Here is a 69,332-nt window from a genome sequence, read left to right on the forward strand (position 1 = left end):
TCCAAACAAAGCCATAGATGCCGGTGATCGAACTTTGACAAAGTTCAAATTTTTACCTCAAGCATGTGTTCCATGTCTTAACCATGGAGTGGAGGTCCCAAAGGCCAAATCTTGTCAAAATGTAATAATGTCTCGTCTTGTCACTATAATGTCCCAAAGGTCCCACTATTGCTCCCAAGATCTTACCACATCTGACGTTGCAATTCCTCAAAATATGGATCTTCTTATCATCAAAAGAACAATTTATTTAATTGACAAAAAAAAAAAGGAACAATTTATTTACGTCAAAAATATAACATATCTCGAATCTTAAGTATGCGTAAAACCTTCAATCATGTGTCACAATTACTGTTCTTATGCCAATTTAAAATATACTCACACATGTATGATGTATACTTGCGCTTTTTACCATGCGTGTCTAGGATTCCAACAATTACAAACAATTTATGGTGAAGAATCCATAAAAATTAATTGTTTGGAGGGGATTGAAATTTTAAAAATCTGATTGAATTTGTGAGTGAACAACATAGTGAATTACGAGACAGTTGTACATATGCATATTATACGGATTTTTTTTTAAGTATATATGATTAATAGTTCATCGCAAAAATACGAGTTGGGCAAAATACGTATACAAATTCATACATAAATAGCAATGAATACATTTAAAAGTTATAGAACAAAAGTATGAGTTAATTTCTTGTTATTGTGAAAGATTATGTTGCATTACCACCAATTTTTATATTATACGTATTTACATATATTGCACAAGTATGATGATAGCTTTTACTAATTATGATGAACAATTTACAGAAACGAAGTTATTTAGCTAATGCAGATATCTACACAACATTAACATAGATATATTTGGATTGCGAGGTTTGTGGAAAATAATTTTTTAGAATATCCTTCTCGTACGTTCTTTAATTATATTTTTATGGCACATATATTATATATGCTTTATCCGAGAAAGATGGAAATCTGGTGGGAACTAAACACGAACGAAAGCAAACAATCTTTTAAGGATTAATTTTCTATACACTGACAGTTTATACACTTTCACCACACAGGTTTGTTTGGATTGTGTTTTATTTGGAATATTTTTACTGTAGCACTTTTTGTGATGTGATGTGTGTGAGATAAAAAGGTAATTGGGAAGATAAAAAGGTGTATTGGAAATTGTAATGATGATGTAAGCAGATAAAATTGGAGAAATAAAACACAATCCAAACAAATTAAAATTTTGTATATGTGTCATATATCCAAACGTGATAGTGTATACGCCGTCAGTGTATGTAAAATTTACTCATATTTTTATCTTTTTAATCATCTTTTTTTTTTTAATTTCAAATGTGTTACAATCTTCACAGGGTACAGTACTTATTTCAAATAACAATTCAAATAATCTCCTGTCCAAACACACTCATTGTGCTTAAGTGGATTTCTTCCTATACCTATGAATTTAATTGGATTTAGAAAAGTGATATCTAGTGTGTTTGGCTAGCAAATTATTTACACAAATTTATCTGTTTATATCATAAATACATTTTTAATTTCCTTTTTTATCTCATATACATCACATTAAAAAATCATTACCATATTCTTTTAATTATCCCAAATAATCTTCTATTAAAACACACATAGCACTCCACATAAATCTTTAAAAAATAAAGATGCAATTCTAACGAGATCTAGAACTAATGAGTATTTTGGGGCTGTGTTATAGAGACCTCTATATGGAAAAATGGAGAGGAGTGGACGGTGGGAGGAGAGAGTCCGGGGACTAATGAGTATTTTAAAGGGTTAATAACACTTTGCTCCCCAGAAAGTGGAGTAATAACGCTTTGTTCCGCTCAATGAAAATAATATGCACTTTATCCATTTGAAAATATTTTATTCGGTACTTGTGGCAAGTATTTCATTTAAAAAGCAGAAAAGTGGACTATTTAAATATGTTGACAATTCGACTCTTATGTTATTGATAAATAACGTGCTCCCAAGCTATTGAGAAATAACAGTAATTTACAAAGGACATTTATTGAGGAATAGAAGTCATATTTAGCATTAGAAAATTTTTTTTTAAGCAGCACACATTTAGGGATGTTTAGCTCCAAAGATATTGATAAAAAAGGCTCATCTAGTCTTCGTTTGATATTGGATATTGATCAAAGAAATCGATTGATATCCAAACTTTAAAATTTGGTAAAACAGTTTGAGAATAGATATTCAAATTCAATTACTAAATTCAAGATTAAATTTTGATAAAATAGTTTCAGAATGGAATTATCAAATTCCCAATTATAGATTGAATTATTGAATTTTACATATCGATATACATTATGTATATTACCTACTAATACATATATATATATATATATCATGGACTAAACTATTGTATGAATGGTGTTAGAAGTTATAACCTATGCTTTCATTGGATCAATTTGTCTAAAGATAAAATTAAAAGATCATGGTGATAGAATTATCAACATACTTAAGCAATCAAATTTTCTATATTTTCAAATGAAATAAGTACTTATAAAAAAATACTAAATAAAATATTAGTATTGTCTAATGGGTAAAGTGCTTGCTATTATTTTTATTGAGGGGGCAAAGTGTTATTACTCCCACTATTAGGGGGGCAAAGTGTCATTAACCGTGTTTTAAAAACGACAGTTGAGTTAGTGACCCAAAAAGTGGGGCTCGTAAAGCTGCTGAGACTTGGAGAGAGCTCCAACAAAAGGCAGTACTCAGAGAAAAAGCGACACCTCTCAGCTCCCTCTTACCATCATCTCTCAAAACAAAATCGCTTTGCTTTCCCAGTTTGTGAGTTGCCACTCTCACCTCCATTATTTTTTCTTTCCTTGCACTGTGTAGAAGTAGTAGTGGTGGTTGTCTGGCCTCTTCAGCCCTCTTTCTTTCAGTCTTCAGCAGGAAAGAAAAGAAATGTTTGGTGCGTTCAGAGTTTTTTGCACAACTCCCAAGCTGGCCTGATGGCCCTGTCCTGTCATCTGTCTCCTATTCTCTTTACTATACCAACCCTCACCTCCTCCTTCCAACCCTCCCTAGCTAGCTCACTCACTCTCCTTTGTTTCTACTTTCTCCAAACAAACTCCCCAGTTACCAAAATCAACTTTCTAAAACTACTCACTACTTACTGCTACTGAATCCTGAGTCCTTCCCTCATATTCCCACGCTCCCTCTTGAAACTGCCAACAAACACACACTATTCCAGGTACAACTACAGTCGTCGAGGCAAATATTCTTATAAAAAGGAAAACAAAAACGCCTTTTCCACTCTAGTTGCTGTTGGTCTTTACATTTATAGGTACAGGGGTGAAGGTCTAAGAGTACGAGTTTTCTTGATTTGGCCACTCAACAAAACAGACGAGGGGAAAAGGGAAATGACGAGGATGATGTTGAAGTCATGAACTGGGTTCTAGGCTGCAAAAATGGAACTGGCTTCAGGCTCTTCTTCATCATCCCCAAGCTCATCTGATTCCCTTAATGGGTTGAAGTTTGGGAAGAAAATTTACTTTGAGGCTGCTGTTGCTGGAACTGCTGATGGAGCTGGAGGAGGGCAGGCCCGGCAGGGCAGTAAGCCTGGTGGCGGTGTTGATTCTGAGTCCAAGGCATCTGAGTCTGGGAGGCCTCCCCCTGCTCCGGCTAAGAAAGGGAGAAGTGGGGTGGCCCCAGGTGGAGGCCAGCCCCCTAGGTGTCAGGTTGAAGGATGTAAATTAGATCTGAGTGATGCTAAACCTTACTATTCAAGGCATAAAGTTTGTGGTGCTCATTCCAAGTCTCCTACTGTCATTGTTGCTGGCCTCCAGCAGAGGTTTTGCCAGCAGTGTAGCAGGTCAGCTCAGCTTATTTTACCTTTCAAGAACTTTAATTTATGAACTTACTTGTGCGGTACAGTGAGGTAGCATATGAGTTTCAGATAGATTGCTGCTCAATTTGGATATCATGAATGAGTAGAATTTGGTTCCTCGGTTACCAGTTTGCTGAGCTTTTACCTTATGCCGGGTAGGTACAGATAGCTATGTTGAGGTTAATTAGATTGCTTCTCTGGACTGATAGTTGTTTATCTTGTTTAGGCGGGGCAATGGGCTTTAAATAAATCTTGGTGGGCGGTTGTGGTCTGTGTTATTTATTTATTTTTTCTTTCAGGGTGTTTTCTTCTATCCTCCCTCAGAGTACCCCACTCATCCGTTAGTCTGGTCCCCCCAGCCTAGGGAGAAAAATTATTAACGCCTTAAATCTCTGTTTTTCTGCTGAATCACACGAAAACTACCTTGTATTTTGTTTTAGTTGACCATTTTCCTTCTGTGGTCCTTGATGAAACAGAGTTTTGGAAACTGGTTCTGCATTCTTTTTGTCTTGTTCTTTTAGTTGGGTCCATAATCTACTAGCCATCAAAAGTCCTAAGCTGTGATGTTTAGAATGATTTAAATATTAATGCAAGATGTCTGGTCAGTTGGATTTTGCAGATTAGGACTAATTAGATTAATTAATACTTCTATGCTAACAATCATTCCTAATGCATTTCTGAAACCTATTCGATGATATTTTCGAGTTCTCTTATGTTCTAATGAATTTAAGTACTAGTTAATAAGGAGAGTGCAATGGTGCTTTGAGAGATAACCTTGTTTGGATTGCTTGTTTTCGTCCAAAAATATTATCGTTTTCCGTGATCACATTTTCCTATCACCTTTTTCCCTCACATATATCAAATCGCTATAGTAATTTTTCCATGAAAAATGACAGAAAATGCAATCCAAACACAAGTTGAGGGCCGGAAAATAGAGGTGGAGTACGAATATTGGCAGCCAAGGATATATTACTATGGACTTCAAAGTTCATAATTTTGTTTGTGCTGTACGGGTGGTGTGGACCAGAATAAAGTACCTGGACTGATAATTGATTTTCCGGATATCAAATTGCTTGATATAAGTGCTTAATAATTGTATGCTAGGCACTGGTGTTCTTGCTCAAGGACAGGATAAAAGACAAATAGTTCATTGATTATGTGCTTCTCTTCCTCCACTTTGGTCATGGTTGGTTCGCAGCAAGATATTAGAACCTTGGTTTGTTGTTGATTGGATTACTTTATCCTATTAGACTGCTGCTCTATGGTCAAATATAAAGATAAGAACTTTAACAGAATACAAATGATCAGTTCAAAGAGTCAAATTGGTGGCATGATGATCAGTAAACGGCTGTAAGAGACCCTGTCTGCATGTCCAAGCACGCGCTGCTCTTCTCTATGACCTCAGTCTCTGGTTAATGACTGGGGGAGGAGTATACTAGGTTGTAACTGCAAAGACATGGTGGTCTTACAGGACTACTTTATATAGTGATGGACATATAATGAACTATCTTAATTTCTTCAGGTGAATAAATATTGGATGATGTATATGTTGTTCTCAAGTACATTTCATGTTGGTTGATAAAATTGAAAGCCACGTGCTTGTGGAACATATGTTATTGATGGCTCAAAATGCTTTATGTTAAATTGTTGAAAGCTGCTTGGAATTGTATTTATGTGCCATACCTGTGATGCCATGAAGAAGGTTGCTTGCCTAATAATTAGTGCTAACTGTTCCATGAATTTCATCACCAAACATCTACCAAAAGTTAAAGCCATTGATATGGAGCTATGAAACCCCAGAAACATGTAGTACCATGATAAATGCTGTTTCTACTATGAGGCGATCTTAGGAAGAAATGTGGAAGCTGCCTAAAATGAAGAGACCCTCATCAGTTTTTGCTGAATCTCTAGAAACTTGCCTAACTCAATTTGAAACAAATCCAATCTCAATAGTTGTTTCTCTTCTCTCGTTCCCATTAATTGGCTACTCTCTCTTCTCACTTTAAAACCTTATGCCTGTATCCTTAAGTAACTAGAAATTTTAGTGTTAAACATCTTTTGGCTGAACATTTTCATGTCGAATGGACAAATGCAATCCTGACTTTTCTCATATCAACCTCCTTTGTGCTTTGTCATGCAAATAGCGGTACTTGGACAATGGGGACTTAATTGATTGCAGTTTCTTTTCTGGGCTCTTGGATCTTGAGTTGCCTAGATTCATGTAATGTGAAGGCTTTTGTAATCACACACTGCAGATTATGGTGCATGCTCAAACCACATTAAATTTGATGGGTGTTTGTGATGGTCCACCATGATACTTGTGGACATGAGATTTCTTTGATTAAAGATATCTTGTGGTTAGGTTTAGGCATGGAAATAGTCTAAGGTACCTTATTGAGGTTCTCAAGGCCCTGTGACAGCTTACAACGTAGTAAATCAAAAGTAATTGGTTGTTGTTGACTATCTCCACTCAAGAGGATCTGTACAGGTGACTGTATGCCTTTTTAGTAAGATTAATAGCTTTCACCAAGGCCCTACTAAAATTTTTTTTCTGCTTGTAAATGGATGTAAACCACTCAAGGCACACTTAATAGTGGGTTCTAGATAACAAAAGGTGTCCTCTTCCAAAGGGCTTAGTAGCTGTTTGCATATAGGTGACTGTACAATGCCTAATATCAAGATCAATAGCTTTCTTGGGGGGACCTAAATTAAGGTGCCCCTGTACTTTTTTTTTGGTGGAAAGCCCATGATCCAAGCTTTACTTACAAAATAAGATAAAATAAAATTAAAATTGAACTAGAAGATCATAATTGAGTAATTTTGTTATTGTTTTCATGTTTCACACCATGCTGATGCCACTCAAACTAACTTACCCGTTTGTGGAAGTTGATTGTCTCTTTGTTGTTTGTCAGAATTGAGGTGTTCCTATTAAATGTTAAGGTCTAGGCTTTAAAGCTTATCATCCTAAATTCACTTCTTGTCCCTGTGCTTCACAAATCTGAAAGTTAACAGTCACCACTTGTCAAAAGCTAAGTGCCCAGAATATATGAGTGAGTACAACAGGCCCACCACAAGTCTAATTGCTTTCCATATGACAGTAGGTGGAGTGCTTTAAAGCCATTTCACAATGCTTCTTGGAGAGTTTGCTTTCCGAGCTGAACTTTATCTCTACATGATGTGCATGTATGCTTTTTAACACACAGACAAACTTGTTTGATGGTGAGACAAACTCAAGTTCTCTAAGTTGCACTAAGGATCAACTGTTTAATCTTTTCAGTATTCCTATGACCATTATGAGTTTTATCAACCATTGAATGCAATAAACCTTGGCTCATGCTGGCATGTGAAGCAGTCCACTTGTATCTTTCAAACAATTGTGGGACTTAATGAGCTACCCACGAGCTAAATATTTTCTTTACCTGAGTTTCTTAACTTGCTATTATGGTAAAAAACTACTAGAGTATTATCCCTTGGATTCTGCTTGTGGTTTATAGTATTTATAGGGAGTTTTACCTTGTTTTGGTAACCTATGACATTAGTTTTATGAAATTGTGGCCATCCTAGTAACAGTAGAGGAGGGATTAGTGCTTACGGTTTTTGTTCCAGCAGACTTGAAAGGTTGATATTTTCTGTCTAGTTCTTTATCATCTATTTGAAAGCAGCTCATTTTTTCTTAACGTCGAGGAATAGTACAGAGGCCAAAATCAACCAAATTGTGTACAGAAAGCTACTCTAATATATCTTTGACCCAACTCGCCTTTTTGGCCTCCGAAACTATTTTTTAATCCGAAATAGAAGACCCAAATAGTCAGAAGTCTTCAGCCATTTTCCTTTCAATGCATGATGAGCACCATCTTGTCATCCATTTACCTTTAGCCTGTGAACTAAAAGTCCACCATCAGCATTGTACCTCATGTTTAAAGCAATCCTACATTGCAGTTATGCATACATGATACCCTAAAACCAAATCTGGTAATGGTAGCATTAATTCTACATGCTGTGTGTATGGAAAAACAACCAACACAAGAAGCAGCATAAATTCCTTCATCTGTTCTGTGGCTTGTATGTCGTCCATGGTTGCCTATGTATATATCCTTTGTGGAAGTTTATAGTTCATAAATGAGGACAATGTACTAACACTAACTACACATTCTTCGCTTTTAGCTTTTCTACAAAGGACATAGATAATTGATTTAAGTGGGTAACAGTAGAACATGCATGGTGATAGTGGTAGTATTAATATTCAGAGTAGTCTCCAATTGCTTTGAATTTTGTCTCATTCAAAAATGTTGATCACAAAACTTTCACCTTAGAGGGGAACGAGTGAATGAATCAGTGTGTTTCAATGTGTTCTTGCTAATCCATAATTAATTCAGCACTCCTTGGTACTTGTAACCTTGAAAAATTAAAAACAGTTCAGGATTATGAAATGGAGAAAACAATTTAGAGTGAATGTAGAAATCAAATCTGATTGCAATCCAGATTCTAATCTTGAAGCATTAGAAGGCTTCAGGGTTATGTCATGGAGAGAACAAATGAATGTGAATGGAAAAATCAACTCTAATTGCATTCCACAGCTTTTAATGATTCAATAAATTAATAGGAAAGTCTGATTCTAGGTTCCATCAATTGCCTGAATTTGACCAAGGAAAGCGAAGTTGCCGCAGGCGCCTGGCTGGCCATAATGAGCGCAGGAGGAAGCCACCTCCTGGATCGTTGTTGTCAAGTCGCTACGGAAGTTTGTCTTCATCTTTCTTTGGTTAGATTTCTGCTTGTTTTATCTGAACTCGTCTCCATTGTTGCCATTGTACGGTTACCACATACGCTATGTTTTACTCTCCTTGTTGAATGACTTGAACTATTATATAATGCACCTATTGACAGAATCCAGTAGCAGATCTGGAGGGTTTCTGATGGACTTCTCTGCATACCCAGCTCTGAGTGGGAGGGATTCATGGCCAAATGGAAGAGTGTCTGTCCGAGCAACGGGCAATCAACCTACTGGCACTGGAAAATTTCTTCAACATCCATGGCAGGGCAACCCTGAAAATCCTCCATCTGAGCTTCTACTGCACGGTTCAGCAGGTAGGACCACCTATGTGGGTCCTGCTATTTCTTCAGGAGGATGTCTGGCTGGAGTCTCAGACTCCAGTCGTGCTCTCTCTCTTCTGTCAACTCACTCCTGGGGCTCAGGAAACCAATCTTCGAGTCTTGGGGCTAATGGCTTAGCTAATGTGAATGGGACGCCCTGTGGAGTGATTCAAGCATCTGGTTCCCATGGTGAGGCCATCGATCACTTCTCAAGCCCAATGTGGGGGTTCAAGGGTGGTGAAAATAATAGTGGATCGAATGAGATTCCGCCTGAGCTGGGATTAGGTCAACTTTCACAGCCTGCCAGTAGTCAGTATTCTGGGGATCTTGATGCATCTTCGCAGAATGGACGAGAATACCTGGGACTCGAACACTCTCGGGGTTATAATTCTTCCATTCAGCACATGCACTGGTCACTTTGAATGGCTGAGTTCTCGTTGTATGCTTCTGGAGACTTTTATGCTTAACAAATAAATCGATGTGTCAGTTTGTTTCTTCTCAATCGACTAATAACTTGCGTGCTATCTGACAGTAACATTTATCAGTCTCGTTTCTGCATGCTGCCTAAGACTTGGAATGATAATAGCAGTTTGTGTGTTTTTATTTACTGTCTTGTGAATTGTTTGGAATGATGATAGGATTAGATGTGTTTTAATTTAATGTTCTTGAGAATTGTCTTTGACTACCAGAATTCTCTCTCCCCTGAGGGTAAAACAACCAATACAGGGAGTTGGATTGCAGGACCAATTATCAGGGAGTGATATCTTGCTAGTGAATTGTTAAACCCTGGGGGGAGGGAGGGAGGAGAAGAATGGCTAATGTAGCTAAAGTGATATCTCGCTACTGTTGTTCTGCGTATTATTTAAACCTTGCTGGGAATGATTCTGTACCATTTGGACCTAGCGGGTAAATAGTTATTCTTCATTTGCTGTTAGTCTTCAACCCAGTTCTACTAACCAGGTGACCAAGAAAAATTCCAAATTTGACTCCCAAGTTCTTACCATTTCACTTGCAAAGCTTCGAGTTTCCCTTTAAATAAAAATAAAAATAAATAAACATCAGCTGCTAAATGATCAAGGCAACATCTGCTGAGCATCATTCTGCAGTGCACTAACTTTTGTACCACAGAGAAGCAGAAAGTTCACTTTTAAGTGTGAGGAACATTTTAGGACCGTTGAGAGGAACAACGGAGGCTTTAAGTATGAGAATCGATTACAAGCATCAAGGTTGATCGCAAAAACAGAAAGGATTGTGCACTTATAATTTCATTTTTTTCTGGGAAATGAACAACTCCAAATTGTGCAAGTTATTGAGATGCCAACGTTCCACAAAACACCTTAGCCAGTAAGCAGCCTGGCTGTCTTAACAGTATCTTGGCATATTGAAAACGTTTAGAGGTTCTGATCAAGATACATAACTCAAAGCTACATGCTTTTGTGTCTTCTCAAAATACGTTGGCCAACTTGAACATGGGCAACACACCAGCTTTTACATTAATTTGGCCAGTTTAAAAAAGTCATCCTCCAACTTGTCACTTTGCTTCTTACCAGCTTGGACATGTGAGATTTTCAAAGGCCAGTACCTTCAATCAAAGTTATCTGACACTTGCCCAAGTCCCTATGCAGTATTTGCTCATCTGTAAGATCTGCTCCTGATCTCACAATCCCCACGTCAAATTCTGTATCAAGGGTTCTCACTCTAGTGATCATCTTCATCTACACCAAGGCAACTGGACAAGAGTCGCTCCCTTGACTCGTACTGGAGAAGTTGAAGAAGTGAACCATAAGCAAAGAAGATGTTAGGATGCTCCAGAAAAGGATAAGAGTACTTGTCAATTGCGTATTTATCTTTATCACTCTAGTGGTCATCTTCGTCTACACCAGGGCAACAGGACAAGAGCGTCTCCTTTGACTCATACTGGAGAAGTACAAGAAGTGAATGATAAGTCAAGGAAAAAACAATTGCATGAAAAAGAATAAAAAATAAAAAAGATGCTCCTGCATTTGTCTTTACAACTGGTATGCTGTAGTTCTTTCTTTCAGTTCAGCAGGAGGGAAAGGAAAATGCTTCTTGAGAATTACTAAAAAAATTAGAGCTTAATTTCTTCTCTTTAGCCAAAGAAATTACTAAATCATGTTGGTTGGTGTAATATTGTCACATTAGCATGCTTACCTGACAGCCACAGAACAGACAATAGTAATGCTCATCTCTCAGTTTCATCAATATAGCAAGTAGATCCTGCGCCAGAAAGTATAAGCAGTTGCAGTGATACTCAAGACTGAAAACATGCCAAACACATTAAGCAAATAAAGAAACCAAACGCATTAAGCAAATAAAGAATCCTACAAATTTTGACCTGAAAAGATAGTGTCTGAGAAGAATCTTACGTAAGAAGTAGAAAACAACTGAACAACCTTCCCTCATAGTAGTATAGTTACATGGTCAACCAGTGCTATTATGATCATAGATATGCACATGATAAACCTTCAACAAAGAAAAAGTCCAGACTTCTCACATTTAGCGTTCATCTCCACTTAATTTTGTTTCCAAACTGCATCTTACTTAGACATAAAGAATACTTGTAACACAATTCAACAAAACAAGGCATCTTTCAAGTTCACCAAAAACCATTGAAACTTATCCAATTAATCATCTATTAGAACACCAAAAACTAGTCTCAAAACACTCTGTTACTAAACCCTTCAACACAACAAAACAAAGACGCTGAACACCAACTTGCAAACAAAGCCGTAAAGATCAACTCGAAGATTCAGCAAATGATACCGATATACCCAAGCAATGGAAAAGACACTCGTACCTCCTCCGTTATTTCTTCTTCCTCCTCTTCTTCCTTCTCTCCACTCTCATCTTCCTTCTTCTCAACCTCTTCAACTTCCCTATTCTCCAACTGGGCCAAAGCCGCTTCCGCCTTCCGAAAATTCACAATGATTCTTCTTCCCTTCCAACGCTCCTTTTGTCGATGCCCGAAATCCACCATCAACTCCTCTTCTTTGATCCTTTCCCTCTCAACCTTCTCTTTCTCCCTCCTCATCTGCTCCACCTTGGGATCCTCTTTCCCGATCCCTGCTCTACCCCTCCTAATCTCCAGCCTGACAGGCTCAGCCCGACCAGAACATTCCTTGCCTAAAGCTGAACCAGGATTGTATCCCATTTGTTTCAACATTTTAAACCCAATGTTGGATTGTGGAATAGCTTTTTCTACGTTAGCCATTGTTTGTTGGTCTTCTTCAATTTGCTTCTGCTCTCTCTTGAGTTTTTTCCTTTCTTGCCAATTTAAATTCTTAGATTTCTTATTCAATGAGCTCGAAACCACTGCCCTGGCATTAGAAACCTGAAATCAGTATAAAAATCAGGACGTTTTTTTTTTTTTTTTTTTTAAAATTATTTCAATAAATTCACCAGACACCATCATGAATTACATTGGAAATGAGATTGACCAATAAGAAAAAAATTGGACTTTCAACGTGAAAATAAGGACTAACTAATCATATTACTTAATTTCAAGATTTCAAAAAAAAAAAATCTCCTCTGGGTCCTAAATTAGACTAATTGATCAAATTAAATAAATGAATAGATAAAGATTCTTGTATTGAACCAATCATAAGCTAATTTGCTAGGGTTTTTTAGGGTTGAAGATTTCAATATAAACCTCAATTTATGAATCATGAACCAATTATGATATAAAAAACCAATAAAAAAAAGGAGCAATTTACAAGACCCAAATTCTGTAGTTGCGTGAGTGAGTGGAACTGACCGATTTAGAGGAAGATTTGAGAGGAAGATGGGAGGCTTCTGGTGGAGGTAAAAACTGAGAGAGGTCTCCCATGTAATCTTCTTGTTCTTGTTGCTCCGCCATCCTTATATGCTTCGTTTCGCTCTTACTGTGTGACTGTGTGAGAGAGAAAAATTACTGCTGCAACCAACTTCTATTTCACGGGATACATTACATATACTCGTTCACCACAGCTCCGCACTGCAATTTTACTGGAAAGATGGGAAGGGGACGAGGTCCCGAGGAAGGCGAAGGTTCAGTTCAAAACTCCAAAGTGATTCAGCAATGCGTTGTCGTTTCAACCTTCCAGCCAATAGGCAATTATGCCCCTGGGAAACACACAAATACAAATATATTAATTTTTTTTTCTTTTTTTTTCCCGAAACGTTAGGAATTTTATATCACAACCAAACTATACACTGTTGGAGCAAGGGCTCCTATTTTAACATTAATGCATTTAGCACTCTGGGGTGGAGTAATTCCACTCCATGTCACAAAAGTTTAAAAGAGCAATTTTGCTCAAACTATAGCATAGGCTATCAATGTCCTCATTTAACCTATCAAAAAAGCACATTCGAAACCATGAAGTCATTTTTTGTATGTCCTCTATTATAGTGGCTGACTCCAAGCTCCTGGCTTTTCCCGCTCGTATTTGGTCAAGCAGTTTTCTATCCTCAATTCATATCTTGATGTCTCACCATCCCTTTGTTGCTGCTTTGATCATACAAAGCCTCACAGCCTATGCATTGTCCTGAGCTTTGTTCCCTGCTTGCCTTTCCTTTAGCGACCAGGCTGCAATTCCTTGGCTTGCGCCATTCGCAGCTGTGATGCCTATACCAAAGGATTTGTTTCCATTCTGGTGTTGGGTCGTCAGCTTTAGTGTTACCACTTCTGAGCCAGTTTGCTCTCTTTGATTGTTCTCTTCTTGCCTTCTTGTTTCTGTTGTGCTTTTCCTTGGTCGTTGCTGAATTGTTTCCTGGTACTCTTTCCATTCTTTAGCAGCTTTTCACTCACTTTAAGGGGATGTTGTTGTGCTGAGTTGAACATTCTGGCATTTCTCGATTTCCAAATTTGCCACAGCACATTGACAGTTAGCGCTATGTGATCATCACCTTCTTGCCTGGTTCTTGCATGCGTCATCATGGAGGTCCACCATTGTTTGAAACAGCCTGTTTGGTCTTCCAGTCCATCCCAGTTAACTAATGCAAATTTCCATATTCCTTTTGCTATCTTGCATTGCAGCAGCATGTGCTCAATTGATTCCTCTTTTTCTCCACATCCACAACATATCGGTTCTCCTCTTTGTGTCCTATGGAAGATTTGAGCCTTTGTTGGTATCCTATTATTGATGCATTTCCACACAAAAGTTTTCAACTTATATTTGATAGGTAACTTCCAAAGTGCCTTAGATAATTTCCTATCTGTTTGTTGATAGCTGCATCCTTCTCCTTTGTTACTTTTTTTCCCTTCGTTTCCTCTTCTCTTGCTGCAAATGTTTGTAGCCAGATGCTACAGTGTATTGACCTGTGTTGCAGTGTTTCCATACCAAACAATCTCCTCTTTCTGCCAGGCTTATTGGGATATTGAGGATGTGTTCTGCATCTTCCCTATTAAAAACTTTAAAGATTAACACTCTATTCCATCTATGCTGAACAATGAGTTGTGAGACCTTTTGCAAGCTACATCCCTCTGGTTTCTGAGTTTTGATCCTTCCTCCACTGTCGTTATTGATCCAGCTATCTTCCCAAATGTTGGTCCCCCTTCCATTTCCTATCCTTTTTTTACACCCTTCTCTAATTATCTCTCTGGCACTCATAAAACTTTGCCAAATCCAAGATGCGTTTTTGGGGATCTTGCTCTCAAGCATTGAACCATCTTTGAAGTATTTACTTTTCAGAAACTTACTTACCAGAAGGTTGGGTTAGGTCATTATTCTCCAAACTTGTTTTGCAAGTAAGGCTTTGTTGATCTCCCAAGCAATCCAATGCTGCTTATCTTTTTTCTCCTTTTGTCCCCACCAGCATTTAGCCATCAGTGAACTAATTCCCTTGCATAGCTTTTGGGGAAGCTTGTAGCAGGACATGGCGTACGTTGGCATAGCCATAGTTATTGCCTTCAATAGAGTTTCCTTGCCTGCTTGACTGAGTAGCTTTGTCTTCCAATGCTCCATCTTTTTCCTTATGTTGTCCCTTATAAACCCAAAAATTTGTTCTTTTGATCGTGTAATTATCATTGGTAGCCCCAGGTACTTCCCTTGATGTACAGCTCGAATTCCTCGCAGTTCTTCCCCTATTGCTTCCTTTACCCTCTGCTCAATGTTCTTGCTGAAGAACACTGAGGATTTCTCTAAATTGATTAGTTGACCTGATGCTGCTTCATATTTGTTTAAGACAAATATATTAACATCCCTATATACATATAAATAAATAAATAAATAAATATTATTTATTTATTTTGGTTTGAAACTTAGCATTACATTATATAATTAATATTCTAGATTTTGGGACAACATGTACATTTTCCATATAAGACTTCTATTCATACATTTAAAAAAGAAAGAAAAAAAAAAAAGAGAACCTCCCATTCATAAAGTACAAAAGTGTGTAGACTTTATTGTCAAATGAATCTCCAACTCAATAAAAACCAGTGTCAAATTGGTTAAATAATAATCAAGTCAACTTCAAATACTTTTGTACGTTTAACATAAAATGGACTTGATCTCCTTGAATGTTTTTACATAGAACGTTTGTCTAAATAAGGTTTTTTTACACATCTAACAACGCATCAAAAAGTTCGTACATTTTTTATTTACTTTGCAAGTCTGAAAGAATGAGCTTAATCAAATCAATGATTACAATGTTCAAGTTTGATTTCATTTTCTTGACGAATTTAAAATCATAATCGAGTTTGTTTTGACCATTATCAAGCTAAACTCAAAAGAAATTATTTATCCAATCTAGCTCGATGACAGCTCAAGTAATTTGATTTATTTCAATGTAAAAGAATATCCTTTGTTATGATTATTGTACTTAGTAAGAAAAGTTAACAAAAATAAACTTTTGATCAAATCTAGTTTGATAAGTTGATTAACCAATCTCAAGCCAAGATAAATGTCCACATTGAGTAATTTTTTGTCCCTCCAAAATAAGAAAAAAATAGTCGATCTTTCACCTCTAAATGTACAATGTCATGCTTTTCTCTAAAATTTTTCCGAACTTTGGTTCCTTTATCAAATAATAAAGACTAGTATTGATCAATGATTTGAATGAATGAAATCCTCGTTTTATCTTTTTTTTTTTTAAAAAAAAAAGACTAGCAAATCAAAATATTTGGCGTGGGCCAGGTAGAAAAGGTGGGCTTGAACGATAAATCTTTAACTAACTAACCGCCATAAAGCATTCCCTCCAAAACGAGCAGAACACTTCTTCGATAAAAACCACCACCCTCAACACACACACACACACACACACTTCCTCGCTCTCACCGGCACAGTAGAGAAAGAGAAAGAAGAGAGGTATACTCTACATTTTCCCTGAATTCCCGGTAAAGTCTGGAAAAGAAGCTCAAGAGCTCAAGAATTTTGATTCGCTCTTCTTAAAATCTTAAGATTTCTTGCTTGACGAGTAAAAATTCGTCCTGCTTGATCTTCTTGAACCCTTTAATTCTGTATAAGCTTGAATATCTTTTTCAGTTTTTGCTTCAGACGTTTTTGACTTGAGAGTAGAATTACACGAGTGTTTTTTTTCTGGGCTTTGTTCTTTCTGTATTCTCAGGTTAATTTGGTTTAAAAAAGCAGCTTCGTTTGGTAATGAAATAAAGGATCTGGTTTTTAATTCTTATTAATGATACTTGATTACTCTCTTTTTTTCTTTTTTTTTTTACTTCTTTCTTGAAATGGGTGCTGATTCTTTCTGTTTAATTTTTCAGGTGTTTTCTGGTTTAGCATTTTGTGATTAATTTGGCGAAGGACGATGGCTAAGCGCTGGATGTTGTTCTGTTTCGCTGGGATTTTCTTCTCAGCAATTTTGTCCTTGAATGTTTTGGCCCGTACAGATGATCTTGATGGTACTATTCTCTAACTTTCATTCTCTCTTTTCTTATTAATTTCTCCTTGTATCAAAGAATATACGCATGTTATTATTCAGTAGTATGATGATTTCTCTAATGTAAACTTGTTTTTCACATTGCTCCTAATAATGGCTAGTAAGTACTCTTGTATCTTGATGATTCGGTATCTGTGATCTGTTAACGTGAAGGCCAATTTTTAATGGTCGTGCAGTTTAATTTAGAAAGTGGGAAGAAGATTAACTGTCACATTCTTTAGTCAAGAGAAGTTTCTGATGATCAAACGATGCATATCAATAATATGATTCTGCTTTTCCTTTTTCTGTTCCTTTGGGCTTGAGCAATAAGATCTGAGAACTAGCTAAATGTACTCATTTAAGGGAGATAACTCAGCAAATTTGAAGGTCTCTGGATTATAATTGTTGTACATATGTTCTGCAGTCCAAGTACTTCGATCAATGTATAATGCCCTGAATAGGCCGCCACAGTTGAAGGGTTGGAAATCAGAAGGTGGTGATCCATGTGATGAATCATGGGAGGGAATTTCCTGCACTGGTTCATCAGTAATCTTCGTGTATAATCGCATAATCTAGTCAAACATTTTTATTTCATCAGCTAATTTCAATTTGTTAAAGACAGATTTAAGTTATTTATTTCTCTTCTGCAGCAACCTACATGGACTAGAGCTTACTGGTAATCTTGGTCTGGAGCTCTTCAACTTACGTAGCTTGAAGCAGCTGTAAGCTAGCAACTCTGAGTCTTTTTTGGCTAGTCTCTAACTCCATGTTCAAGATTCTATAATTTAGTGATTGATATTCTTTTGTATGCTTTGTTTGATAGGGACGTTAGCTCAAATAACATTCAGGGTGAGATCCCACTCGGTTTACCTATTAATCTCACTCACCTGTAAGACTTCTTTCTTACTGAATCATTGAAGCAAAATAACTTCGATCTCTGCTGGCAAATCGACTCTTCTACTTTTTCTTTCTGGTGAATACAGGAATTTGGCTAACAACAACTTCAGTCAAAACATTCCCGTCTCTTTGTCTTACATGAGGCATCTCCGGCATCTGTAAGCAACATGTCCCTTGACTGTCTACCGCAATGATTTTATCGTGTAGTAACAGAAGTAACGCTTTCAGGAATCTGAGCCACAATGCCTTATCGGGAGTATTGGGAGATGTCTTTACTGACCTTGAAAAGCTGATAGAGATGTATGATTACTTTAAACTCATATTTTGTTCCTTAAATTTGTAGGCTGTAGCACACTGTGAACAGAGACTTCATGAACTGGAGTTGTTTTGTTTTGTCAGGAAGTGGATTAATTTGCTAATATTCATAATTGCATCCATGCTAATTTACCAGCATTAAGGGATCATTTGCATTTGGCTTGTTCTGATATAGGCCAATTAGTATGCATGTTGCATTGGCTCTTAGAAATTGAAGCCTCAGGCCATCAGAAAATGGTTTACTTTGCAATTCAAAATAATCATGCTAATTTCAGCTCAAGTTTTTTCGTGCATAATACCGGAGCTTGATAACAGTTCTTGCATCCTAAAGAATGGATGAAGTACACCATTAGCAACTTTGTTGATTATGGGTGACTGGAGATGCTCTGAGGAACCATTAAAAATTGAGCAATACTAATTGAAAATTTTGACCTCCAATGGATGGCAAGAGTGCTGCATTGAAACATTAAACCTCTGTTAGACCTGAAGCTTTGTCAGTTTATTTGATTAATTGCAAACTGTCTAGGCATGGGATTAGGATTCAATTGTGTACATTAACTTATTTCCATTGTTGAAAACATCAACCTCTTCTGCCAGGGATTTGTCATACAATAAGTTCAGTGGAGATCTACCTAGTTCTTTTGGATCTTTGGCAAATCTTACACGATTGTGAGTCTTGTTTGCCCTCACTGAATTTCATACGCCTTCTGTCTTCAACATGGGTGAATAATATTAGCTTTTGTTGCAGATATTTGCAGGGAAATGAATTTACTGGATCTGTAGTATATTTGGCTGACCTCCCACTCTCAGATTTGTGAGTTTTTCTGTATAATATGCTTGAAGCAACTTTTGTTGCCTTTTTTATTTTCGTCTCTCGCTCAATCCTATCTATTTCAGGAATATTGAGGACAACCACTTTAGTGGTGTTATCCCGGAAAAATTTCAATCTATAAACAACTTATGGTAAGATATTGGATGATTCACCGACTTAAATTACTTAATTTGGTTTCCTAAGCTTATACTGCTTTGCCACTTCATTTGCATGCAGGTTTGGTGGCAATAGATTTGACAGTGGAAAAAATTACCCATACGCTCCCTGGAAGTATCCTTTTGAGGATTTGCCAAATGAGCAGAGTATAACTGGTCCACCAACTCAAGAATCCAGTGCCATAGAAAGTTATCCTACTCACAAAGTAGGAGGACATAAAAGAAGAAGACTGGGTTCGGGTAAAATCGGTTTTCTGGTTGGTGGTGGCACACTGGTGGCATTCTGCGCGGCACTTGCTTTGGTGGTTCGCATTCGCCGAGCTCAGAATCAAAAGCTCAGGAGCATAGGGAGCAGTCGGCATTCTCTGAATTCTCTTGCATTTAGTACAAGCGGAGGTCAGAGATACTCTAAAATTAGATTTTAGTGAATCATGATAAGTTATCCAACCTATAGTTTGCATTAGCCATGTCTAGCTCAATTTACTTTTCTAAAGCTGCAAAAGAATTTCTTTTCGCCAAATGATCTGTATTCTTCTGAACACTTGCTGTGATGTGTGGTTTTTAAAATGTTCTTGAACCCATGACCCACCTCTTTCCTGCATAATCTCACACCCTATTGATCCCTGGTCTGACACTTGGCAATTTAGCAGTACAAATGAAATTGCTATATTGTTGCCCCTACAGAAATTTGTATCTCTAACGTAGTGTTTTTTTTCAATCCCTTTTCTTCTTTTGTACCATTTGGCCAGAGTTTTCTTCCACGGCCGCTGAGGGTAGCCCGCACCTATCAATACTTAGCTCTTCTTCAGGAATCAAATCCTTGCATTTACCTCCCATTCGTAGCAAACCAATGAAAGTCTCCAGAAGAAGTTTTTCCAAGACGAGCAAAGTCCCGATATGTGCAAAACGCTACACTGTGGCAGAGCTTCAACTAGCAACAAACAGCTTCAGTGAGGAAAACCTTCTTGGATGGGGATCCCTTGGCTCTGTTCATAGCGCAAAGTTGCCTGATGGAGAGGTCAAAACTAGAACTTTGATATATAGAACCAAGTAGAATCTCAGATATTGACAAGTCATTTTTTTGTCTTTTCCAGTTGTTGGCAGTCAAGAACATTAGCACTGTAGAATTGTCTCTTCATGAAGAAGAACAATTCTTGAATGTTGTAAGGAATGCTTCAAGATTGAGACATCCTAACATTGTAACACTCCTTGGCTACTGTATGGAGCATGGACAGCATCTCCTTGTCTATGAGTATGTTAGGAATTTGTCACTTGACGATGCCTTGCATTGTACTGAGTACACACCGCTATCTTGGGATCTTCGTCTACGAATTGCTCTTGGTGTAGCTCGGGGGGTGAAGTAAGAATTCAAAACTAAGCCAATAATATTTTTTGTATCGTATTTTGACACGCACAACTCCCACTACCATACTCATCCTAGAATATTCTCTTGGGATTTCTGGCATTGTAGTAGGTTTTAGTTCCAATTTCTTGGAAACATACAGTTTTGTAGTTCCAATTTCTTGAACACGCACCGCTATTTTTGTGGAATTTTCAGTTACCTGCATTCCTCCTGCGAACCTCCAGTTGCCCACAGCAATTTGAAAGCAGCCAATGTCTTACTTGATGAAGATCTGAGGCCTCGCATTTGCGACTCTGGCCTGGCTATCTTGAGACCCCTCTCAAGCAACAGTGTAAAACTCAAGGTACATTCTTCAAGAACCTGTTTTTCTTAGCAATCATGGAGTATGTTTCGGGTTTCAAAATCTGTAGTTTACTTTCAAAAAACGCCTCCTCTTCGTCATGTTGCTTTATTTTGATTTAGAGATTTTCTAAATAATGAGCTCAAACTTCTTGTCAATTGCTATTGATGCAAACAGGCTTCTGAAATGGCTATTGCTGATAGTGGCTACATTGCGACTGAAGATGTTTACATTGGAATGAATAACTTGAAGGCTGATGTCTATGCCTTTGGTGTGTTGCTTTTAGAGCTTTTAACAGGAAGGCCATCTTTTGACAGGTAAAGAAACTACATATGAACTGAATTTGCTAGAATTCAATTCTGCTTCTGCTGACAGTTCTTTCCTTTGGTTGGAGCAGTTCAAAACCAACAGAAGAGCAGTTCCTGGTCCAGTGGGCTTCAAGGAGGCTTCATGATAGTGATTACCTGGCTGGAATGGTTGATCCAGCAATCAAAACATCAATCTCCCCCCAGGATCTTTCTCGTTTTGCTGACATCGTCTCCCTCTGTGTCCAGGTATTGCACAATAGGGACACACGAAATTTCTTCAGAGGAGGCTCTGAAGAAATTTTGAAACTGATTGCATCAGCACGCCAATAAGCATCTGATGATTCTGATTTCATTCTTCTAATCCTCATACTATTTTTGAATCAGTAATGCATCTGATCTGAACCTAATCCAGTGCAGTCATCGTCATCCTTGAACGATATTACTGCATCTTCCATGCGATTTTGAAGAAACAGAGCTAACTTTTTGTTTTTGGCCTCACAATTCTTAGCTTTCTAAATTTTTGTTATTTCTGTCTCATGTGTTTGTTTGTTCAACTAATATTTGCAGCCTGTGAGGGAATTTCGTGCAACAATGTCTGAAGTTGTGGAGTCACTGTTAGTTTTTATACAAAAGCCTGCCCCAGGAATAGGAACAGACACAGCAGATGGTGAAGGTGACCCCTGCAATCGATCATTCCGCTCCACCAACTCGCGCTTTTTCGGATCACCAACACTGAGCTACTATTCCATTTGATCTTGAAATTTGATTTCTTGATCTTCAAAGTTCTTTGCCGACTTTATGCATTTTAGCCGAAAGTGTTTAATATCTCAGCTTTGTATGGTTAACCTCGTGAAATTCAACAAGTATGATGATACCCATCTACAAAATGCTCCTACAGATCTCAAAGAGATGAACTTTCTGTTCGCCATTCAAACTTCTGGATCATTTCCACAATGAAGTTTTCCATTCACTGTACTGCACCAATCCTTCTTTTTGACTGCGAAGTCCTTTACCCATTTTGCTGATTGTGTTCGGTTATATGCAGCTTGTTGAACATTTCCTGTACCATGACTGCAGTAGGCACAGAATCAGGTTGAGCATCTTTATTTCCTGTTCATTACAGATGAAGTGAACATAATCTGAGTATTAATGAAATACATTCGATGTTATTAGGAGCTCTACATTTATTCTATCTCAAAGTTAAGTTCAATAAAATGTTGAGAAGCTACCTGCAATGTTAGCATCTCGCTAGAAAATAGTCTCGGTAAAATCACAAGTAAATGCAAAACATCAAACAACAACAATCCATGCTACCAGAGCATATTATATCTTATTGAGGTATACACTTTGTAAAATCTCCTTTTCCTTTACATGGGCCAAAGGAGAGAAACTCATATTCCAGTTAAAACTGGAACTAGAGTGCTTTCAAATACAACATTCATGCACGATTGCAATAAGACAGCAGATGTTGGTAACATCCCAAAGAATGCAGAATACAGAAACAAAGTGTATTAACATCCCATTCAGGTAGAACATCCCAGCATCGAATGCGCCTCAGCATACGATCATTTCTCATTTCTGTGAAAAAGCTTTCTAGCATATTATGCTGCACCAACTCACTGTTATGCAATTATAACGCTATGAGGGTCAACCCTCATTGTTTGAAATTTCAATTATGTTGTAATAGGGAAAATAAATCTCTACCCATGTTATAACTTCAATCAAATATATTTGCTAAATAGTTTCTACAACGATCAGTTCTGATTACCACGTTTGTCCATTTCCTTGTCAAAAAATGGACAGGGAAGAAAGAGAGAAGTTTCACAAGCATCTACGCACTGAAAATACTACTACTCAGCAACGTATTTATCTCTCCAATTATATTAACCGGTCTTCCATCGAACATTGACGAAAGTGTAGATTCACAAAGTTTCTTTAACTCTCGGGTCTTTGCTAACGCCAATTCCTGCATCAAGACGAGCAAGTATCAAAGTACTGAAGAAGAAAGCTATCAACTAAAAGGAAGTTCAAAAATCCTTATAATCTAACGAATTAAGTGTTATGTTTCCATCTCAAGTAGTTTGCGTACAATATTTGAACGGAAATACACCGTTTGAACCCATTAGAGGGACAAATATGAGGAAACATCGAGATACGTCATTCCTACTGTTAAGACGAAAAGATAGCAGAAAGAACTAAGACACCATGGTGCTTCACCAGTTGTAGGTGATGACATCAAAAACAGAACCTTATAGTCTTTAACAAACACAGCTATTGTACAAACTCAATTTCCATTTATAAAACCTGTAAGTTGCCTTTCAAAATGTGCAACAGTTTCATAACAACAAAAAATATTTGTCCCTATTGTTTCTTTCTAGAAGCCATACTTAGTATTTAACAGGTTCATGCTCTATCACCAAAACAATTTGGTGTTGCAGAAATAGATTAGACCACCAATTCAAACATTATTAACTCACTTGTTTTGGCCATGAAGAAGATAATAAATTTTGAAGCTCCATCCGCCTAATAGCCAAATCCTTCAATCCCTCCTTTAACTTGATCTCGTGGTGCTTTTTTTCTTCCAAGGTCTTCACCAGTCTATCCAAAAATCTGAAATTGGGAAGCATCTACAGTAAATACTCAGCTGCCAAAAAAAAAAAAAGCTCAGAATAAAAAGCATGACAACTGCACAGTAATGCGACTTCAGAAAAGAGCGGAAAACAACTCAAGCATTGTCAACAAAACACCATCAACTATAAACAAACAATGCATACTTATTCATACAATTTAAAGTCTGTATAGTGTATACGTGAGTACCCATTGTACAAATCATCGTATAGTATCAAGATGCAGACCACTGATCCACCCACACACAGGCACACAGAGGCTGCAAATATTTGCTTCTGGGAGCCACCATACATACATTTGGAAAAGGCTTAAAGTACAAAGTCAAAACTTGACATCAAGATGCCATTTTATTCACAACAAATAGATAACCATAAGCATTCTACATCTTAAGTACGTATATTTTATATGAATGATGCCGGAAAGTATTCAACCACAGTAGGAGTAACAATGATCAAAGACTATGTACATGGTTTAAACAAAGTCATCACCTTTTTGAGTTGAGAATCATAATAAGGTCCCTCGTTTTCCTATTTGTTAGCAATGATATAACCAATGAAACGTCAGAAACCATTGGCTGGATTGAATCAGAAGAGTACTGCTGCAGGACAAAAGGAGCAACTGCCTGGACTTGATGTTGCAATGACAGAGTTTCTTCATTTGTTAATTCACTCAAGCGTTGATTCAGAAATGCTTTAACCTGATGAAAGAATGTCAAATGAAAATCAAGAATTATATAGAAAATTTCATAAAAGAAAAGAAAACAAAGAAACAAACAAAGAAAATCATGATAGCAACTACTAAAGGTATCAAGTAACAGGTTTAAAGCCATATTAACCTCAAACAGATCATCAAGAATCTTATTCCTATAATCAGTCTCCAGAAGGGGACTTCTCTCTTTTGCACTGCCTTGGACTTCTGATGAAGTGTTTGGCGTGAACAAGGAAGGCTCCGAATGCAAACCAGAAGAACCAGCTTCCTCAGTTACATTGAATTCAGGATTTTCAACACTTATATCCCAGGAGATCTCTGATGTAGCAACCTCAGGTGCTGGAAACTCCTCCTTCATCAGTCCCGTCTCATCCAACTCAATACCTTCACTATCAGCAGAATTTGGTAAATCACTAGCATTAACAATTTCATAAGGACCAAGTCCATTGCCATTTTCTTCTGTCTCTTCTATGGTACCAATATCCCAGTCAATCTGGGAGCTGTCCAATGTAATATCCCAATCAATACTGTCGGCTGCAAAGTCTGTCTCCCCAGCTATTTTGTTTGGTTCGCTCTGGCTGGGTTGAGCAACAGCAGAATCAACAGCTTCAGAGCAAACAGAAATTGTAATAGAAGGTGGCTTTTCACGGACTTCTCTTAAATTTGGCAACACAGTCCCCACAGTTTTCTGCACCCAGATTGAACACAAGTCACGCATAGATAAAACATTTGTTAGTAAATAATCTTCACCATGATTTTATAATATCTTAGTAGCTTTTCACCATATATTTTTATTTTTGTTGGCATGGAAAAGCAATTGTCCTATATCTTTACATAGTAAACAGTACATCTACAAGAATGAGAAACATTTCGAACAAAGACACAATATAAAGTAGGCGCTTATGAAAAATCAGAATTCACAAACTAGAGTTGAAACAAAAATTTGACAGGTAGCAACAATACTAAGAGATAGCGGCATTTCATGGAGTACACATACTAAAAATCAATTCCAAAGTTTTCACAGGTAGAGTGGAAAATTCTTGCGTGATGATAAAATTGGCATCTCTCACCATGATTTTGCAGTGCTAACATACTCCACCATGCTTTTATATTTACCCCAGAAAGTTCAGATTCCAACACTGTTTACTCTCACTTACCTCCTGTTCAGAATGAGCATCTCTGACAAAGGCTGAATAGAATTCAATAGCCAGTGACACAGAATCACCATTCAATACTTCTAGTATCCTGCTAAATGTGCTTGGAAGAGTTTTACTTGCAGTTTCTAACAGCTCTGACCTCACATTTACTCCCTGGAAAGCAGAACAATATTCTCATTTATGGACCACTATTATAAAAATATACTGTAATAACTAATTAGTGGCCAAAAAAAATTAAAGCATAACCTGCAATCCCAGATCCTGACAAGCCTCTGCATATTTAGTTGCTGAAAGGGCTGCATTTCTTTTTATCTCAGATTCCTTCCGCTCCAGTTCAACAAGTTGCTGCTGAATCTTCTGTACCTGCTTCTTCTGATAAGGTCTAAAAGTTGAAAAGATAAGGATAAATAAGCAGACAGAAATAACTAATCAGACATTCTATGCTTGCTTCATGTATGACTTTGACCTAGCTTACATTTCATAATTAACATTTTGGACCATTATCTGAGCAGCCTCTCCCAGGAAAATTGAATCCTTCTCAAAAGCACGCACAATTGCCTCCCAAGCACCCTGTTCAAAATGCAACACATTCACAGTCACAAAAAAAGATTGTCCTGAGGCACACAAATGCACACACATGTAACCACTCACAGATGAGAAGACAGACAAACACGTCCAGGTACACATACACAAGCACGAACACACAGAGAGAAGGAAGGAAGGTAGAGATTAGGAAGATGATGATGATGTCTTTGCGGATCTTACAGCAGCACCTGAAAGCCTTCCAAATATATTACGGCTTTCTGGAGTTGACTTGAGGAGAATCTCATATATTTCTTTGGCTTCTAAGTACCTAATGCCTGAAAAGTGAATGTGTGTGATTATACAAGAGATATCAAAGTAAATTTACCTCTATGCTAACTGTGTAAAGACTTTATAATTAGAAAAAAACTCCTACAAGCTATTGAATTAGCAGGCGGAACCAAAATTTACCCCCATAAGAGGATCATTAAAATCGTAAAATGGCAATGGGGACACAATTTGACAGGAAGTAAGATTCTTATCTTAGGACAGAGACAAGTTAGAATATGTCACCAACTGAGAAAATATCAAGCTTCTAAATAATTAAGAACTGATAAAAACAGAACAAATAAAGTGCTTAATTTGAGAAAAAAAAATTGCATATTCACGATATTCAGTGACAAAAAGTAATTGTAGATTCATGTTCTATTTATCACTAGCTATTGGATAAAAAAACTCTTCTTCTGCTTGTATATTCTTGTGCTTGGACATAAAACGAAGAAAAGGAAATGATATCCCTGCTTAAAATGACCAAGTTTTTCCCTTATTTGACCCTGTTTCTGAAAAACGTTAACCAACCAGCAAATCTAGTACATTCACAATTGGTATTGACTCGAAATGACAATACGCACCGCAAAGGGAAAGTACATGAAAGTTTAGAAACCTTAAGCAATCCAGTAAAGTGCGCAAGCTTAAACCAATGCTAAAGGCCACCTTTTCCAAGATAAATGCTCAGGTTCAACCTTTCCAAGACAAATAGTAAGTGCTCAGGTTCACCCTTTCCAAGAGAAATAGCACTCACCGTTTTCCCCTATCCACCCTAAAGGAAAATGTGAGAAAAGAAGAAATAACGATTCGGCACAAAAAAAAAAAAAAGAAGTAACATTTATAATCTGATCTTTTACTAGAGTAAACTCCGCCCACCTCCCTCTCCTTTCCCTTCCTTAACTCCTCCATCATCCAAATTGGAAGCAAAGATGGATGCTTAAATCTTAGGAAAGATCAAATTTGATCCCAATTTTCACCCAAGAACTCGTTTTTCAATATCATTGAAGTAATTTCCACCTCAGACGTGAAAATGCTCGAAACTAGTCCACTCAAGAAGACCACGCAGTACACTAAGCTATGCATCTCTTTGAGTGTACGTGCAAAATTGATTTCATTTTTCAACCTAAAATAATCAAATTCAGAGCTAACAAAAGAAAACTGATGAAAACAAATATAGCTATAGCCATGTGATTATGGGCCCTACTCATCGTCTTTGATTCTTCAGCAACATTTGTTTTTCAAAAAAAATAATAATAAAAAGGGGAAAAGAAAAGGAAAAAAACCTTCAGGGTCCAGGGTTTGGAAGTAAGGATCAAGGTCTTTGGGAAGCGAGGCAAACGCTGCCGATATCTTGGCTCTCACTGCCGCCAATCGCTTCCGCCAGTCCGCCGGAATTCTCCTCCGATCCACCAACCATTCTTCAACGGAAATTCAGATTAAAATTAACATCCAAAAAACACTAGCTTTCACAGCAATCTAGAAATTAAAAAGTGAAAAAAAAAAAGAGAGGTCGAGGTGTGCTAAAAATTACCTCCCAGACGAGCGAATGCGATATCGATAGGTAAATTACGAATGTCCTCTTGGCTCTGCATTTCCGGCAGAGTTTCTTCTTTCCTTTTTTTTCTTCTGTGGAAAAGAATTGATGAATTTATTTAGTCGAGTGTTTTAAGCAGAGTCTCCGATGAAGTTTGCCGATTCGAAGAGCAGACGTCCGTCGTGGAGGACGAGAGCTGTAATAATGGGCTGAGTGGGCTTTGGTTTAGTCCACGGAGACAAGGATTGAAAGTTGAATCATCATCAAAATTCCAAATCAGGCCCACCACTTACAGGATTTGGACGCGTTCAAAAGTAATGAATGTAATCTAATGACTTTATTTGAGCGTTTATGATGCAATTTTTGGACTAATTGTACTTCTCAACCATGAGAGTTACATTACATCTTATTAAAAAGAAATAATCAAATTTTAGTTAATATTGGCTTTCCAAATAATCAAATTAAACTTAATTCACAATAAATGTTGCTAACATGTGTCTCGTAGTTTGCTCACTTAGCATGGAACCTTTTCTTTTCATTTTTCTTTTATTTTTATCAATAGAAATGAAGGTGCAAGGATTTTTTTTTATGTAATAAAAAGTTTGGATGAATTTAATTCTGATTACTGTCACAGTCAGTCAGGGCATTATACCTCTAAGACCATATGAATATGTGTGGTGCAAGTGTAGTAACAAGAGTTACAGTAAATAACATGAAAAAAAAAGAGAGATGATATTGATACATAATTATTAATTATAGAGAAATGTTAATCGCATTTCACTTTTTTATTAATGACACTCTCACCATTTGTTTTATCATATGATCTAATAAATCAAAATTATGTGATAAAAATGATAGTAATTTGAGTGCTGTAACACAAAGTGGAGTACCATTAACAATTTTCTTACTAAAAACTTGTTCAAGTTTTGATAGACAACCAAATATAACAAACTTTTATGTTTAGTAATATTTCAAAATTGAGTCGAAATTAACTTGACTAGCATAAAGTTTGAAATTTATATGTAAAATTTTCAACCTACTCGAGCTCAACTGGATACAAGTTTGCCTTCCTTTTTTTTTTAAAAAAGAAATTTTACCTTCAAAAAAAAATCAATACAAATTTACCTTCCATTCGATAAATAATCAAGGCAAGTTTAAACACAATTTCAACATCTTTAAAATAAACAAACATTGGACGAGCCCCGAATCCTGTCGCGTTGGGCTTGACATAGCTCGTTTATGAGCCCAAAACGTATGTCAATCTCACTCTGTAGTCTCCACGCCGGTTCCTATCTCATTTGCTCCAAGTCCTCTCTTTTCTTGTTCTCTCTCTGAAATAGCCACTGCAGATCAGTGCCAAGTCTGGTAAGCTTCCCTTCTTTCCTCTTCTTCTTTTTTATGTTGTATTTTGGAATTTAATTTATGCTAATCGTCACTGCCATTCATATATTTATCAGTGCTTGCTTGAATTTTATTGCTTGTTAAGATTAAGAGTGAAATATTGAAGGACATCGAATTGGGATTCTAGAGTTTGAGCAATTTGATAAGGGGATTTTCAATTCGAAAGTCTGCCAAATGTTCAGCCACGATAAATTGATTGTTTTTTAATTTGTGATCCTAGCTAAATGGGTGCTAAAATCATTGTGGATATATGGCTCAATTTTGTTTCGTTTCAAATGTTTTTTTTAATGTAGGTTTTACGTATGATGCCTTAGGATTGGATTTATAGGTGGTGAAGTTTTCAGGGGTTTCTGACTTTGAGATATTTTACCTACCATCAGTCTCTGATATATGCTGGAAAGGCTTGTGAAATCCAGGAAGCTATGGTTTTACTTGGACATAAGTGGAATTGTGGAGAGGATACTACAATGCAGAAAATCTATTGTTTTAAATGATTTCTTCCCTTATAAGTTCAATCTGGGCTTTCTTTCTTCGATGTATGCATAGTAAATATGGTAATCTAGTTCAAACATAACTTTCGGGTCTATGCTCTGGACTTTTTTTTTTTTTTTTTTGCTTTTTTCTTTGTAAGTCATCAAAAGGTTATTAGACTTTTTGATATTTTGTTTAGAAATGGGTTCTTTGTGTACAAAGTAAGAGAAAACAAAAGTGAAACCAAATAAGCAAATAAGAGGTGGCATTATATGTATGTTAATCACACCATTTCTTAGTTGTTTTTTTTTTTCAAAATCCTAATTTTTCTTGTACTAATGCTTTGCACTTTAGGAATGATTTTTTAACTAATACCTTAGCTTGATATAATTGTTATTTGTCTTTTTCTCCAGTTTGGCCAAAGTTATGGATCCGGCAGAACTAAGGTACTTAGAAGATGAAGATACTCCGTTGATGAAAACAATTAAGGGTGCTACTTCAGGTCTAGTCGCTGGTACTATATGGGGAACCATCGTTGCGACCTGGCAGGACGTGCCTCGTGTTGAGAGAAGAGTTGCACTTCCTGGGCTGATCCGGACTCTAAAGATGATGGGAAACCATGGGATTACTTTTGCTGCCATTGGTGGGGTTTATATTGGTGTAGAACAGTTGTTGCAGAATTATAGGATGAAAAGAGACTTTATCAACGGAGCTGTTGGTGGGTTTGCAGCTGGTGCTACTGTTGTGGGTTACAAAGGTTGTCTTTCTCTTTCTTAAAATTTGGTGTTATGATAGACACTGCAGAATAAGATGTGGAATTTCACATGAAGCCCATGGTTAGACTTGAGGTTCTCTTTATTTTGTCTGTTTGACATTTTGTTGAAGATGATAATTGCAAAAGACTAAATATTGTGAAGCCTTATATGGGTCTGTGGCACATAGCTGTATGCCTTTTACATAATGGATATACTTAAAGCGCCTCAATCAAAATGTTCAGATTTAACACACATCTCGAGGCACATTTTAACGTCTCATATTTGTAGGTTCACTCGATTATCCATAAACAGTATTATGAAACTTTACACATCATAAGTTTGTTTTCTGTATTTTATGTCATTTAGTGGATGCCTGTGTCTGTTCCTGTAGTTTGTTTTTATCCTTGTTATGAACCCATATTTACACTCCCGACTTTCAAGAATCTCATTGCATAGTTGTTTACTGGAGATATGGGATCTGCTAATAAGGAAGCCTCCCTAATGGAAAACATTATTTTGTTATCCTCAGTACAGAACCAATTTTTGATAGCACTATAAGGTTTCCTTTAGTTTCAGAAGTGAGGCTCGGCTACAGGCCCAACTTTCCCTTGGTTGCTAAATCCTTTTGGAAAATGTTCTACAGGAAAGAGCATTGCAACTGCACTATCTGCAGGAGCTGCGCTTGCAGCCACTTCTGCTTTTATTGACGTTGGAGGTCAGACCACCAGAATAGATAATGGCAAGGAGTACTACCCATACACCACCAAGAAGAGGGCTAGTGCTGATTAAGTCGTCTTGCTGATAGGTGTGGAAGGCTGTTGGAACATGTACAAGTGGAAGAGGATTCAACTGTTTTTTAGTCTGCTGCTTTTTCTTTGTTAGGGGATGGTCCATACACCTGGACTATGTTTCATGTCAAATGCCTTCCTTCCTTTTCTTTCCTATCCTCAAGAAAATTTGAATAAATATGTTGTCTCGTTATTTTTTGGCGTGACATGTGATTTCATGGTTGAGATCGTACCTGATTCTGGTTAATGGTTTCTGAAAGCATGAAATACCTCTAAAAATTGGGGATCGAAAAGTAGCTGGTTCTGGCATAGAAGCCATCTTGCTGAATGCCGAATGTGTTTATATCTGCCCTTGTGCAAAAATATTTAATTCACTTCACTTGGTATGACTCTGTAATCATCACCCTCAAACTGTAGTATTAGATTTAAAGAGCCGGATAAAGCAGTAATTTTGGAGCATTCTTACATAAAGCTACAATTTTTCAGATTAACTTCTCTTGGATCTCTTGGCCTGTTGCAGTTAAGTCTGAAATTTTAGCAGGTTAGATACGGCATGGTACAAGAAATTTTTTGCTGATTTGTCACAATACATGGTGAAGCTCGTGAAGAGTGTCCGATGCAAATGCAGAAAAACTAAAACGAAAGAAGGGTCCATAGCTGAACTCCCAAATTCAGAATAAGAACTGAAAAAGAACAAGAAGGAAAATGAATTCTCAGGAACTCCCCCAAATTCACCAATTGAGTACCCCAATCTGGCCCAACATTCTTTGAGTAATGTAGGCTCTGAGGCCCAAAACAAGCCATGATGCCTCAAATATCTGTATGGTTTTTATCCGTTACGAAAGTAAAAAATCTTACTACCTGTGCGCGTTAGTTACACCAGTAAAGAAAGATATCCAATCCAGGGTTGAATACATAATTGCCACGTGGCAGACACCCATTTCTTGTCTTAGATTTCTGGTCTCCCAAGAAAGACAATCAGTATCAGTGTACTCTTCTGGAGCTAAAGATATTCAGACCTCTCTGGCTGGAAATGGCAGGGATTGGTTGCTATTGTTCTTCATCAGCACTCTCTTTTCGCAGGTACTGCAGTACGAACTCTTTTCTCTGTTGCAGTTTTCAAACTTGGCAATGACAAATTCCTCGAAGTAAAATTGTGATATTATAAAAAAAAGACTGGGATTTTTCCCAATTTCTGTGCTAAAAGTTGAGATTACTTTGCAGAGAATGTAGTCGGGTTCCCATTTTTCTTTGATTGGCTACTTTTTTTTAGCACATTAGCTGATTGGAGAGTGAGTTTTCGAGCACCAAATGCAAAGCAACCCCTCCAACCCCCTTCAGAAACTCAGTTCACCTTCTTTGCTAACTGCCACAAGTTAGATTGATAGTATGGAAGTAGTGCTTAACAGAACTTATAGTAGCACTAGCTGTTACGTGCGAGGTGAAGCATCTTTGAAATAGCTAAACTTTTCAAGTGCGATTTTATTTCTAAGTATTTTCTTGATATCGTGCAATTCCCAAAAATGCACTAGTTGGTTGTTCATTCTCATTGATATAGAACTTTTGCTCATGCAAGCTTTTCGACGTTAAGAGCAAGTAATTGAGAGAATTTCTATTAGTACAATTTACGAACTTCTTGACACAATTTTAGCTACAGCAGCATTTGTATGATTTGATCCAAATAGTAAAGATATTCAACTAAATGAATCTTGATAAACATTGGAGTGAGTATTTGGGATGTTATTTCAGCAATTTAGCGACATCCTCTCTGGTAGTCCGGATTCAGCAAGGAGGGACAGTGACTGGGATACCTCTACGAAGAAGGCCCTTATCAGTCAGAGCTGAAGTAAATTATGTTAATGCTGAAGATGCAAAGAAACTAGTAGCAGCTGACGGATATGCACTTGTAGATGTCAGGGACAAAGTTCAATTTGAAAGGGCACACATTAAGGATTCCTATCATATTCCACTCTTTACTTTGAACAATGACAATGACATAGGTAAATATTGTTTGCAGCGATGTTTCTATATCTATTCTGATTGCTAGTTTCACAATATTTTAGTTGTTGGTTTTTATTTGATTCAGGAACCATAATAAAAAGGACTGTGCATAATGGTTTTTCTGGTCTATTTTTCGGAATAGCATTTACAAAGCCTAACCCTGATTTTGTGCAATCTGTTAAGAGCCAATTTTCACCAGAAAGCAAGCTCTTACTTGTGTGTCAGGAAGGACTGAGGTAAGCCATCGTTGTCGTTCTCAAATTCTTCATAGAAGAAGCTCAATGGATTTTGTCTAAAACCATATGATTGAAACAACATCTGATAAAAACCACAAAAGGGAAATAAAAAGGTCATGCTACTGCTGAGTGAGGGTGCATCTTGAGCTCATAATAGTCCCTCCTACTGAGCTTGATCCTTCTGCAAGATGGTTAATTAAATAAAAGCAAGTGAAGCTAATCAATGTTAAAGGAATCTGCAATAGCCCTTTCACATGTCTTCCTCGTTAACAGAACGAGTAAACATGCGAATTTTTACAAGGTTCACGTTCACTGTGGTATTTTGCCCTTCATGATCCCAGTTACTTTATCATCACTGGTCTGTTATATATATTGTTTCTAGATAGCCACCTAAATTAACAGCACAAGAAACTGGCAGTCAGATATCTATCTGAACTGTAAGGTTGACATTCAGAGTCACATTCACATGGAAATTGTTTGATTACCTCAAAGAAAAGATTAAAACCGTCAATAATTACCCCTAGAGTTCAAATACAGCTTCTTTTTGCTTATCAATGGTAGAGGTCCAACAGTCTTTAGATTGAGCTATGGAGGGAGGGTAATGCCATTAGGTTAATGATCGAGCAAGTTTAAATAGTTTGGTGCAGCTAAGGAATGCATTCAACTTCTAGTACAATTTGAGATAGTTATGCCAATGATCCTCTGCTAGGACTGGGTATTTATTGTGTTGAAGCGTTTGTAATCTCAAATACCAGACTCTCCAAGGATCTTTGTTATAGACTGAGTAAATTTAGCAGTTTAGTCACTAAGTATGATCAGAGCAATCATGTGTCCAATGATTGTTTGGGTAATCGTTACCATACTGCAGCAATTATAGGATTAGGAACGCAGCAATGAACCAACATACAAACGATCCTACAAAGCTCCTGAACAGATGGAGCTTGAAGAAATTTTCTGTACCTGGGGCCTCCAAACCTAGCCTCTCTTAAGTCTTAACCTCCAGACCGTGGCGTTGCCAATAACTGTCAATTCATCTACTGACTTTTGTATTGTTTAATTGACATCTTGGATTTGTTCATCTCGTCCACCAGACTTAGATACTGAATTTGCGCCGTTTCTCTTATATAGTCACTCAAAACATTTCTTCCCTACCGTGAAATTCATTTATAAATTTCTGTCATTCCCACATGCTTCAAGGTCTGCTGGAGCTGCCCAGAAATTAGAGGCTGCTGGCTACCAAAACATAGCCTGCATGACATCTGGGCTTCAATCCGTGGAGCCAGGTAAGTAACAGCAATTGGAGAATTTCAAACATTGTTAGCCTTGAAACAAGGGATATCAAAAGGATGATTCCAATTTCCAGGAACATTTGATTCTGTTGGTTCCTGTGAGCTCCAAAATGCAGGCAAGGCTGGTTTGGTGACAGTGCAAGGAAAGATCTCAACTGTTCTAGGAACCGTACTTGTCTGTAAGTTTCTTTTAAGATATCTTCCTAAATTTATGCTTGAACTTTGCATGTTGTGGTGAGGTTTTGTGATTCAATGACCTCAATGCAGGTGCTTTTCTTTTCATTACTTTCTTCCCCGAGCAAGCAGAAAAACTCCTTCAGATGGCTCCTTCAGGCTAATGCCACGATTCTTGTTTTTCATATGCATGAGTATATTTCTCTGCACGTCATTCATTTACACAATTTGAGGAAGTTCAGGAAATTTTTTAAATCAGGAGATTCTGATTTCCTTTGCGCAGCGAAAAACGAGGGGGAAAAAAACTAATGAAGTTTTCATAGCGCGAGAGATATTAAAATTCTTCTTCTTCTTTTTTTTTTTTCGGTTCAATGCTAGTGCGCAGACAAGTTTCAGAAAAAAGGGATTTACATTAACGAAGTCTCCTTTTAGTGCTGTTATTTGGAACAATATCCTCCCAGTTGCACAACTGCGCAAAGTTTAGGATTGTTCATTGTAGTTAGCATGAAAACTTTCATATATCTGCTGCATCGGTTGGCTTTGGAGCCTCACTGGCTAAAAGGCTGCTCTAGCAACTCAGCATGCTAAACTAGAGCAATCTTTTTGTAGACGAATCAACATCTGATGCCATTTCAAATGAAACCCCTACTCCACGCTCCATAGACCATTTCGCACGCCTTGAACTTGCTATAAGACTACTGAGGCAGAAAGCAACAACAGGAATGGAACCATGTAGTGTGGAGAAACCAATTTGCTGGAGCTCAATCAGCGACCAAACCCGCTTCTTGCTTTGCATCAATTCCAGTTACATAATTCTTTCATTACCCATTTCATTAAATTTTATGCTTTCGTGCAATCAATAACAAAATCAGGAGGAGCATCATCAGGATAACTGACTGGTAAAGCAATCTTCCAGAAAAATGTCAGCTAGGGTTCAACTCAAAGCTATAGGAAAATGAGAGAGAGATGTTTAACTTTATTGCCATCATGTACATCAACAGCCAAAATGAGTGAAAGATTGACAAACAGAAGAAAATATCTACGGGTTAAAAATGGAAAATTCAGTATAGATTTCCAACAGGCGCTAGCATAACAAAATGCTACAAAATAAATTCACTTCCATAGAAAGAATTATGAGTTAAGAGTCTCCTCTTCTACAATCTACACAACAGCTCCAAAACATGTGTCAGATCTCCGTTGCAAGTCAAAAGCATCACATTTCCAGCTTTCTTTAGCACCCCAAAGCAAAAGGAAAGAGAATCGCTGGACTTGAAAACTGTCTGGGAAGATGAAAGTACAAACTAGGTTCCATCTTCAAGGGTCTATGCCATCTTTCCTCAACATTCAATCACCTTGTAAGCAGTAAAGTTGCCGAATATTTCCTGAGGCTGTCACATCATTACGATAAGGAATTAAAAGAGCATGCTAATGGTACTTTTCAATGCTAGTTAGGTACAAAATTGTCATAATGACAAGAACCTAGAATACTAAAGAGATAGACAAATTTATCTACTTGAATTTTCCTAAAAGGACCCGTGAAGGAAATTGCATACATGAAAACAGTATAAATCATCAAAGGTGCAATCCAATGAAAGATGAATGCCTCAAACTACCAACCCTTACTACAAACTATACTTGGAGATACAGGCAGCTGGCATTTTTTATTTAGTCCATTGTGCAATGTGGATATAACACGTCAAGTGATCAGACCATGTAAAGAGGAAAAATTGTCCAAAAGAGAAACCCACTTTGAATTTGAATTTGGTTGGAAATTCTACATGACCCAGAGATTTAGCCTTGGCTCAACAATAAGATTGATCCGTCATATTTACCAATAAGATAAAAAGGATGTTCTCCCGCAACATGAGACATTACAATTGACAATTACAACTCTTCACAAAACTGCATTTGTTCAACCTTTATAACCCTTCAAGGACCTAAGCCTCCTAACAGTCTCAGCACTAAACACTGGGCTCGCAATTTGGAATGGCGATTTCTAATGAACTAGCACTTGGAAAGCCTTCAGTTTCTCAAAGTCAAGGAAATTCAAAATCTTTTAAGTTAAATGAGGCAGGGGGATCACAAATGGTTAGCCTACATTGTAAAGGGAACAGAAAGAAACTCATCAAGCAAGAAGCAAATGCAAGTAACCATTTCTATGGCAGAGCCATAAGAACTAAATTACAATGATACCCTCCTCTTCAAATGCCTGTATCACTAGCTTCGGTACTCTTCTTCTCAAAGCTAGCCTTCCTCCTCTCACCGCCCGCTGCCAGTACTCTACTTAGACAAAAAGCTTTTTAAATCTAGGAAAGGAAAAATCCAAATAATTGAAAAAGGGGTTCCCAACAAGAGGAAGGCAAGCTACTAAGTCAGGACCTAATGATCCTAGTTAAGGAACTTGTAACGAATAGTTACATCGACAATCTGAACAAGCAACAAGTGATCAATTTCTCCCCTGTTAATTAAATAGGAAATTAGTTGGCAGACAGGTATAGCACACAATAGAACATGCATCAGTGACCATGCACCAGAAGATTGTTGTTAAAGTACTACTAATCCTTTTCTTCTCTTGTAAAAACATACTGCAAACGATTCAGACTACTCACAAAAAAGGAAAAAAAGCACAAAATACTGTTCTCTGACAAGAGAAAATAAGACAGAAAATCTAAGCTTTATAGTGCTTTGATAATTGTTGCCATACCCAATTCTTCTCCAACAATATGCACGGAATATTCAAAAGTGCACTGGTTGCTCAAACATGTTTCAAAGTTGAACATGAGTTCAGAACCTTATATAAAATCCAAAAATAAAATTCAAGACACGTCCATGGACCCCAGGATGGTAAACACAAGTTAACTGATTGAAAAAAGACATAACAAAATTTTACCATATAGCCAATCCTTGAAGCATGCATGAAGTGTACTTGATAATTCCCGCTTCCGGCTCTCTTCAAGCTGAGTTTCTTTCAAAATGTGCTTAATCTCCCCCAAGTTTTTGTGCTGAAAATAAAAAATAAGCAGATGCTTCAGACAATCACAATTCCAATAACCACATTGAAGGTTATAGAGCCTTCATTGTTAAAAAAATCCACAAAAAAATGCCCCCTAGGGGACAACAGGTGACAAGGAATTCTCAATCATCCTGGGTGCAGTACATACATTTCTCTGCTGAGAAACCATGTAAGCATCTGGCAAAGGGAATGGATTGTCTTTTGTGGACCCAACTACTTCACCTCCAAACCAATTTGGAATCTGATGAAAATGAAGATTCATGTACAAGTAAGTGGCAGAAATAACATGAAATGAAGGTAACTTGAATCTATACGCAAAGGTCAAAATCTTAAAGATACCACATTTCAGCACAATCGATTACAAAGCAATAGGTTAGTTTGATTAATGAAATTCAAATTACTAAAACAAATAAAGTATTAGTTTGATGAGAGGACACACCATAAAATTAGTGAATTGATCTGGGTCTAGGCAAATTGCAGACTCAGCCTGGACTTCAGAGACACCTGCTGGATGAGATAACGAATCATGTGGATCAACCACACCAAGCGCCAGTGGTTGGTCCCATCTGTTGACAGTTGGCACGACACCGACTTGATTCATGTGCTCCTCTAGTTGTGAGTAATATGTATTATATGGAGCAACCTAATAAATTGCCAGGAAGAAGAAAAGAAGATCCTGAAAGCCAATCATTCAGACTAAACGAAAATACTCAAGAAAACTATATTCATGCTGAATTGATCCCAAGAGTGAATGCAAGTTTAATAACGAACAAACACCAAGCAAAACACAGAGAATTTCAAGTTGACACATAAACTGTGAGACTAGCATAGATCCTACTTCAAAAAGTTGAACAATCATCAAGATGAAACACACATACTGACTGTTTATTGTTTGAGAATGCTCTTGAGCAGTTAGCTAATATCAATCTGCATGAGAACAAAATGAACTCAACCACTTGCTTTGGCCTATCTAAGGATACTTCCCATGCTTATACATCTATATAACAATCTGGCGACTCTAGGACTGAAATATTGCTTTTGGCATCTGTTCCTCCTATAATAAATCCATCATTTCCACTCTAACACTATCTTTTAACCCTGTTATTGCAGGAACAATACAAAATTAGAGGAATGGCATTACCTGCAGCTTATGGTTATCACCAACAATGAGGGGTTGTTGGTTGACCCCAAGGAAGAAGACACATTCACGACAATTAGCAATACAGATACGTTTTGCAGCTGCAATCACATGAACACGCTCACAATGTTCAACTCTTACAGCCTGGAAAAATTAAATTACATCATTAGGAAGACAACTCAAAGATCATTAGCAATTCCATTAACTTAAACTAATAGCAAGAGGGGAAGACCAAATGCAACAACAACAATTTAAGTCAAAAGACAACCCATATTCAAACTAGGATGGACATGACTCACAGTAAATATGCATAAATAGATAGTTATTAAAAATGAAACACAGTAGAAAAGTTTTCACATTTACAAGACGACTGAACGTGTACACTACAGTTCAGTATTACCAAAAATACCAAAAAAACCTTTATCTTCCTTTAATGCTGGAGCCTCTGCTGGCACCTATAGTCTATTCTATCTACAAACTTCTAGAAAACATAAAATGGGGAAAAAAACTATAATGCACCGTCCGAAAGGAAGCACAGAATTGCAAGGTTCAACATGTTATGGTATGTTTCCTATTTGGGTTATTAAGATGCCTTTCGGCCCACTGGTCACCAACAACCCAATTCAGACATTTACCTAATGAAAGCATATCTGACAAACTTATAAATTAGGTCAATGTTGCTGCTATTGACTTAGAGAACTATTAATGTTTTGAAATATGCACAAGTACATTACTTAAAGCTTAATTTGCAGTTTGCATTTTCATTACGTAGTAAACAAAACCAAAGTTATAGCATTGAGTTAGTAAATTAAAGTACGACCACCCTCAAAGCAGGCCATAATATTTTACACATTTGACAGATTCAAATTATGTCACATGCAAGGATGGAAAGACAGACTCAAATCATTTAACTAACAGCTTCCCTTTTTTCAATTTTGTATCTTTTAAATTTATAGTTTATAATTAAGCACAAATATAGAGTAGTCCATGTAAAAAAGTATTATTTTTGAGGTGGAAGCAGCATCGAATACATTCAGAAAATGATGGTATAAGCCGCATTATTTTTACAGTCAAGTACCTTGCCAACTGCTCCAAGAACAATAGTTGCATCAGAGCATCCATATACTGTTGCATATCTCAAAGGTGCTAAAATGTAGATAACTGACTCGTGACAATTTATTACCTACAAAAATAAACTGGTAAGGTACCATAAACACAATAAATTGAAACTTCATAGTGAAACAAATTGCACAAATCAACAAGAAAAAAGGTGAGGAAAAAAATGCCAAGTATTGCATTATCTGTATTTGATCTAAATTTTCAGAAATCATGGCACAACAGCTGAAAGAAATAAGCAGCTTATACTGCCAAAACAAAAATTAATAGTGTCTTGTTAAGGTTAATAAGCTCAAAGCTGCAATAGAATCAAGCACAGCCAAACCCAAAGTTCAGATAAAAAACTGCAATTATCAAGATAGAGATTGGAACGGTGGCTTCTTGTAGGCTCACAATAACAAAGGGCAACCTACAGTAAGTGTAAATTGTGCATACATGTGACTATGCCATCAAAGATAACCACTTGCAATGAATGGACTGTAAAAGGAGTATGCACTTCATCCAGATCTTACTGGTGAACTAATAAAAGCTAATAAACAACTACGCAGCTCAATATCTGCTAAAACTATAAGACTCCAGGCCTTAAAATGCAAGAATAAGCCAAAAATGATAAAATTGCGATACTAAGACCTAACACAGTCTTTCTTCTTGAAAACAAAGTTGTGCATGGCATCATACTGGAAAAACGACCATAGATATCCCAAGAAGTTCTTCTATTACTACCTTCATATCATGTTGAAGCCCTTCCTTTTTCCTTTTTTTTTTTCTTTTCCAATTTTGGAGGCTCAAACTATCGATTTTCTGTATTACTATTTCTAGTTGTTTAGTTTCACAGTGAGAAAAAATTAGAAAATCACAGAATTGTAGGAAACCACTGCATCATGAAAATTTTACCCAGTAGGAGTGAAAAAAAAAAACCAGTAGAAATAATGTTCCAACAAACTAAATTCACTTGGAAAGAAAAATTATTGTTTAAACTAATACAACAGTAATAATTCCTGCAATTATCTTATCTTCTTACCATCTTGCATCTCTGCTTCCACCTCTCCTTAACAACAGTTGCAGTTTGCATTTCAAATTCAATTTTTTTTCCTTTCGCTTCTTTTTTATTTTAATTCTCTTTTTCTAGATCACCATATTTTTCATCTTATTGAACGGACAACCATCCTAGAAATCAAACCTCTGGCAGAGTACTTATTACTACTAACCACACATTCACATAAAGCACTCAATAGAATTTGGAAAATATTAATTTTCAGTCAACATAACTTGCCTTCAAAGAAGTTCCTTTTAAATCAGATGCATGCTTTACATGGGAAGATTTAGAAATCCCCTCAATAAAACTTGGGCCCCTAGCACTGGTTGAAGCTTTAGCTGAAGTTGAGCCAACATCGGTCATTGGGACATCTTGATCAGAAGCAACTGTGGGTCCATTTTCTTTTGCAGAAACCCTCTCAGAAATATGCTCCAAGGTGGAGGCTATATTCTGTAGAAGCCAATCAAGAACTTGGGCAGCAGGCACAGGAACAGCTGGCATGTCAGGATCTGAGTTGGCAAAAAAGGGAGCATTCTGGCTCAAAGGGGTTCTCTCTGATCCTTTTTCACCAAAATAAACCAGAAAACCAAGATGCTCGAGTTTTTCCATTGACAATACCTGGTAAAAAGGGTAGGCCAGCATTCAGCAACAAGTAACTTCATATTTTTCAAGATAAGTCCTCATTTAGCTTTATTTTTTCCACAAGTCCACAAATAACCTTACAGCACAAATAGAGCAAACGAGGAAAGAAACAAAATAATGATCCACATACGTCCATAAATATCTGACAAATAAAGTGATTATCTTGTACATTTTGTTGGCTCTAATAACTAGAAATTTTTAATGACATTAAAGTAGATACACAACTAGAATATTGAATCACTTGAATAGAGATAGCACAAGCCGTTGGCATTTTATTGTCGTATCAGCATAATACACCCAATGCCTATCTTAAACTACTTTGCAAACTCAAACATGCACATGCATAGGTAGAAAAAATCGGCAATAAGTTAATGCAGAATGCTTAACAATCATTAATTATGATAAAAGTTGGTAAGGACTGTCATCAGGATTCATTTTGCACTTGCAACCTTACAAGTGGAGCATGCATTTGGAGATGAACCAATTTCTACCGCAAGGGCCATTCTTTTAACATGTTCCTCTTGCTTTTACTATTCTTAAACTTAACAATAAGTAGTACAAACTACTGCAAGAAGAAACTACCAACTTTTCAATCAAAATCAGTAGCCAAGACAAGAAAGATATCTACGAACCAGAGAGTCTTCGGCTTCTCCTTCAGCTGTATCTGCCAGAAGAGCAAGAATGTTCCCCAAGTGCTTCTGCAAATATGATAGCTGATGCGCCTCCTCATCAGCTTGTGATGGCATAAACCGCCTACTGTTGCTACGTACAAGCTACAAAAAAAAAATTCAAGAACCTTATCACAAGTACGCACTTTAACAGCAAAAGGGATTGTCAGCTCACAGAGTAGTTAAAATCGAAACTTTCTTCCTAACATACATCTTAAGGTACACGCGTAACAAATTATAGGAAGCATTTGCTCGTATGAGCTTATAAAAGGAACAGCAATAGGACAAGGTTGAATGCTCATTCTATCAAGTCAAGTAACGAAAAAATTATAACACTTCAATGACTAATACACCAAGAAATCCAACACAACTTCCCACTCCAGACCCCAATGATCCCATTTCAAATTACTCCGATTTGCACTAAACTAAAGCCAACCCACTTAAAATTTCCAAAAACCCAACCCAAAGAAGAATTATACCAGCCAAGATTTACATTTCCACAATAATTCCGAATCCTTGCATTCCCTAAAAAAACTCAAGAACACAATTTACGAACTCTTAGCAGAAATTAATAGAATCCTAACCTGCAAGGGCGTGAGGGCAGACAGAAACCCATCGAAAGCGGACGTAGAAGGCCATACATCCGCGACGGCAGCTGAGTCCCGGTGCCCTTTCGGCAGCAGTCTCTTATAACTCTGTACATACAAAAACACTACCAAATCAAACACACCGATCCCGACGTCATCAATCTCCGAGGGCTTGGCATTGACGAGAGGGTCAGTATCATTGTGCAGAACAGAGGAGATGGTGTCGAGCACAAGCCGAGCATGGTCAGGCGAGATCTGGAGGGTCTCGGCAATCGCAGCCGAGTTGACCCGGTGAGTAGACTCGGAGGAGGAAGAAGAAGAAAGAGACAAGAGCTTGTCCTTGATTGAAGCTAATGATTGGGTCCCATCTGAGAATATAAGTTTTGGGATGGGTAAAAGGCCATGTTCAAATGGCTCCCTTCTGGGGTGGATGTAAATTTGGGGGCTTGATGCTATTGGTGTCGTCGGTGACGAAGTTGAAGCTGAAGGAGGCGGCGGTGATGGTTCAGTAGTGGAAGAACGCGGTGAAGAATCTGTCATGGTGGTTCATCCAAGGAGGACGAGGTGGCGGGGGGACGGGCGGATCTTTCCTTGGGATGGGAACTATTATTATGGAAAATTGTAGAAAGGGAAGAGGGAAAGGAAGTGGGAGGAGGGGGAGTGTAGCGGGGTAGGATTTGGTGGATTTCGGTCTTGGTGTTACCAGTGAGAGTGATTAGTGGGCATTAGACGGTTGGGCAATGCAGGAAAACCAGATACTTCCTTGCCACCCCACTTCATAATGGTAGATAGCTCATGCAGTCAATTCAGAGTTTCATTCCTCACCATTAGTTCTTTTCAGATTTGATACATTGCCATGAGCTCTAGAATCTACCACATGGCTATAATTTGACGGTCAATTAGAGTTATTTAAGTGAGAAAGGTTAAAATAGTAATGTTATTGGCTGTCATGTCTAGGGATAGCAATGAAGGAATCAAACCAGAATAGTAATGTACTCAAGCCCGTGTTCCAAGTAAATTAATTGAAACTTTGATTAAGCCTTGTTTGGATTGTGATTTTTATAGAAAAATTTTACGTTTTCATGATCATATTTTTCTATTATTTTTTTATCTCACATATATCAAATTACTATAGTACAATTTTTTTTATAAAAACTCTCAAAAATAGCAGTCCAAACGAGTTTTAAAGGCTCAAGATCGACTCATGTTAAATATAAGGAGCTTGAGATCGAACTCATTCTCATTCGATAAGTAAATCAAGATCTAGCATGAGCCCAATCGCAAGACAAGTTACTCGAATTTGAATGGTAAAACATGTAATTTATCTTATGAGTAACAACATATATATATGTATATATATATATATATGCATATGTATATGTATAGACACACGTACGATCAGGAGGAAGAAACTTATGATATCATAATTGTTCGTGGTTATTTTGGCCAATTAATCTTCTAATATGCTAGTTTCAACAACCATCCTTCATTACATTTCTTCATAGCAACTTGGCCTACAGTAAGTATCTAGTTTACAACTTTAGGTATTAACACTATAGTTTTCAGCCTAAATGAGTTTAATTTCGACTAATCTGTAGTTTCGAGGTCGTGTAATTAATACGTGGGTGGATATCATTAATCGTGCTAATCTTGGTATGGAAGTTATGCATGAACATAATGCTCATAACTTTCCTTAAGATTGAACTGTTATAGATGCTCCATTTGTAAATGAATAAGACATTAGTCTCATTGTATAAGATATTATATAAGAGTTATTGAAAAATGAAGGAACAATAATTTCCTTCTCATTCTATTAACATAAGAGGGTCAAACTCTAATCAATCGAGTTCAGGTCGACCATTTTCGTTGCCACTCCTAATCATTAGAGTATTTCGCTAGCAGTTCGTTTATTTGCCATCCCTAGTCATATATATCTTGAGAGCCTGGAAAGTAGTAACTTGCATCCAAACTTTGAAGAGGAAATTAGGAGAAACTTCTCACGTGACAAAGGTGCATAAACCATCAGTGGTATGTGTGATCTTAAGCCAAAAGTTACATCTACCTATTATATAAGAAAGAAATCAACTTTAGTACTTTGTCTCTTTACTTGTCACGTGGCTTCTTAATAACTTGACAAGTGGTTTGCTAATATTTCTTGTACATTGCTATTCTTGCTATTGCACATTCTTTTTTTGGCCTTTCGTTCATGCAAAATCAAACAAGTGTGGCCTTATATTTATGAGTGTTCATCGATCGATAATCAGAAATTTGATAAAAAAAAAAAGTTTTGATAATTTGGGAATTGATTTTTTAAATCCAATATCCGATTACCGTCCAAAACTTAGTTTGATAAATTGGATTGGAAAATCAGTAGTGAGTTAAAATATTTTAGTTTGCTCTAAAAAAATTCTTATAACAAAATAATATCCCATATGTTTTCAACAAAATTAATCGACTTACTCAAACAAATATGAAATGCAAAAAAAAAAGGGTTCATAACCCTAAGTTCTAACTCAGAATCTCAATTCTTAAACAATATTGAAATAAATAAGAATTTCAAACTTAATTGTTAAGCTAAACTCCAATGTATCAACTTCCATTAAAATTTTATCTCCAAATATAGTTATAGTTAGTTTAGCTAATTACTAATTAATATTTAGTGATAGGATTAAGATTTACTCTTGTATTTAGTAATATACATAAGTGGACTTATATTCTACTTTTGTCTTCTATTGATTTTATGCGAAAGAAATAATTTCCACTTAATTGTTCTTGAAATTTTAAGTGGGCTAGTATCAATTTACAAATTATAAAAGTAAATACAATGATGCTAGTAAGGACTATTATGACAACTACGGTCCAGTTTTCTCAACATGAATTGTAATCCATGTGACCGGGCTGTCAATCAAAGTTTTGTGAACCAAGTTTTAGGCTTTAGCAAGTCCAAGACAGACAAAGAAGGTGGAATTTTCTGACTTTGGACTCGTGGTGAAATCCAGACTCAACTTACGTTACAATTTGGACTTCTAAATGCGTGGGGGTAAACCAAAATATATACACCACTATGTATAAATTTTTACAAAATCTTTTGTAGGTCTGGCCTAATGAAACCTATGCTCATCTCACATTTTAATCGATATTGTATTTAGGATCAAACTCTATTTTGCCCAATAAAGTATTAGGTTGGGTCAAAATATTTTTAGGTTGAACGACTTGACTTTGAATTGGTTCAATTTTATTGAGTCTTACACGCAACATTTGTCAATAGATTATATAAAATTCATTTTAGAGTATTAAAGATAAATTTTCTTAAAGGATCAAGCCCTTAAATTGACATTTTCCCAATACCACCCTTTTCAAAGTTCACAATTTGCTTTAGATTATCCCTTTTGATAGATTATAGAATAAATTACTCGAATAGCTACGGAACTTTTTGACTAGTCGAGATTTGACCACTCAACTATTAATAATATGTTTTTACTCACCAAACTATCAAATGTGTAAATTTTGGGCTATTCCATTGATTCCACTAGGGGTGCAAACAAGCCAAGTTGAGTCGAGTTTTGATCTAATCGAATCGAGTCTCTAGTTAATTTTATGAAACTCGAACTCGAGCTCGAGTTCGACGAGTTCAAAATATCAAGCTCGAGCTCGAGCTTAAAAAATAAAATAATTATTATTATTTTTATTTTAAAAAATAAAAAATATTTATTTTATTTTAAAAAAGAATAAAATATTAGGAATATATATGTAATTTTACTATTAAAAAAATAAATAATAAAAAATATATATATATATATAATCGAGCTCGCGAGCCAACGAACTTAATACTTTTGAACTCGAGCTCGACTCGAGCTTGTATTCGAGCCGCTCGCGAGCGGTTCGATTTGTGAACATCCCTAGATTCCACTATTAACTCTGTCAGAAATAAGAGTCCACACATTTACGATACATACCATTAATAGTTAGATTTGCCAGAGTTTATGGTGGAATTAGATTGAATAGTCCAAAATTTATATTTTTGATAGTTCAGTGGATAAAAATATATTATTAATAGTTGAGTGGGCAAAACTACAGTGTTATACTACAATGTAGATTTCAAAAAAAGTTGCTAACACCATCTTATTTATAGTTATTTGAAATTTGCTCTCAATTATATCAACAGTATCGTACTAGTTTGGTGGAACAAAAGGTAATTAGTAAGGTTCCAAAAAAAAACAAGGGCAATTATGTCATTTGAAATTGTCAATGGTTGCCAGTTAGTTAAAGCCTCTAAACGATGACGTCAACACTACCACCATCTGATCCGCTTCTTAATCCAAATTTCCTCACTCCAAGCACCTCTTTCGGTTCTCACAGTGAGTTTGGATGGAAAGAAATGAAGGGAAGAGAATAGAAAGAGTAAGAAATTGTTCATTTTCATTGGTAGAAAGTATAAAAGAGGATGGAAGATAAAACAAAAACTTCTCCAAAAGTGAAGAGAAGTTGAAGTAAAGCATGAATTAATGAACCATTTAAAGTCCATGAATTGTAATATTTATTTATCTTTTTTTTTTATATTCTGTTCTCTTATAACTGTTTGTAATATTTATTTATCATAACAAACAAAAAGAGTTGAAATATGCAGATAAATGTGTACAGTACACATGCATGATTCTTTATCTTTTTGCTTGTTATCCACAACATGAAGAAAACTATAAGCATCTTATTTGAAATTAAGAAAAAAAAAATAGTTGTAAGAGTTTGCTGACATTGAAAAGACATTTTTTCATGTTCACGGAAGTTAAAAACTATTTTAAAAGCAACCCAATATCTGTTTTTCAAATTTAGCTGTTCTTCAATTCCTGCAAAATTATTTGTAACATAATGTAAGATGTTAGTAACATGTCAAATGCATCAAGTGGCACTTGAGAGATTAGCATCTATAAATAGACCTCCTCCCCATTTCCCAAATGGATATTGTTATCCATGACTATCATCTAGTTTGATACATACGGTGTTTTGAAACTTAGATCGAATAGCTCGCTCAATCACTCGAATCGAGAACCGATCGTGATACTAGTTCGATTCACTAGCAAACTCAAAAAGTTAATTGGATCACTCGAATCGAGAACTGATCGTGATGCTAGTTCGATTCACTAGTAAACTCAAAAAGTTAATTGAATCAATCAAATTCAAAGTCATGTAAAATTGATCAAAAAATTGGACTTTTGAACCAGTTCAAAGTCATGTTTCAGATTTCATATTTTAAATTTTAGTTTTCAGACTTCAATTTTATCAAATGCACCCTTAATTATAAAAGAATAAAGAAAGAAAAACCTTTGAATGGGATTGAGCCAATTGAACTAAAGTTTCATCCGATTCAATTAACGGTCTAGGTTTAAAAACATGGGTGGATATGCTGTTGTTGGAGGTTTGTTAAGATATGTTCCCAACCAAATATCTAATATCTTAGCTGCTTTTGAAATGAAACATTGGTCAGCTTTCTCGTATCACAGCTGAAATTGGTGCATTGCGCAAAGTTCTATAAATGGCAATTGAAAGGTTGACGCTGAAAAGTTCTTGTATGATTTGATTCTGGAGCTGTGGTTGACAGCTTAAACCAGCCTCCACTTAAAAATGAATGCCTGATGAGGGCATTGATGCTGGACAAGATCCCATGTAGCAAAACAAGGCAGTTAGACTTTTGGCTAAACATGCTAGTAATTGATCAAGAGTCACTGACTCAGTCAGGGATGTATAAATTAGGCTCACACCCCTCCCACAACCTTTTGACTATTCTTTCATTTATTTCCAAAAAAAAAAAAAAAAAACCAAATATTATAACTCAAGGAAGAAGAGACAAGAATTCGAAAAACACAGACAAAATGAAAGCCAAGATGAGGGAAGATGTTTGAGAACGTGAAGAACTGAAGTTTGGTCTTGTTTGGCAGGGGCAGCGATTTGCCACAACACATCAAAATTAGAGTAAAAAGCAATCCTGCAATACAACGAATTACCTGCCAATTTCCATTTTCTAGTGTCTAATATCTATGAAGAGAAAGCTTGGATCCTGCAGACGGCGTCGTTCGATTTGGCACACAACTGCATTTGCTTTGGATCCTTGACTGCGTTCAGTTGTAGAGCGTAGGCAGACAGCCCCAGAATGCCAGATCCTGTCCAATGTTCAGCTGGGGTCCAACTAAATTAAAAGCTGAACTAAAGAACATGAACTATTTACGTACCATCCCATGGGTCCAACAATTTACGTACCATTCCATAGACTTCGTTTGGATTAACTATTTTTTGGGGTGTTCTTAAAAAATTTTACTGTAATAGTATATATAAAAAACTTTTACTAAATAATTTTAAAAATATTTGATATATTGTATGGATATATTTTTTGAAATATTTGATATATTGTATGGATGTGATATTTTTTTGAGTTATTGTGTATTACTGTAGCATTGTATTTAAAAAATTTAGGCTCTGTTTGAATTAGCCATTTTCAAAAACAAGTTTTTCAAATATAATACTATAGTAATACTCAATAACTCAAAAAACATTCCATCCATACAATATTTCAAAATTTTCAAAAAAAAATTTCATATACAATACTACAATAAAATTTTTCAAAAATACTCCAAAAAACAGCTAATCCAAACAGAGCCTAGTTTTTGAAAAAATGGTCAATTCAAACGGACTGTATATTTGTAATTTAAGTACCTACATTATACGTTCCGGTTGTCACTTTACTTCTAATTTAATGTATTTGGATAGTAGATTATTTGAAATAATTTTTTAAAGATAATATATATGAAATAAAAATATAATTTAAAAATATATTTATAATACAAGATAAATTTGTACGAATAACTTGCTTTCCAAACATGCTCTTTAACAGTCCCTACAATTTTTGGCATGAACTATTGGACGGACACCTACCAACCTGTAAAAGGACACTATCTTGAGGCCCTTTTGTCCGGTTTAAGGTGATTCCCTATTCTCACAAGGGTCTCATATCCAAGTGTCACAGCACAGTTGTGGGAGGGCTACGTGGCGACTAATCGGCTTGAGAGCATTGTTTGGTTCGTACACCCAATTGGATTGCGGTGAATGTGGGCTGAAGTCCAATTAAAATAAAGTAGAGGATTTGCATTTGCAGGTTGTCCATGGCAGAGAATACGATGCAAAAGAGGACATTCTTTTTTTCGAAGAAAAAATTTCACATTCCATATAATACTATAATACCCCCACGGAGTTTCTATAATTGTGAGTTACACCTCAGTCTCATTCTACTGCCTCCTCCTTAATAGGGAAGCAATTTCCACATCAAAGGTCTATTTGTTTTCCTAGTTTTCTTTTTGTGTTATTTTATTTTTCTATTATATATATTGTCGTTTTACATGTTCATCTGTGATCATCAAATTATCGTTGAAACATAAATTTAAAATCGTATCATTTATGAGACTGTTTATTTCTTTTATTATTCTCGAAATTTCATCATAGATTAAACTCATATAAAGTACGCTAATACTTCAACAAGAAAACACAATTACTGAAAAAGGTTCGAGATGAACATTAGGGACGCGTGGGTTGGTTTTCTTCTGTATTTTATTTTCTTCAAACAAGTTAAAGCATATGTATCAAATGACAATTCTATTCTAATTTATAATTTATATTTAGCATAAAATATATTATTTTAAAATGTTGACTTGCTCCACCTAAATATGTACTACTTTATTAGTACAAAAGGCATTAAAATGGGTGAACCTATATTCAATTAATCAACTTTTATGCGTCACTCACTAGTCCATTGCATGTTTGTGAACTAGAATAGCATCAAATTTACAACTACTCTTCATAATTGTGACACCATCATGCCATCATCTTTCCTAAAGGGGATGAAAAAAGGGCTGCCAAGATTTGATGCAACATTACAAATTTTCTTCCTATTCATCACTTTCGTGCTTCAAATTCCTTGTAAATTGGCTTAAGCTAAAAGCCCACCAATTATTTTCTTTCTTTTTCTCTGTTAGTTCCCTTTTCAGTTCTGATTATTCCATCGATTTTGTGGGCTTTTTTTTTCCTTCTCTTTTTCTCCTTGTGACACATTTGCTTGGGTGTGAAAAGTGGAAACGGTGATGGGCACAAGTCATATTTCACAAAACTTTAAGTGGGGGCATTGATATTCCAAAAGCGGTCGAGCTTAATAGGAAAAAGCGAAAGCGGGAGAGATACTCCAAAGACACCGATAACCGCGGCCCTCGCACGTGCTTGGGTTCCGTGTTCCGACCCAAGTTCTTCGCTCTGGTCATTTTAGTCAAGATAATACTCTAGGCTCCTTTTGTCCTAAAAATGGGTGAATTTAACCATTAGCCCCTCATCTTTATTATAGTTTTAATCTAGTCCCTTAATATTTTCTATTGCAACACATTAGTATCACCCGAGTCTTATTTATGTTCTTCCAGGCAGAGAGTAAATGCAATTTTATTGTGCATTTTTTTGCTAATTGGTACGATAGAGAGTTAGAAGCTTCCATTTATCATCATCATCCAATCTAAATACAAGAAAGTTTTATCTCACATATATTTAAATGCAATTCATAATTTATTAACACTATAGATAAATGGATCAAAAGGAATCAAATGTTTGAAACTTAGAGATAATCAATTTGTTTTAAATGGGTTCGCCCCCACAAGAACTCCAAGTTCGTGTTGGGTTTCATATTAGAGGATCGAATTCCTCAATGTGTAGTTAATCTAGAATGTGCTCAAACGCACTCTTCTATCATGGAGGTCTTTTAATTCCTTTAATTAAGTTTCTCTTGACCACTTTGGATGCATTCTTTTATTAAGGTGTAGGAGTAAATTAATAAATATTGTAACGGGAAAATCGTTCAAAACGTCCCTCACATTTTACAAGATGACTTTTTTCGTCCCTCACTTTTAAAAATGTAATTTTACATTCCTTACAAATTCACATTGACCAAATTTGGTCCCTACCTAGGTTTCTGACTAATTTTTTGCCGGAATCCACACATGACTTGCATGTGATCTATAATTGTGCTAACAAATTTCAGTTTAAATATGAAATTTCTACTCGACACTTTTAAGACCAACAGTTGAATTACTTGCCTTGTGATTATTTTAAAATTAAAAAATGCCAATCACTTATTTCTTTTTGTCATAATTTTCTTTTGTTTATTTTTTTGTTCAAATTTAATTCGATATAAACACTTGCTAATATTTAGGATTAAATGTTTTCTTTATTTTCAAATTTCGAGTAAAAAAAATGAATATAAGTGAAAAACTAACAAATTTTTTAACCCATTTATATATCTATTTGATTTCACTTGAGCAGTATGAATAGTATGTAATATATCTCTATTTGATTTCACATGCTATTCGTACTGTTCAGGTGAAATCAAATAGATATATACATAGATTTTTAAAAAATTATTCACACACATGATCAATAAAAAGATGAAAAAATTCATTTTGAAAAATGTGAAGAATGAAAAAATTTATTTTGTGAAATATAAGGAACGAAAAAATTTATTTTATGAAATGTGAAGGATTATGAATCGAATTATATAAAATTTAATTTGATAACTTTGCCCTTAAAATATGATCACGTGCAAGACACGTGGTGAATTCCGACCAAAATCTAGTCGGAAATCTAAGTAGAGACCAAATTTGATCAATGTGAATTTATAAGGGATGTAAAATTATATTTTTAAAAGTGAGGGACGAAAAAAGTTATCTTACAAAATGTGAGGAACTTTTTGAACGATTTTCCCTATTATAACTAACAAAAAATTTAAAAAATCAATGTATTAAAAGACGCACATCAATGTATTAAAAGTAGGAGAGTATTAGCAAATAATAATGTGACGTAAAATAAAGTACAATTTTTTATATGATTTATGATTAACAGGATGCAGAGCAAAGATATTAAGAGAAGAATTGGCTTAGGGATAGAAGAGAGAAAACATAAGATCATGAGGCATGTCTCGTGATTTGTGGTGATTTGTATTTTAAATTATTATCTAAACTAACATAAGAAAGATTAAATTAAACTTAATTTGACACTTCAGGGGTAAGATTTCAAGACGAAAAAACTTTAGTGGGCGAATAAGAGATTAAACTAACAAAGTGAAGGAAAGTACCGGACATGTATATCCATACTAAATTCTCACACAGTACACGCACTAACAAAGTAGTGGGTTCAGTGTATATCTGTCCAAGAGATTCATCTGACTACACACACAACACAAAAACACACACTAAAACAAACGAAAATTCTCAGTACCCCTTCCTTTAATCTTCTTCTCTTCTCACAAGAACTACTATACGCTCCCAAACCAAGGAAGAGGACAACAGCATACTTATTACTTAACACAGACACAGGACTGTTTCCTTGCAGTGGCTTCACTTTTTCTCTATCTAGGTTATAGACCCAACTATCAGCTGCTGGTACTGGTTTTTGTCTCTTGGTTGGTTTCACCTTGATCCGTCCATCCATCTTCAAAAATCACCAAAATCCACTTCTTTTTCTTCCCTGGTTTTGTTTCCTCAATCTTTCTTTCTTTCTTGCATAGAACCTTATCAACAATACCGCCACCACTATCTTCTCCAGCTTCCCAGAACCCTCCAGGTATATTCACCTAATCACCCTCTTTTTATCCTTGTATATCTTATCGCACTTCATACACATCACATACTAAAAGAAAATGCAATCTCGAATCTATTGGATTAAGTATTCAACCACATTTTAGGGTGAAAAAGTTTCTGGGTTTTCTTGAACCCTTGAATCTGCCTTTTTTTTTACCTTGAAATTGCAATTACTTTTTTTTTTTTTTGGATTTTGAATATGTTTTTGGGTTTTTATTTCTCGGAGTTTCATTAAAAATAAATTGGTTGTTGAAAGTTTTGATCTTTCTATGTCAAATGCTGTTGTTAGATTGCTTTCTGTATTCTTGAGTTGGTTTTTTTTTTTTTTTTTTTAAATTTGTTTTCGTATCTGTGGTTAACAGCTACATCCTTGCTAGTTTGGTTATCATTTTTGTTGCTATGCAGGTTTGAGGCATTAGATCTGAGGCACTGAGTGAAGGTTCTGAGGTTTAGCTAAATTTTGTTACCGTGGTTCTTTCCCATTTTCTTATAACGGAGATCTAAGGGCTTAGTTTTAAGCTTTGCGTTTCAGGTTCAAATTGTTGTCGTTTTATGTTCCCCCGTCTTTCTTTCTGCTCCCATGCATCAGCATTCTTATTACAGTATTTAAGTCTCTGTTTGGCTTTAAATATACCTCCATATCTAAGCCAGGTCAACGTTTTTTCCGTTTCACCAGTAACGGCTAATTAAATTTTGTGGTGAGATCTGAAAAGGGTTTCTTTGTACGTTGATTTATCTAAGGTAAAACAAAGAAAAATCAGCAAAAATGCAGAGGCCTCCACAGGAAGATTTTCAACTTAAGGAGACCAAACCCCACCTTGGTGGAGTGAAAATAACTGGAGATAAGCTTACTAGCACTCATGACCTTGTTGAGCAAATGCAGTACCTTTACGTTAGGGTGGTAAAGGCGAAAGATTTACCTGCGAAGGATGTTACTGGGAGTTGTGACCCTTACGTTGAGGTTAAGCTTGGGAACTATAGGGGCATGACACGACATTTTGAGAAAAAGACAAATCCTGAATGGAATCAGGTGTTTGCTTTTTCAAAGGATCGGCTTCAATCTTCTAATCTTGAGGTTACTGTGAAAGATAAGGATTTTGTGAAGGATGATTTTATAGGCAGAGTTATGTTTGACTTGAATGAGGTTCCAAAGAGAGTTCCTCCTGATAGTCCTCTGGCACCTCAGTGGTATAGATTGGAGGATAGGCAAGGGAACAAGGTTAGAGGAGAGCTGATGTTGGCTGTCTGGATGGGTACTCAGGCTGATGAAGCATTTCCTGAAGCCTGGCATTCAGATGCTGCGGCTGTTAGTGGTGCTGAGGGCCTCGCAAACATTAGGTCAAAGGTGTATTTGTCACCAAAGCTATGGTACCTGCGAGTTAATGTGATTGAAGCACAGGATTTAATACCGAGTGATAAGAGCAGGTTTCCTGAAGTCTTTGTGAAGGTCATCCTTGGGCATCAAGTTCTGAAGACCAGAGTATCCATGTCTAAGACAATTAACCCAATGTGGAACGAGGATCTTATATTTGTAGCTGCGGAGCCCTTTGAGGAGCCATTAATTTTGAGTGTGGAAGATAGAGTTGCACCTAATAAAGATGAAGTTCTTGGCAGGTGTGCTATTCCTCTGCACCAGTTGGAGAGGAGGTTGGATCACAAACCAATAAATTCTAGGTGGTATAATCTTGAAAAGTATGTGACTGTTGTTGAGGGGGAAAAGAAGAGAGAAATAAAGTTTGCCAGCCGGATTCACACGAGGATCTGTCTGGAAGGTGGTTACCATGTTTTAGACGAATCGACCCACTACAGTAGTGATCTTAGACCGACAGCGAAACAGTTGTGGAAGTCAACCATTGGGGTTTTAGAATTGGGTATCTTGAATGCTGAGGGGCTATCACCTATGAAGACAAGGGATGGGCGGGCAACAACTGATGCTTACTGCGTGGCCAAATATGGGCAGAAGTGGGTGCGGACAAGGACAATTATCGATAACTTTACTCCCAAATGGAATGAACAGTACACTTGGGAGGTATATGACCCTTGCACGGTTATTACTATTGGTGTCTTTGATAACTGTCATCTGCAAGGAGGTGATAAATCTGGAGGTGCAAGGGACTTGAGGATTGGAAAGGTCAGAATTCGTCTTTCTACACTGGAAACAGATCGTGTTTACACACATGCTTATCCACTTCTGGTTTTGAATCCTTCTGGTGTGAAGAAGATGGGTGAAATACACCTGGCCGTGAGATTTAATTGCTCATCATTGCTGAATATGATGCATTTGTACTCACAACCTCTGTTGCCCAAAATGCATTATATTTATCCACTAACTGTCAGTCAGCTTGACATCTTGAGGCACCAGGCCACACAAATTGTCTCGATGAGACTTAGTCGTGCTGAGCCTCCTTTAAGGAAGGAGATAGTCGAGTATATGTTGGATGTTGGTTCCCACATGTGGAGTATGAGGAGAAGCAAGGCTAACTTTTTCAGAATAATGGGGGTTCTAGGTGGATTAATTGCTGTTGGGAAATGGTTTGACCAGATCTGCAATTGGAAGAACCCCATTACCACTGTTCTAATTCATATTCTGTTCTTAATACTGGTCTTGTACCCGGAGCTTATTCTACCAACCATTTTCTTGTACCTTTTCTTGATTGGAGTTTGGTACTACAGATGGAGGCCAAGGAATCCACCTCACATGGATACTCGATTGTCCTGTGCCGATAATGCTCATCCGGATGAACTGGATGAGGAGTTTGACTCATTTCCAACATCACGGCCTGCTGACATTGTCAGGATGAGGTATGATAGGTTGAGAAGTATTGCAGGAAGGATTCAGACTGTGGTTGGTGACTTGGCTACTCAAGGAGAGAGGCTCCAATCGCTGCTGAGCTGGAGAGACCCAAGAGCCACAGCTCTATTTGTGATTTTTTGTCTGGTTGCTGCTATCGTGCTTTACGTCACACCGTTTCAAGTAGTGGCCCTTCTTACTGGATTTTATGTTTTAAGACATCCAAGATTCCGTTACAAACTTCCATCAGTGCCGTTGAATTTCTTTAGGAGGTTACCTGCTAGAACAGACTGCATGCTCTGAGTTTTGGCTGTCGATTCCTGCATCGACTTGTGGCTGGGTTTTCCCCATTTTCTTGCTGCATGATGAGGATACAGACCACATGGAGGCCTGTTTGCTTTGTCTCACTTAGCGGTGAAAATTGCTTCCTTCTATGATGTGTAAGATACATTGTTCTCAATGATGTAATAGGTTTTGTGGATTTGCAGTTAATTTAATTTTTGTTTATAGGAGCTTTGTTCTGTTGTTGAACGTTGATCTATGCTGGTTCACCGTCCTTCAGTATGTGATTCATCTAATCGGCCTTGACAATCTATGCATTAAATTGTTACTGTTGGCACCTTCTTGTTCTTTCATTCTTCTGGCTTCTGTTTTCATTTTTTCTTTTTGAACTTTTGGAGGCTTACTTGCAAGAGTTTACAAGAAATCATAAAAAGTTTCTTGAAGTTTTAATGTTGGACTGGCATGTTTTGCTGAATTTTCAATTAGATGTACCGTTATTTTCAGGAAAATGATGTAGTCTAATCGATAACTCAATAATGAAGTTGACAGTATTGGATAGCGACGCTCTACCTATTGTTCGTTAGCTGTCCCCTTTATCCATTGGCTTTTGTCCAAGTCGTTAGAACTATCTTGTATTTCCAGTATATGTTTAGTTGGTTAATTGTCATTATAGAAGGGAAGGTCAGGAGATGTTGTGCCTGCAGTGATTGATGATTACAAAAATTTTCTCATGTGCAATTGAGTGGACGACTGTATGGAATGGAAATACAATCCTTTGTATTGTCATTGTGTGGTGCCTCATATTTTAGTGAATATTATTTAGTGAAACATTTTTTATAATATAATGTATGTGAAATAAAAGTGTGGTTGGAAAGATAAAAGTTAAAGAGTTAGTCGGAAAACGGTGATTAGGGAACAATTCAAAATGTATTAACCTAAGTCCGTTTGGATTTTAATTTTTTGAGGGTTTTTTTTTGGGTATAAAAGTACGAAGATGTGATGTATATGAGATTAAAAAGTGATTGGAAGATGTGATAAGGAATATTCAGTCAGAAACCCGAAAAGTTTTTCCACAAAAAATGCAATCAAAACAAGGAATTTCTTCTTCTCTTTTATTTGGTTCCCTTTTAGAATTCGAAATTGATTAAAATTAGAATAGTAATATTCTACTCAAATGAATCTCTCTATTTCCATAGATATGAATGAATCCGAATTCAATGAGAAGACAACCAAAAGCAGCAGATTTATTTTCAATCCGGAAATGGTTTGTGTCTAGTACTATTGTAAGCAAAAAATTCTTAATGGTGTGTGATTTGAGGTCAGAATCTGATTAATTTATTGAGGTCATAGGATTAGTGGTACTTGGAAATATGTATAAGCCACCAGACATATCTGGCTGCGTACCTACCTACTTTGCATTGCTTGGATTTTTTTTTTTTTTTAAAATTACTGTGTACTAAGCTTCTCGGGGGATAAGAACAGCAATTAACAAACTACATGGTACTTCGTAATCAATTTCAATTCCCCTCTTATTAAGGAAGATTAAAAAACTATTACAGCAGCAGCCACCATTACCAGTCTTAGGCCACCAACCAAAGTCATACTATTTGAGATGTAATTTACGTTTTGCAGCCTTGTTTTAGTCATTTGTACGTCATCCTTTCGTTTCCCGGATCAACAAAAACATGTTTTTTTTTTTTTTGGGTTTTCTTGGATCTATTATTTTAATGGTTTGATTCCCTCTCAAATTCTTACATTTTTTTTTTTTTTACCTCTTCTCAGCCTGTCAAGCTTCTAATTTGCTTTACGAAATTCTCTCCATGATTTTGTTAAACAAATTGTGCCCGACGATTTCTAATTAACTCGCGTGAAAAATGAAGCTAATTTTTGTAATCTTATCGACTAGTTTTGTCCACAAACCAACAAATTGTGCCAGACGATTTCTAATTAGCTCGTGTGAAAAATGAAGTTAGTTTTTGTAATCTCGTCGACTAGTTTGTCCACAAACCAACAATAGTTGATCCCATGCTTATAGAAATACACCGAAATTTTTGAGCATGGGAACTCCTCAACAACACATGACAACAACATTTTATTTCTATTAATTGGGCACTCCATTTTTATTTGATTGCTTAGTAAAAATGAAAAGTGCCCTATAGGTATCAGCACATAACTACAGTACCCCTTATGCCCTAAATCATGTAAAGGTTATTAAATTTTTTCTCTTGTTTCAGGGAAAAAAAAAAGGAATTAATATAGAAAAAACTGAAGTCTTATAACGTGCCAATTGTGTGTGTGGTGATACGACCAAATTGGAATCAGTTTCAACTTCACGTTGGGTCCGGACCAAGTCAATCAGTTGGACCCGGATCCAAAATTTTCTTATAGATCTCTTTATCCGGATTTGACCAGGAGCCATTAACGGGCTGGATATGAATTTATATATTCTGACCCGTTTTGAGCATTAGATTCGATTAATATAAGTATATAAATCTGTAAATAATGCATATTCGTTATAATTTGTTTCTGATCCACATTTTTTCTCTTGGGAGAAAAAGATGTCCTTTTTTTTTCTCCCCCTATGAATCAAGCAATCATTGGAATTTTCTCATCGTATTGTTACCATTTTATGAATAAAATTTGTGTAAAAATAGAATATAGAAACATTAAAAATTTGTTATGTTGAATAGATTTTTACAAATTAAATATATCTAGCCCGAATCCATATCCAACAAAAACTAGTTTGCAAACTATTACTTGTTGAATTCGGGTATGGAATTACTTGGTTTTGGCCCAAACCTAATCCATTTACAGCTAGAGGTCTGGTGTTGTGTGCAGTTCAACTAAGCGCCCCAATTGGGCCAAGTCAACTCATCTTGAATTGGGTCACTAATTTTGAATTTTCAAAATATTAAACTAAATCTGCTAATCTAATTTGACCTCATTAGGGTCAATCCACGTTGTCACACCCTCAACTCCCATGCAAATTGTAGCTTTAGGATGCGTTTGATAAAATTGAAATCTAAAAATTGAAGTCTGAAATTTGAAATCTGAAGTTTGAATCTGTTAAGTTATTGAACTGTTAAACATTAAATCTAATACATTTGAGTGCATGTCACATTCAATGAGAAATGAATAGTTTATTACTTAATTTTAGGAGCAAGTTTTACCTACATAATTTACTGATACTTAATTAATTCAAATGTTCAATTTTTGGTTATCAAACTGTCTGAATATGTTTAAATTTGAATCTATTAAATTTAAGTGTTGAATTGGATTATCAAACAGGATCTTAGCAGCCACAATAACCTAGTCCTGTGCTATATGACTCCCATAATAACTTGTTCATGGGTTCCAAAAGAAGCTAATAAGGTCCGCACATTAGTTGGTGGATTTTGCCAAATCTAGCGATCAATCGGAGTTTTTATGAAATTTCTCTTCCGACTTTATTAGGAATTTTGCGCTGGACGATATCTAGCTAGCTGTCTAGGCAATATGTAAGAATAAGAGCATATATACAGGTAAGAAGTTCTGGATCTTGATCCGCATAGGAAGGATTCCATGGTGTCGAATAGATTTGGAGATGGAATAGAGTTGTAGAAGACTTGTTGAAGAAAGGAGCAAGTTTGAGTTGAATAAGCTGTAAATGGCTGAGGGAATTCGAATCCACAATTGTAGCTCCATATATCCTCCCTTTACAGTCTTCCAAGTAGAATGTCAAAGATTTTTACATAAGCCAAGAAAACTGAGCTAAGTCCCAGGCCAATATTTCCAGGCTTTTTTTGACTACCTTTTGATTTCAATGGACTAGATTTTGACCTTATCTTTTCTGAATCCTATTATTCAAACCATGGACCAAGAGACCCCTTGAATCAGTTCTCAATCAAAAGCTGCTACTTTTGGCCAGTTGAAATTCTCTCACATGAGCCCCAACCATGGGTCCCTAAAAGCTTGTTGTACTACTAGTTTGTACACCTTTCAGGACGATTCTTCACTAATAATTTGAACTAGACACGGAGAATTCACAAAAATGTTTATTGGTCCAATCTGTATCTCGTCATATACCAAAATTCAATTATCAACTTGGCGACCACCAAGTCCTCAAGGCTTAGTAGGGTGGGAGGTTAATGGTACAACCCTTATCTCTTACCAATTGGTACAATATGTGGCTTTTTAAAAAAATTCAGATGGGTGTGTAGTACATCTGTCTAGTCCGATGATGGTTCAGTTTCCATCAGTCCTCAAAAAAAAAAAAAAAAAAAAAAATTCTTTCGTTACTCTTTAAAGTTGCCCATGCTGTTTTGTCATGACCATTTTTTACCCAAGGAGAAAACATTTGTGACGCTGCACCACGTTAAATTTCCTAGCAAATTCAATTTATTGGGATACTAGACCTTTTTTTTTTTTTTTTTGAAAAAAATGCAGTAGTTTATAGGGCAATCAAATATAACCTCCATTAATTGATTAGCAACGCTATAAACCGGGTGCTACTGTAAAGTGAATGCTTTTGTTCTCTATTTTGTTTTGTGTTTTGAGGCTACTGTTTAAGTTAAAGATTTATTTAATTTTTTATTTATTATAAGAATTGTTGGAATGTGATGTATGTGAGACAAAAAGATAATTAATGAAATAAAAAAGATTAGTTGTGTATTGAAAATCTTTGAATAATTTCTTGCCAAATAATTGACATCCAAACAGAACCCGGATTAATAAATCTTCAACTGTCAAGGATCAAATCATTTTTTGAGCTCTGAAGGCAATGCAGATCTGGATCATTCAGTTAAACAAAATTCTTTTGATAGAAATTAGAACTAGAAGCATTCTTTTCATCAACTTTTCTAATCCAACCCGTTCGAGGTGTATAGACTGAATGATTCAAAACCCATACAGCCATATTTGGTAGGACTTGACCCGTTCGAGCCTGAAAAAAAGTTCGCTGAGGCTAAGTTTGGGCCTAAACATTAGGCTCAAAATAAATGTGAGACAATTTTGGGCCTTATTAGGTTTGAACCCGATATAGGTTTAGTCCTTTAATCTACATATATATATATATATATATAAAATTATATATAATATATCAAAATACTAATACTTTATACTTATGAGTTATGTATCAAAATATATTAATATATATAAGAAATATTAATTATTCAAAACTATGTCAAAAGATTTAGAAGATCATATCTTAGTACGAGCAAATTGAGAAGTTTTAAAGATGTATTGCCTATTGATCATGTTTTATTACTTTTTTTCATGTACTTTAAACTAATTGGATATATTATTGTTGAAAAATTCTTGATTTATATACTTTTTAATGAACTATTACTGGTTCGTATATAATTTTAATGTTGTGGTCCTATGGATATTAAATTAGTTTTAGAACTTAATAGTTATAATAATTATATTAAGAAATTAAAGAGTAATAAGTGAGGTTGAGTTAAACCTAAATTAGGCTCATAATCCAAATATTTTATGAATCAAATATAAGTTTCATATTTATCAATCCGAAACTCATATCCAGAATCTCGAAAGTCATACTGACTATATTAGTTGAGTTTGAACTTATTAAAACTCGACTCAGATGACCCGATTGACAGACCTATTATTTAACTCTTGCAAGAAGCACGTAAGAGCATAACAATGAATGGTTAACTCTCGAAAAATATTTAGATGGACCAACCTTGTAGATTAGGCGCTTTAAACAACTATTCCTTTCACATTTTATTTATACATTCTACAATGGAACAAATATTTAAAGTACATTATTAATTTACAAAATCAAACCTACCCAAGTAATTGTCTTAAATTATAAGCTTACATCCATAAGATTTATCCACTTGTGTGAAATAAACATGGTTGCTAGACTGAGCCTGGTCAACCGGTCAAGGCACAAAAACAAAGGAAAAAAAGAAAAAGAAAAAAAAAGACAGAGGAGAGGATTCCGCATTTAATGTGGTTGAAACAAACCTAAGAAAGCTCTTACAAAGGAGATGAGTATTTGCTATAGGGTTAATATCAGAAACCTCTCCTGAGGTTTCTTCTAATCACATCTAGTACCCTCCATGTTTTTGAAATCACACTTAGCACCCCTGGCAGTAGAATGTGACAGGTTGTCCTAATCAAAAGGTGAGAAATTACCCAAAAACCACCAATACCAGGCAAATTTTTAAGCGGGGAAATGCTGGAAAACCAATGCTGCTGTAAACAAGTAAGGTATAATTCCCTTTGTACCAAATGCTCAAGCTACTCTAAATGGTGGATCTCAAGCCGAAACTTCTGTTAGCATTAATACTGCTGCAATAGTGGCCTCTAACACTATTACTAGCAGTTTCTCTATGATGTTTTGAGAGTGCTAAAGGTTCCCCGCAATCCTTGCTTTTGGTATCTGAAGTAGTTTAGGTACTAGTCTTCTTAGCTGCCAGCAATATTGAAGCAATGTTAGCTTTTGTGGACAATTTTTTGATAAGTGGTGCAATGTGCATCTGATTTATATTTCCTGCCACTTATGGTGTTGTTTGACTAATCTTAGAACTACTTGTGTATAGTTTTGTGCATTGCAATCCTCACCATCTAAACAACTAGTTGTAGATGGTGTTTTTGTTCAGAATTGGATTGCAATATAAGGCTTACGTATCATGTTACCAGACCGATCCAATGTAGTATCATGGACTATGTAATTAGTGGAGAAGGGGCAGGGACGGTTACTGCTGTTAAAGGTAGTATAATTACTCGCTGTTGTTCTAGTGTTACAACGTGTACAAATGATGTTACACCGTGTGGGACGGTTACTGCTGTTAAAGGTAGTATAATTACTCGTTGTTGTTCTAGTGTTACAACGTGTACAAATGATGTTACACCGTGTGCAAAATGCTTGTGTTAAAGGTAGTATAATTACTCCCTGTTGTTCTAGTGTTACAACGTGTACAAATGATGTTACACCGTGTGCAAAATGCACACAAGCTTCCGGAGTGCAACCGTTCCGGCCCCAGGTCCATAATTAGTTATGCATCACTATATCGCCAAAATCTCTGATAATTAGTTATAACATTCTTTTTATTACACTTTTACACCCTCAGCTTCTAAATTAATATCATATGCCTATTTATTTCTATTTTTATCTTCTAAAATTCACTAATCATTTTGGGCTTTGGGTAAAAGTGGAACAAAAATAAAGTCTCTCTCCTACAATTCATTTTTTACTACCATTTTCAAATAGAGGGGCTGACAAGATACCAAAGTTGTCATTTTAGGGGTGCTAAATGTGATTTCAACAACATGGGGGTGCTAGATGTGATTAGAAGAAACCTCAAGGGAGGTTTCTGATATTAACCCTTTGCTATAATTAGAAAGTTTGAAAAGACGGGCCGGAGGTCCCACCTGTTGTGGGTGGATTCATAAAGCCCATATTGGAACCCCACTCCCCTTCAAAAAAAAAAAAAAAAAAAACGCAAAATAAACTAAGGTTGAAAACCGATAAAAATTACCGAAACTAAAGAGGAGTTTGCTAAATTTAGCCTAATCTTTATCCACAAACCTCAGGCTTCAACCAAAAAGCAAGGCTCCATAAATAACACATAACACATGCGAGAAATCTCCTTTTTATTTAGTTCTTAGATGCCTTAGCATGAGATTCTTCACCAAACCCTTTTGCCCTTATTGCTTGTTTTCCGTACCAAGTATTCATAAATGGGGGTTTTGATGTACCCAACTTATGGTTCCCCATCCCTCCAGCAAGCTTTAAGGTCTCGTACTAGCCAACCTCTTTATCTCTTTCTTTTAAATCGTCAAGTACCGGCGCCTTTTTTTTACATAGTATCGAATTATGGTATCCAAAGAATTTGAGCGAGAGAGATTTCTTTTGTTTCAGTCTTAGCCAATGTCAATTGACAAATCAATTCAAAGATTTATGTTATTCTTGAAACATTCTTACTAGATTATTACACTGTTGATGTATTTAGTTACTTGATTAACTCTATTACGCTGCATTTAGTTTGATAGCAAGAACATATATATATATATATGTCAGCAGAGACAGCGTCACTTTCAAAAAGAGACATCAATAGTGGTATTGTATATGGTGCCCTAACTTTACTTGTGTTCTAAGAACACTAAGTGGTGGCGGCACGAAAAGTTGTAATCTAATCACCATTGGCAAAACCCACGCGAGAAATGAAGGAAGAAAATGCTATTACTTTTTTTCGTAGAGGTATTATCCACAATTCAATTATGTTGACTCGCTAAAAATTCGTCCATTAATAAGTACATTTGAGTTTGCAATAAACTTTGACGGGTCTACTGATCAATCACCAAAAATATGAACATCCAATGAAAAGATGAGGAAAAAAATAAGAAAATAAGTACTCCGTGTTTAATGTTTAAGATGTGCTACAAGAAGGAGAGGCATGAGTGGTAATATCTGAATATACTCTCTCTTTGTTGGAGAAGTTATATGATTACTTCTGAAAATCTTGCCCTTGACTTGAGAAGCGCATAATTGTACACGGACCTAATGGTAAAAAAATTTCAAGATTAATTAAATTAAGGTGAAAAATTTGATTTCAAGTATTAGGTTGACTTTAAGAGATTGTGATGGTCAGCCAATAACGTAAAGGTGTGGATGATACTAAGCAATCATATATTAGCTAAGGTCAAATGAGTACTATCATACGTGTTATTGTTGTTAAACAGTCGGCATCTGTCAAGTATTTCTTTAATAGGGTAAATTATGAGGGAATGGCAGCCAAGAGTTTAAAAAAAAAGAAGAAGAAGAAGCATACACTTAATCTGATTTGACCTTCTGATTGCAGCAGCATCCCTGTCAATCTTCTTCCAAGGACAAGAAACCCATGGCAAATCTTTCCATTGTCGTAGGTACTATTCAAAAATCAACATACATCATGTTCTTCCGGACTGAGATATTGGTGTGAATAAAGCTCTTCAAACATTAATTGGTAGGTCTGAATGATTGGAGATACGTACAAAATTTTTTGAAGTTATATGCCAAATCTTAGCACTCCGGCCGATTATGTATTCAATAGGCATGATGACAAATGTCTAATTTTTGATTTTTTAGGAATATATAGGCTTATACCTTGGAGGGCTTTTCTCCTGAAAAGGAAGGGAAAGTAGAAGTCTACGCATAATTCAGCAATTAAATAAGTCTCCTCTTCATTGACCATTTGCACAATCATATGTTGTCATTGTCAACATGAAAACTAGGAGTTGCTCAATATTGACAGGGGATCCAAACTAATGTGTGGAGTTGTTCTAAAGCAACCTATGTTATTCCCTTTCTTTTTTAAAAATTAAAATGTCGTTCTAAATTTTGATCAAATTATGAGTTTTCTGTTATGACACAGGAAAAAACACCAAACAGGGAGGAGTGAAGGCTGTGAAAAATAGATCAAAATTTACAACCCTGCGTACACTTTCGGGTAAAAGACTAGTATGATACTGTCCCTCCTTATATATAGTAGAAAGGGTCTCAAATTATTCTTCAATGGAGCAAAACCGGACGAGGAAAGAAAAAAGTAAGAGTAAATGCTTAGTTGATCCTTGTATTATCTTTGTAATTATACCATATTATGATCCGTTTGTTACTTTGATTGTACATCATCACCTACAAATTCGAATGCATCTTGAGTCCAGCTTCGGTTCAATTGCTATATTACAGGGGAAGCTAATTAATTCTGCAGTACTTCATATCTTGCACATTTTTTCAGGTCAACTGTACTAGTATATAACGCAAGAAAAATCGAAATTCAGGATGAAGGATTTGGCTCCTCTCTTGGTGAAAGCATCTTTAGCAAAAAGATTCCCAAGTGTTTGAGAAAATAATATGTGTTTTAGAAGTGCATAAAATACTATATAAGCTCCACGATTTGTGATCGATCCACAATAATAAAGATGCAAAGGTAGCGATGCCAATACGAAAATCACGCTTAAACTTAATATTTGTAGAGCGGCCAAGTATATATAGATATATATCTTAACTTTCCTAGTCAACTCTGGGGGTATAATATCATACATATGCTTTTCTTGGATAAAAACTACAGCTTAAGATTTTGTATATGTTTACTTTGTCGGGCTAGACATGGGTACGAGGAGTTGGTGGAAAGTTAGCCACTTAATTAGCTATGTGAAGACCTGAAACACCTAAATGCTAACCTATTATGCATTCATGCACGCTTGTATACCTAACCCCAACATTTTGATTTTTGTTTCCCTTATACATATATATATATATATATATTTCTCTAAACAAAATATAATCTAAAAAATAAGTGATAAACTATTCACTTATCACTTAATATGATATGCATTCAAATTCATCATATTTTCGTATTTAATAATTTAGTAACGTAACATATTCAGACTTCAAATTTCAAATAATTTTAATTTTGAGACTTCAATTTAATCAAACGCATCTTAAATTTCACACTGCAATGCTATTATAAGTCTACCACTTGTCTTACTAGGACAAATAAAATAAGATGCTTGCAAGGTAGAATAGAAAGTGCAACGTAAGTTGCGCTTGGGAGAAGGTTGACTATGCATATATACCTCTCCACAGAAAGTGTTTGTTCTTTGTTCTACTTCTCTCTCTGTCTCTCTTTAAATCTTTCTTTCTTCCTCTCGTTTCTATCTAAAAGAATATTTTACTGCTGTAAACTTCGTTTAGACAACGACTAACAAAATACTGTTATGCGTGCATACTTTTTGATAGCGATTCGCAGATGCATAATTTAATTTGTACCTCTAGTTATATTACGAAGGAAGTAATTGATAATTTTTTTTTTTACAGTTTGGTCAATCAGTATTATATCCGGATTCATTTGCCACCATGGATCTGTTGAACAGCCTATGCTTTTCTTTTAAGTTTTAGGATGTCACAGGAAAAATGACAATGATTCCCATAGCGACCTATATATATATATATATAGCATTTATGATGAATATGATAAAATGCTACTTAACTACCTGCATAATACTGAAAGTATTATAAGAAACAGAAACCAAAGAAATTTCAAGCTTGCTATAAAATTGAACAGCCGGTAGCTAGGAATGCTGGAGTAGTACCAAGATCAACTTCAAAGCAATTAATATAGTTCATGTCCTAAGTAAATTATCACTGGCTTAAATAAAGCCTTCGCTAATAATTAAAGGCCAGATCTGCTACTGCAGAAAATGAGAAAGGAACTAAGCTAAGTGCATAAAAAAAATTATGGCCCCTTCTCCCTTTGGAATTATGGGATTATGTGAACAAAAAGGGAAAAGGAGCAATAATAAAATCTTGAAATAAAAATGCTTTTTTTTCCCCAAAAATTTTTCACATTATAAAAGGGTTTTTTTTTTTTTTTTTCAAATTCTCAATTGCAATGTGATTCAAGAAATTTGGATGATATTGTTGGTTACTTCATAATTCTATGCATTTTGTTTTCTTTTCTGATGATTTCTTATGGGTTTCTACAAGTCAACGTGGCATATGCTTCTTGAAAATAAGTGAATATAGATCCAAAAAGGGCTAAAGAGTAAAGATCACTATACGTTGAAGAGAGAACAAGATGTAGTTTAGAGCTTCGTTCACTCCTGTTCAAGGATTATTAGTACCAAGAGTTTGTATTATTCACAGGATAAACAAGAAGAAGGCTATTAATCATCCTTGAGCGGCATGATTTTCTTGTTTGACCTCTGATATAAATTTCACTTGCATCCAAGGTCTCAAGTTAGAATTTTGTTCCATCTTTCTCCCCATCACACCTCGGCCGCCGGCCACCGGGGAGGGGATTGGAAGGGAGGCCTTAGTTGAGGCTCCTGAGAAGCATCTCCAACTGCATGCTATCAGGATATAAGATTTCTGAAAGATTACAGCAGAAATTTCATGTTGCTGGGCATAATGCCTCAGCACGTTTTGAAAGATAGAGTAAAATCAGACCATAATCGGCGATAATGCCAATTATCAACAGTGATTTTTCCATATTATTATGGATGGGAATCCCATTTAGAGCATGTACAAAGAACTTGTGACTTTTGGTTGGAGAAAAAAATAGAGGCTGGAAACCCACTTTCTTCTTAATTCTACATAGGCCGCTTAAATGTCCCAATTTTATCTTTTTGTGCACCAATTCTTTTACAACAAGTGTCTATGAATCAATCAAGTTAATTACCTTTTCCTTAAGCTACATATAAAGTACCTTCTCAAAAAAAAAAAAAGAAAAAAGAAAATAAAAGTACATTGTCTAAAGGAAATATAAGAATTATAAAATGAGAGTCCCTTGTGTACGTGACTAGCTAAATAGTAAGAGTATCTGATTTCAAGAATTTCACTAAGATTTTCTTTGCATAATTAGTCCCCATTTAATCAAATTT

General features: G+C 36.1%; 8 protein-coding genes across 14 annotated transcripts; 5 read left to right on the forward strand and 3 right to left on the reverse strand.

The window, feature by feature from the left end:
* Window positions 1-2,718: 2,718 nt before the first annotated feature.
* Window positions 2,719-9,566, forward strand: LOC113696249 (squamosa promoter-binding-like protein 17). Its single transcript, XM_027215670.2, has 3 exons — window positions 2,719-3,853; window positions 8,488-8,627; window positions 8,753-9,566. The coding sequence occupies exons 1-3, from the start codon at window positions 3,450-3,452 to the stop codon at window positions 9,379-9,381; spliced, it is 1,173 nt and encodes a 390-aa protein (XP_027071471.1). The 5' UTR covers window positions 2,719-3,449; the 3' UTR covers window positions 9,382-9,566.
* Window positions 9,567-10,242: 676 nt separating this feature from the next.
* On the reverse strand, window positions 10,243-13,047 carry LOC113694883 (uncharacterized). The gene is made up of 4 exons (XM_027213785.2): window positions 12,735-13,047; window positions 11,778-12,311; window positions 11,132-11,197; window positions 10,243-10,876 (listed from the first exon to the last, which is right to left on the reverse strand). Exons 1-4 carry the CDS (start codon window positions 12,834-12,836, stop codon window positions 10,817-10,819), a joined length of 762 nt encoding a protein of 253 aa, XP_027069586.1. The 5' UTR covers window positions 12,837-13,047; the 3' UTR covers window positions 10,243-10,816.
* A 3,145-nt stretch (window positions 13,048-16,192) lies between these two features.
* On the forward strand, window positions 16,193-22,028 carry LOC113696435 (protein STRUBBELIG-RECEPTOR FAMILY 2-like). The gene is made up of 17 exons (XM_027215850.2): window positions 16,193-16,266; window positions 16,680-16,817; window positions 17,259-17,391; window positions 17,485-17,556; window positions 17,658-17,723; window positions 17,818-17,889; window positions 17,960-18,031; window positions 18,644-18,715; window positions 18,795-18,860; window positions 18,944-19,009; window positions 19,095-19,429; window positions 19,783-20,051; window positions 20,128-20,393; window positions 20,592-20,739; window positions 20,914-21,053; window positions 21,134-21,290; window positions 21,612-22,028. Exons 2-17 carry the CDS (start codon window positions 16,724-16,726, stop codon window positions 21,795-21,797), a joined length of 2,214 nt encoding a protein of 737 aa, XP_027071651.2. The 5' UTR covers window positions 16,193-16,266; window positions 16,680-16,723; the 3' UTR covers window positions 21,798-22,028.
* Window positions 22,029-22,751: 723 nt separating this feature from the next.
* Window positions 22,752-28,152, reverse strand: LOC113696108 (CDK5RAP3 protein homolog). 4 transcript variants are annotated; one of them, XM_027215445.2, is made up of 10 exons: window positions 27,918-28,147; window positions 27,670-27,804; window positions 26,303-26,397; window positions 26,013-26,107; window positions 25,784-25,919; window positions 25,538-25,690; window positions 24,508-25,068; window positions 24,161-24,369; window positions 23,522-23,654; window positions 22,752-23,010 (listed from the first exon to the last, which is right to left on the reverse strand). In XM_027215445.2, exons 1-10 carry the CDS (start codon window positions 27,976-27,978, stop codon window positions 22,876-22,878), a joined length of 1,713 nt encoding a protein of 570 aa, XP_027071246.2. In that variant the 5' UTR covers window positions 27,979-28,147; the 3' UTR covers window positions 22,752-22,875. The 4 variants fall into 4 exon arrangements, with proteins under 4 accessions (XP_027071246.2, XP_027071247.2, XP_027071248.2 ...); XM_027215446.2 differs by lacking the exon at window positions 27,918-28,147 and having other exon boundaries at window positions 26,311-26,397; XM_027215448.2 differs by lacking the exon at window positions 22,752-23,010 and having other exon boundaries at window positions 23,550-23,688; window positions 27,918-28,152.
* Window positions 28,153-29,147: 995 nt separating this feature from the next.
* On the forward strand, window positions 29,148-31,628 carry LOC113697404 (outer envelope pore protein 16-3, chloroplastic/mitochondrial-like). The gene is made up of 3 exons (XM_027217007.2): window positions 29,148-29,285; window positions 30,206-30,549; window positions 31,191-31,628. Exons 2-3 carry the CDS (start codon window positions 30,219-30,221, stop codon window positions 31,334-31,336), a joined length of 477 nt encoding a protein of 158 aa, XP_027072808.1. The 5' UTR covers window positions 29,148-29,285; window positions 30,206-30,218; the 3' UTR covers window positions 31,337-31,628.
* A 631-nt stretch (window positions 31,629-32,259) lies between these two features.
* LOC113694681 (rhodanese-like domain-containing protein 9, chloroplastic) lies at window positions 32,260-35,475 on the forward strand. The gene is made up of 6 exons (XM_027213533.2): window positions 32,260-32,418; window positions 33,085-33,335; window positions 33,422-33,572; window positions 34,770-34,855; window positions 34,936-35,040; window positions 35,129-35,475. The coding sequence occupies exons 1-6, from the start codon at window positions 32,369-32,371 to the stop codon at window positions 35,197-35,199; spliced, it is 714 nt and encodes a 237-aa protein (XP_027069334.1). The 5' UTR covers window positions 32,260-32,368; the 3' UTR covers window positions 35,200-35,475.
* A 508-nt stretch (window positions 35,476-35,983) lies between these two features.
* On the reverse strand, window positions 35,984-43,997 carry LOC113694680 (uncharacterized). Of its 2 annotated transcripts, XM_027213532.2 has the most exons (9): window positions 43,233-43,994; window positions 42,613-42,753; window positions 41,576-41,956; window positions 40,265-40,369; window positions 39,190-39,330; window positions 38,488-38,691; window positions 38,197-38,289; window positions 37,926-38,037; window positions 35,984-36,423 (listed from the first exon to the last, which is right to left on the reverse strand). In XM_027213532.2, exons 1-9 carry the CDS (start codon window positions 43,773-43,775, stop codon window positions 36,380-36,382), a joined length of 1,764 nt encoding a protein of 587 aa, XP_027069333.1. In that variant the 5' UTR covers window positions 43,776-43,994; the 3' UTR covers window positions 35,984-36,379. The 2 variants fall into 2 exon arrangements, with proteins under 2 accessions (XP_027069333.1, XP_071911494.1); XM_072055393.1 differs by lacking the exons at window positions 35,984-36,423; window positions 37,926-38,037; window positions 38,197-38,289 and having other exon boundaries at window positions 38,588-38,724; window positions 43,233-43,997.
* A 9,449-nt stretch (window positions 43,998-53,446) lies between these two features.
* On the forward strand, window positions 53,447-57,300 carry LOC113694968 (FT-interacting protein 3). Of its 3 annotated transcripts, XM_027213909.2 has the most exons (3): window positions 53,447-53,873; window positions 54,296-54,422; window positions 54,632-57,300. In XM_027213909.2, exon 3 carries the CDS (start codon window positions 54,657-54,659, stop codon window positions 56,982-56,984), a length of 2,328 nt encoding a protein of 775 aa, XP_027069710.1. In that variant the 5' UTR covers window positions 53,447-53,873; window positions 54,296-54,422; window positions 54,632-54,656; the 3' UTR covers window positions 56,985-57,300. The 3 variants fall into 3 exon arrangements, with proteins under 3 accessions (XP_027069710.1, XP_027069709.1, XP_027069711.1); XM_027213908.2 differs by having other exon boundaries at window positions 54,296-57,300; XM_027213910.2 differs by lacking the exon at window positions 54,296-54,422.
* Window positions 57,301-69,332: the final 12,032 nt, after the last annotated feature.

This window comes from Coffea arabica, chromosome 6e (genome assembly GCF_036785885.1).
Source record: "Coffea arabica cultivar ET-39 chromosome 6e, Coffea Arabica ET-39 HiFi, whole genome shotgun sequence".
Classification (NCBI taxonomy): Eukaryota; Viridiplantae; Streptophyta; class Magnoliopsida; order Gentianales; family Rubiaceae; genus Coffea; species Coffea arabica.

Coding starts and splice junctions, on each gene's coding strand:
- LOC113696249 (XM_027215670.2), top strand. CDS start 3,450: ATGGAACTGGCTTCAGGCTCTTCTTCATCATCCCCAAGCTCATCTGAT. Junction 3,854..8,487: donor TTTTGCCAGCAGTGTAGCAG/GTCAGCTCAGCT, acceptor GTCTGATTCTAG/GTTCCATCAATTGCCTGAAT. Junction 8,628..8,752: donor TTTGTCTTCATCTTTCTTTG/GTTAGATTTCTG, acceptor ACCTATTGACAG/AATCCAGTAGCAGATCTGGA.
- LOC113694883 (XM_027213785.2), bottom strand. CDS start 12,836: ATGGCGGAGCAACAAGAACAAGAAGATTACATGGGAGACCTCTCTCAG. Junction 12,312..12,734: donor TCAAATCTTCCTCTAAATCG/GTCAGTTCCACT, acceptor TACTGATTTCAG/GTTTCTAATGCCAGGGCAGT. Junction 10,877..11,131: donor GTCTGTTCTGTGGCTGTCAG/GTAAGCATGCTA, acceptor GTACTTCTCCAG/TATGAGTCAAAGGAGACGCT.
- LOC113694680 (XM_027213532.2), bottom strand. CDS start 43,775: ATGACAGATTCTTCACCGCGTTCTTCCACTACTGAACCATCACCGCCG. Junction 40,370..41,575: donor TAAAAGGAACTTCTTTGAAG/GCAAGTTATGTT, acceptor TTATTTTTGTAG/GTAATAAATTGTCACGAGTC. Junction 38,692..39,189: donor GTGATAACCATAAGCTGCAG/GTAATGCCATTC, acceptor GCAATTTATTAG/GTTGCTCCATATAATACATA.
- LOC113696108 (XM_027215445.2), bottom strand. CDS start 27,978: ATGCAGAGCCAAGAGGACATTCGTAATTTACCTATCGATATCGCATTC. Junction 26,398..27,669: donor CCAAACCCTGGACCCTGAAG/GTTTTTTTCCTT, acceptor TTCACTTTTCAG/GCATTAGGTACTTAGAAGCC. Junction 25,920..26,012: donor CAAAATGTTAATTATGAAAT/GTAAGCTAGGTC, acceptor TTCAACTTTTAG/ACCTTATCAGAAGAAGCAGG.
- LOC113694681 (XM_027213533.2), top strand. CDS start 32,369: ATGGCAGGGATTGGTTGCTATTGTTCTTCATCAGCACTCTCTTTTCGC. Junction 33,336..33,421: donor GAACAATGACAATGACATAG/GTAAATATTGTT, acceptor TATTTGATTCAG/GAACCATAATAAAAAGGACT. Junction 33,573..34,769: donor GTGTGTCAGGAAGGACTGAG/GTAAGCCATCGT, acceptor ACATGCTTCAAG/GTCTGCTGGAGCTGCCCAGA.
- LOC113697404 (XM_027217007.2), top strand. CDS start 30,219: ATGGATCCGGCAGAACTAAGGTACTTAGAAGATGAAGATACTCCGTTG. Junction 30,550..31,190: donor TACTGTTGTGGGTTACAAAG/GTTGTCTTTCTC, acceptor AATGTTCTACAG/GAAAGAGCATTGCAACTGCA.
- LOC113694968 (XM_027213908.2), top strand. CDS start 54,657: ATGCAGAGGCCTCCACAGGAAGATTTTCAACTTAAGGAGACCAAACCC.
- LOC113696435 (XM_027215850.2), top strand. CDS start 16,724: ATGGCTAAGCGCTGGATGTTGTTCTGTTTCGCTGGGATTTTCTTCTCA. Junction 17,724..17,817: donor CCTATTAATCTCACTCACCT/GTAAGACTTCTT, acceptor TGGTGAATACAG/GAATTTGGCTAACAACAACT. Junction 18,716..18,794: donor TTGGCAAATCTTACACGATT/GTGAGTCTTGTT, acceptor CTTTTGTTGCAG/ATATTTGCAGGGAAATGAAT.